The following is a 72,089-nucleotide window of genomic DNA, read 5'->3' as shown; positions in this document are numbered from 1 at the left end:
AGAATTGTTTCTTTATTGTATGCTGCCTCAATCACCAGAGTAACTGTATGAGGCTTATGCATTAGGATTTCCAGAGAGCAAAATAAAAATAATTAAAGTAAGCAAAAAACCAGGGAAACAATAATGCATACAGCACACTGAGGAAAGAGCAAACCAAACTCAATCACAGGGCGTTCTCACCATTCTGAATGGGCCTGTTCTTTTGAGAAACAATAGTACCATAATTAATTTTCAGTGTATTTTGAAATATTTTTTTGGAAATATTACTTAAAAACATAATTGACATGAAACCAGCATATTTTGCAGGGATATTTCAATGATAGCTTCCTTAGGTAACTCTTCAGAATCTCTCAGACAAGTATGTTTTCACATTCCATTGTGAGAAGGAAGAATAGGCTCCTTCACAAGGCAGTAAAACTTGCCCTGGAATTGTGGGAAAATCTGAATACCAGGGAAAAAATATCTTCATCCCTGAGTGAGTGTTGAATAGGTACAAATGGGACAATAGCAAAGACATATTCATAAACATTTATTCTTAATGGCATCGGCTTCACATAGCAAACAAAAATAAAGCTATATGGGGTGATAACAGAGTTTTAGGCGCCTTATTGATTTAGTTCTTTTAATAAATTCAGCAGGATGGTATTCTTTGTACAGAATGAGAATATTCTCTTTCCACTTTCCCTTCTAGGCCAGTATTTTGCTATGACCATTTGAATTAATTTATGCCATATATTGCTAATAGATACTCCATACAAAAGTTACCAAAATAAAATATTCATTGCAATTCCTATCAGTGATATATGAAATGTAATTGACCTTTCTGAGGTACAGCATAACGTCTTGATATAATAGAACAATTACACTGACATGATTGACAGCCAAATGCAATTTTTATCATAAACCAAATCAATCAAGTTGTTCATAGGTTTAATTTGTGTGTTCTATTTTTATATTATGGGTATTGTGTTAATGAAATGTAAGAAGTGTTGCCGGTTTTTCTGTGTCTGTCTCTGAGAATGTGCTTTTTAGGCCAGTGGGGGGAAAAACATAAAGAAAAATGTGAAAAAAATGTAAGCTGACAGGATAAGTAGCTCAACAAGTTACAGCTAACTATGATACTATTTGTACTGAGTCATAATATTTATTTTGAAATATTCGTCATACTGTATTGGTTCCTGAGGCATTCTGAGGTACAGAAACCAGTCAAACAGGAGCTGACTTTATTTACAATACCAGCAATTGGGAGGTTATCCTCTATGCACCTGAAAGCAGAAAACTAGTTTAGTTGCCGTATCATGTGATGAACGAACACTCTTTTTCAACATCAGCACCAACCTCCTCCTTTCTATTTCCTGCTTGAAGCATGTGTCTCATTCTGTCTAATTGTAAGGCCAGCCCTAAATAATTATATGTTCCTAGAAATAATAGCAGTGATCCCATGGCTTCACTGCTATAAGGTTTAATACATGGTTTATCAGGAAATCTATAGTTTCTAGCTTGAATAAAATATTCACTTATTTAATCAAACATCTGCAGTTGCTGAATTTACAAACAGGCTACAGAAGCTTTCCAGATGCCATGGGCTGGTAAATGCCCTTAAAGGAAACTAGAAATGTTTCATTCCTGTTCAGATCATTCAAAGGCTGTCAGTCAGTCACAGAGCATCACACATTTGCACTAATGGAAACAAATCCAGAAAGCTAACTACACAATATATATTTAATGCATTGGGCAACTCAGCCTTAAAATATGCATAGTCTTTGCTTCTGCTTCAGGATAACTTCCACATTCTGTTCAGTGACTGGCATATCTGTAAGGTTCCAATGAATTATAGTCTTGTGCAACAGTCAATAGAATTTCTCAAACATACTAATTCCTTTTGTTTCTCCTAGATATCCTTAAACTATCCTGCTCTTTCCCCATTAAGAAATAGGTGGAATTATTTTCCACTTTGGAAGAGTCATCTACTAATATGGTCTGTTATCAGAGGAAAACACCAAGTTGCTCTTTGTCTCAGGGGGCAAAATATTGTGAATAGCATTTTCTCTATCTCTCCCTCCACCCAGCAGCAACCATGAGAGTGCGGGGAGGGGGCAGGAGCAGACTGGGAGATAAAAACAGGCAAGATGCTAGAGGTGGTATTTGTCAGAACCAAGCCTGCCTCTGACTCGGAAAGTGAAACCCTTTCAGAGTCAGAGGAGGAATTGGAAACTTATCAGGCCAAAACCAGGAAAATGAAACTCCAGGCAGTGCAGGAAGAATCCACAGCGCTGATTGGGCAAGATTCAGAGGAGGATTCAAATACACCAAACAGCACGTGCCAACAATGAGCTGAAAAGCACATGAAGGAGAAAGCAGCCACAGGAGACTCCAAGCACACCAAAGAACAACAAAAGGCAGCTGTGAGAAGAGCGAGCTGCCGGAAACAACCAATCCTCCAAGCCTGCAGCTTCGGAAGAAGAATGCTTACTGATGTTGGAGTCAGCATCCGTTGCCAAAGAGGAACCAGTGCCTTTGCTCTACTCTGAAGAGGATTTGAATCCTGCTTCTGCTGCCAACAAGGAATCAGCATCAGACATGCCCGGCAGACTTCGCCTTGCATCCAGCCTTGAATCTCCGCGATCTCCTCAGCAGCATGGTCAAGACTTGACATTCCAGCACCATCATTTGCCTTCAGTCTGGTGCACCCACGCTTCATATGCTCCATTGTGCTCAGGAATTTGACACCTATCATATTCAGGATCTGGGTGCCAACCTAGTCCGGGGCTTCCAGCCGAGTCCAGCCTTGATCCAAGTTCCAAGCCTTGTTTTTAAGCCTTCAGTTCAAGGTACCCAGCCCAGCCCAGAACCTTTAGCCGAGTCTAGCCTTGCTCTGAGTCTGGGTCCTGCTCCAAGTCTTCAGTTAATCTCTGTTTGCTGCTCATAGTCCTGCTTCCAGGTCCAGTGAGCCAGTGATTCAGCGCTATTATCATTCCAGTATTGTTCCAGTTCAAGATCTGCTGCCTCCAGCCTTTGTGTTCCAGTTGAATCCAGTCTACCCTCCCAGTGGAAGTCCTATCCCCTGCCCTGCTGTGGCCCAGTTGGGCTTGCTTAACCAAGTCTTCGCACATCAAGGACTTAATTATTGTAAATAGTTGTTTAATAAAGAATATTTATTGAGAAACAGTCTGGTGCATAGTCTGAACAGGACTATATTATAATCCAAGCCCCACCCTTTTTGTATGTGCATTGATATTGCACCTATGTACAAAGGGATGGGCTTCAATCATCCCACATCCACCATCTTCTTTGTTTTGACTCACTTCCTGCAGAAACTGCTATCTCTAACACACATGTTAGAAATAAAATGGAAGAAAGGAAAATATCCACAATAATCTGATGCATATACTGTACCAACATAACATTCCACTGATTTCTTTCTTACAAGCCATTTAACATAGCTTCCACAGATGGTTAAACGAGCTTCTGAAGAAATGGATTATCATTCCCAAAACCTTAGGCAATAATAAATGTGTCACTCTTTAAGGTGTCCCTAGGCTCTTTGTTGTTTTGCTGCAAGAGATTAACCCAGCTATTTCTCTGGAAACTGTTATATGAAGAAATTGGTGACTTACAACATAGTCACTAAGATTTTTCTGAACCTTCTGCAACAGATGAATATATGGAGGAAGGAGGGGCAGGAAGAACTGGAATGGAATGATTAATTTTGTCACTTTTTGATCCTGTGAAAAAGGAATAAGGAACAATGATACGGCTTGTCCAGATTTGGTTGAAATGAAGTCTGAACCAAATTTATGTTTTAAGGACATCATCAGCATGGGATCAGGTCTACTAGAAAACAAAACATGGGCTAGGAAGGATTGCTTGGAACCATAGGTGAACCAAAACAGATCTGTAAAACTTGCTTTGACAAGCCACTGTATGAGTCAAAATTGTTTTAAAGAATCCATACTGGGCTTCTTCCATCTTTTTGATGGAATGGAACGATACAGCGTTAAGAGAAATAAAAGTTAACATTAAGCCCATAGAAAAGTTTGATGGGCAATAAACAATAGCATACTGTTAAAGGCTTCTTCAGAACCTGAAGGAGTGGAAATAACATGACTGTAATTCCTTAATTAAAAGAAACAGTTAAAACATGAAATTTATCTTTGTTTCTAGCACTTACCATGGAAGAATACAGAATTTGTGAGAACTTATTAGAACTCAAAAAACTATTACAAATAATTTTAAGAAAACAACTACACTGCTGTTTCTTAAATACATTAAAGTTTGTGATATTATTGTGATTTTATTACTTTTCTCACCCATCTCGGTTGTAACACAATACTTGCACAAAATAAACAAGTTTTATTTTAATAGAAAATAGAGACACAAATGTGATTTTATCTAGCTTTTATCTAGCTTTGATCATTTTCTGAGTGAACATTAGCTTTGATTAGCTTTACAATGTGTCAGTAAGAATCAGTGCATATTAACTCTTAATTGAGTCACTGTTAAATGACTTTCTTTCTACTTTTTATTCTTTAAGACAGGCTCCAGGTAAGAAGTAAAGTGTCCTAGGCAACCCAACAGGGGGTTATAATTCCAAGAATAGAACATTTGAAGTACAGTATGCAAATATATGGTGTTGATACTGTCAGAAAATCCAGATGCAAGAGAGTTAATTAAGAAGCCTAAGGTCAAAGAAATTAATAATATTGAGGTTTTTAACAACCCATGGGTGCCAGTTTTAATTAGCGGCCCTCTCAGATGTAACCAACAGCTAATGGGTTGGTTTACATCTTACAACACCCATGATATGTATGGGTGATATTAGAAGCATAGCAGCATTCAGATTATGTGATAAATATAAGAGATACAGGTCTGTATAAAAATCCTGATACAGACAAAAGAAGGCCTTCTTTTGGGATGCTAGGGAACATGTTTGTTTGTTTGTTTGTTTATTATTCAAAGTTTGTTACCGCCCATCTCCCCCAAAAGAGGGACTCTGAGCAGTTTACAGTAAAATTCATACCATAACAATAAACATTAAAATCCAATAAAAATAAAAACAAATTACCAATATAAAATACAATATAAATAAATATATTGCTCAAATAAATTATATCGCTCAAATAAATACGTTGCTCAATTTCTTCTAATACTAGGCTTTTAGACTTTCCTCATGATGGAAAGGAAGGCTATCCCATTCTTTGAAGAAAAAATAGCTACTCTTTAGAATACCGTTCTTTTCTTAATTTTCCTCTATGGTTTGGCACTGTCACTTGAACCTGAACTCATTATCTAAGAGTTTTAAGTCTCCATGGTTATGGTGTCTGCCCTGTGGAACAGCTCCCCCCCCCTGACATCCAGATGGCCTAGACACACATCTGGTCCCCACCCCACCCCATCCTGGTATTACTGGCTGTTGAGATGTTTGATTTTGTGCTGTGTGTTGGCTACGAGGTTTCTTGGTTACGATTATTTTTTAATTGTAGTTTTTCATTTGTTTATAGGGTTTTACAATAGTGTGTGTGTGCATGTGTGTGTGTGTGTTGGTTGTTAGCTGCCCAGAGTTATTTATTTAGGATAGATGGTCATATATATTTTCTAAGTAAATAACACATAACAAATAAATAAATAATAGATACAGTATTTTCCTTTAGACTAAAAGGTTTAGATGCTCACACAGGGAATCTGTCTAGCAAAAGTTGGAATTTAATATTGATTGATTGATTGATTGATTGATTGATCAACAGACTTATATACCATTCCAATTGTTTCTGGCTGTGAGCAACCTATCAGTTTTTTTCCCAATTTGAATCAATGTGATTTTTGTTATTGCTTATACCTTGATTAGTATTTATTATGAATGAATCATTTTAGTCATTTATATTGTAATTGCTTCCTTAATTATGTTCTAAATATCTGAATCATTTTCAGTTATGTTTCCACTGTTCTTCTGTGACTTGTCACCAGTTTGCCTATTTATTCCAATAAATATTTATTTGATAAAGTCATAACGAAGTTAAATTAGGAAGGGAAAGACAGGGGAGTGAACTAGAAAGAAGTGTGTGATGCATTATAAACTAAAAATTGATGTGAGGTATCACAGATATTAAAGAGAAGGTTTAGTAAATATTATAATTAGACATATTATAATTTTTATTCTCTTTTATCAGAAAAACTACTTGTTCTTGACATTACATTCCATAAATAGATACTGTATATTGTTATTGTCTTAAGTATTGTATTCTTGTCTTTGTGGATTCTAAGATTAACATTCTTTATCTCAAGTCCTGGCTTTGATATTCCCAGTTAAGTATATGTAGAACTTCTGCTTTCTGGAACCATGTACCAGACTATTGTAGGCATTATTAGGTGAAGTTTGAAGTCATCAGACCAGATGAAAGACTTTCTCAGTGAGGTCAGAACTTCATAGGGAATGTCTTTGTATCTCACCATTCTATTGATATTTCTTTTATAGCTAATGGCAAAGGCAAATCTCAGAAGTCTAAGGCTAATGGATGGTTTCAAATGCATTGCTTTTGCAATCACAACTATAATGAGGAAAATTTCATTAGAGAGACATTATAAATACAGGTTGGGGCTCTCTAACCTTTTGAGTGTGAAAGGAAACATAATTCTGTTCATACAATATGATATGTTACAGCACTTGGATAAAAAGGAAACCACACAGTAACTAGCAGCAATTTCATTTTTGAGTGCCACTATACTGTAAGGCAGTGAATAAAATTCAAGCTTCTGCAATGAAATTCTGTATATAATCAGAAAGGTATTACATAGTACATCAACATTTTGAATCCTGTATACTCAGATCCCAAAGATGGGTTACTAAATGTCATTTTTGATACTTCATGAAAATTAGGAAACTCTCTGCAGTTTTAATCTCTTTACAAAAGAACAGAAGTTTCATTACTTAATTTAATTTACCTTGAGTCCTTAAGATGGAGCCTATACCAAAGACCCTACACTATGCCTAAGCCACCTTAAATCCAGATAAATTCCATTTTAAAGGACAAAACAATGCTGATAAGGGCAAGAAAAAAGGTAAGACCAAACAATCACTACTGCACTACATACTATTAATATAAACACTGATAAACATTTGATTGCAAAGACCTCATTATTTTCAGGCAACTAGAGTTCTCTAGAATGATAGAGCTGCTATTCACTTTATTTGGAATACTCTCCTCATAACCTATGCTAATTTTTCTCCTAGATAGGAATGCTTCTCTTTCTATAGATTTTAATATAAAGATTATTAAATAGAATAGACTGTATATTCAGCCACTAAACTGATTTCTAATTACCAATGCACTGAATTATGTATTATATTTGTATCCAGTCTTTCCAACTAGAAGGTCAGAATAGCTTAGATACAGGGTTATCTCTTGTTATGATCATAAACCTAAATCTAGATTACAAATAGAACTTTATTACTGAGCAGTATTTCTAATTCTGTTATCCTAAACCCAGCCACACTTAACCCACTGTTCAATTCGTTCGAACTGGCTTTAAGCTAGCTTTGGGTTTGAAACTTATCAAAGCATTCTAATGGGATGGTTGCTGGATGATTGCTTCCAGCAGAAGGAGTGTGACTTGTTTATAATCCTGAATTTCTCAGTGCTATTGATGTAATGGCCCATAGTAATTCTTTTAGGCTACCATGTTCCAGTGACTCCATTCCCAGAAGGGGGTGCTAGAAGGCTACACCCCCCCCCATTATTATTGACTTTTGGAACATCACAGAAACAACAAGATGAAATCATCTAAGCACAGATAGCATCAGTGTACTAATGAGACTCAGTAATACTTTTTTTTTTCCTAATTCTAAGGGGACAGTGGAAGCTGATGTGCTCGGCTGGAGAAATAGAAGAATGTTTGTTTGTGAAAACAGTAATGAACTAAGATAAGTAAAAATGCTGTAGGATGAAGAGGCAGTTTATCTGAGCGCTCAGCATGTTTCCTATCCATGATCTGGCACTGCTTTAAAATGTTCAGATGGTGCAGTGGTTAAGAATGGCTTTTATCAACCTCAGTTCATGGATCATTTGCGCCTTTTCATAAGGACAATAGATGTGATCACAGTCAGTCACACTTCAGATTAGTTTTTGTGACATGAATTAGATGTACCCAGTCTTTAAAGTATCCAGAAAGTTTAACCGGTAATATATAATACATCAGGTTCTTTTTTAAAAAAAAATTATGCTGCCAAAATGCATATCAGCTTTTAAGTGAATTATTTTTGTCAGTTATTTCTACCCAGGCTTAATTTTAAAGTGCTGGTAATTTTAATGCGCTATAAAACTTGGAACTATTTGTTTCCCCAGTGCTACAAAATGTTTTTTTCAGATTTCTCCACCAGCTGGAATATAGAAGGGACGGGAATGTAGGCCTTAATCTGGAATGAGTTAGGAGCCAAGAACTGGGAGTTAGGATTAGCGATCAGGCTGGGTTGGCGGAGCAACCCTATATCCATAGCCTTGTGATACTTCAGTAAATGTTTGTTCTTCAGAATTCAGGAGTGATGCTTTCTCCATTTGTAATTCCTCTCATATTATAATATCAGCAGTGCATTGCCCAATATGTTTAAGTTCTCCAGTGGGTATTCCAATCATTCTTATATACGAAGCATCAGTTGCAAATCAGCAATGGCTTTGCTGGAAATCTCTCAAACTGTGATCAAGCAGCTGTTTATTGTTAAAAACCACTAGATATTGATTGAATGTATTGTACTTCCTGCAAGGAACTATACATTAATTAAGAGTAACACCCACTTCCTTGGCCCAGAAGGGAGAAAGAAGCTTCAGAGCAAGAGAGCTCTGTAAAACCTTTACTTAAATAAAATTCACAGTTGGTTAGGAGTTTGCTTGACTCTATAAATAATGCCATGCTCTTGAAACAATAGCCATATTTTCTAAGGATTAAAAAAGATAGAAGACTTCAAACTGCCTTGGGTATTTTAACTAAAGATAGAAAATCACAGATTCCCAGCACCAACCATGTAGTTTACTCACAGTGATTTTTAAAACAGAAACACCATTTTTTTGTTCAGGCTCAGGAAAGCCTGAAAAATGTCAGACATGAGTAAGAGAGAAGAGCTGTATTTGCATTCATGCAAAGTCTAAAACACATCTTCTGAATCATTTTCAGAGTCTGCACACTCATGCTATGCCATACCTTGCAAATCATTGTTTCAAACCCTTCATTTCCTGATATGAAAGGAAGTATCTTCGAAAATGGACTCAGACCAGAGAAATCCAGATTCAAGCCCACATGCAGTTATGAAAATTCATTGGGTGGCTTTGAATCAATCACTATTGCTTGACTTTGGGATAGTTACTACTTCTTTAGATCAGTCAGTGGGTGGATCTGTAAAACCCCATGGGCTGCAGTGGGATTGGCTAGCTCATACTTCAACATACTGTCTAAATTCATACAACTGGATTAATTCAGTCAAACATGTTAACCATGCATTATCCTGTTGTGAACACAGCCACAATCTCACAGGGCTGTTTCAGAGAAACTTGCAGATAAGAGTACTTTGTTCATTGCCTGATAGAAAAGAGGGATATAATGTACATATAATTTGTATGTATGTACTGTATGTGTATATATGTATATATGTATATGAATCATGTTAGACTCTCCATATTATGGAAGAAATTATTATTTTAGCCTGCAAAATCTCTATCAGGACATAAACAGTTGGCAAGTCAAAAGCTGTTTTTTTTAAGGGACTGCCTGTCTTCAGTCATTTTTGCCCATCCTACTATGTTGCACAGGGTGGGGATGCCCAGTCCCCTCTCTGAGACAGTGTCATCTAATAGGTTTTAAGAGATTTGTCTTCCTTTTTGCTTTACCTATCCTGTAGCATGAGCTCTCTCCAAAGGTTTGGGCAGCCCCAACCCTATTAGTCTTTGGCAGAGCTGTGAAGACTTGGCCTTTCTCCAGTGGTGTGCTGTTAAATGTTTAGGAACCAGCTCTGCCAGTTCCAGAACACAGAAGTAACAGCCCTATTAAGGGCTAGTCCCAGGTTTTGGATAGTCCTTAACAAAGTATGTCACTATCTACATCAGCAGCTTCAGTCCTCCTCCTCCTATTCCTGCTGCATTGCTCAAAGAGCATAGACAAATAGTGGCAGCTGCAAGTAGGCATGGTGTTTCTGCTGCTGTTCACTCACCTTTCTGTTGCAGATCAGCTGTGCTAAGGACCATCTGCTGCCACTCACACCCTTACCCTTTGACCTGTATGGTGGAGTGGAGAATAGGGAAGTGCTACCCTAATGACGGTGACAATAGTTAGGACTAATCCCACCACCTGTCCCGTCCAATGCCAATGGCTTTGGCCCAGCCATTACCTTCTGGGTGTTGATTTTAAATAGTTACTGTCTCTCTTAAAATTGTTCCTGTATTCTCCACAGTTTAGCAGATGTCCCATATTTTACATGGGACATGCCACTGTTCTCGCAGCAAAACAGCATCTGTATTCATATGCAACCAACACTATGCTATTCATAAATAATTTAAAATAGTAGTTCAAGACTTGTTTTTGTTTGATTTGATTCAGAATTTTATGAATATATTTGAAGAGCCATAACTGCAGCAGTGCTGTATTTAAGGATTCTGGTAGCTGGCCCTATCTTGTTCTGTGCATAATGTCTTGGGTTGCCCTTGGATGCAACACAAATACTAAAAGATGTGTCTTCTACCTGCTCAACTCACTGATTTAGTACTTACATCATGCCAAGCCATGATATGTTTAAACCATGGGTTTAAGCATATCATGGCTTTAAACAATATTGCTCTTGAATAAGCAGTACTGAATCAAATCAAATCAAATAAGCTATGAACTATGGATTACAGATCAGAATAGCTAGGCTCACAAAACTTGCCAAGCCAAAATAAAATAAATTGCATTACAAGTAATCCTCAAGTTACAGTGGTAACTGGGACCGCAATTTCCATCACTAAGTGACGCGGTTGTAAAGCATGATGTCACATGACCGTGCTGCTTAGCAATGGCAATCCCAGCAGTCCCCATTGCAAGTACTGTGGGTCATTAAGTGAGGACATTATGTGACTGCAATTGCAACTTCCTGCCAGCTTCCAACAAGCAAAGCCAATGGGAAAGCCAACAGGAAGTCTCAAGTCACAGTCATGACAAGTCTTTCCTTCTTAAGCAGCTTGCAGGCAAGCTGGTGGGCGAGAGCTACGGGTAGGCAGGGGAGTGCTATGGAGTTGGGCAGGCAGGCACAAGTGCAGGTGGGCACTACAGAGTATGAGATTCCCCCTGCCACCTGGGGCTCCTTGGGAGAAAAAGTGGTGGGAGCGATTTGCCAGAGTGACTTGCAACGTTGTGCTGGCTTCCCCATTGACTTTGCTGGGGAAGGCCAGCAGGGAATGTTGCAAATAGTGATCATGTCATGTGGGACATTACAACTCTCCTAAGTGAAAGCTGATTCACAAGTGCCTGAATTGTGATCATTTGACCACGGGGACACTGTGATGGCCGCAACTTCGAGGAGCAGTCATAAGTCCCCTCTTTCAGCACCATCATAACTCTGAGCAGTCATTGAGCGAATGAACATAACCCAAGGACCACCTGTATAGCTTAGCACAATATGTGAGCCCAGCCCCTGCCTGTTCCACTTCAGGCTCAAGCTCAAGCTCTAACACTTCCTATCAACAACTAACTGTAGGAATCCTAGGAGATATAATACAAATTTTGAATCTGGGTTTCAGGAAAGCTGGGCTACCATATGAGCATTGCAAAAATCTAGAGGACCTCTAGATGGGAACATGGGTCAAGATTTTCTGCAACCCGTTTGTTACCATTTAGTAGTCATCTCTATTTCTGCAACCCAGATATGTTAGTCTTAGGGCTATATCTGTGGTCCAATTAAGGTAACTGAATAGTTGCACAAGTGGGTTTTATTCAATGATCTTGGGATAGTGGCCACTAATATCTAAGTACTAAGCAACACTGCTATATTAGCAGGAATACCAACCTCACAGAGTTGAACCACGTTGTTGAATAGTACTTTTTAGATCAGCACACAATGTCAGTAAAATCATATTGGGAGGAGGGTGCCTTCGAATTCGTCTCAACTCCTGGTGACTGCCTGGACAAGTCCCTGCAGTTTTCCTGGCAAGATTTCAGAAGCAGTTTGCCATTGCCTGCTCCCTAAGGCTGAGAGGGAATTACTGACCCAAGGTCATCCAGCTGGTTTGTGCCTAAGGCAGAACTAGGACTCACAGTCTCCCAGTTTCTAGACTGATGCCTTAACCGTTACACCAAACTGACTCTCAGTATAATTATAGACAATTGCAGATGTCATCATGTTGGTTATATAACCTGAATATACATTCACTTTCTTCTCAACATTCTTCAGGGTTGATGAAATTAGATGGTAGTGTCTTCCATCTTGTAGACCTATCCTATGTATAGAGGTCATGCTGTGTACAACTAACTAGTGAATAAGGGAGTGACTTACATTAGGATTACTAATGAAGGTCACCCTCTTTAGAGAGACTGAAACACATTAGTAATGCCATTATCTTCATCTTGTAGAAACCTTGTCTTCCAAGCATTACAGTTTCATCCCTCATTTCTTTGGTTTCATTTCATGTCTCCTCTTATGGCTGCTTTAATATGCTTATTCGCCAATATCTCACTCAAATAGCTCCAGTTCACTTACTGCAGGTAGTTAGCTCAGGGTTTCTGAGCCCCCATCATCTGCAGCACAGGCTGTTCTGCTTGCTACAGATCTTTTAAGGGAACATTAAAAAAAAACAAAAGAAAACAAAATCTTTCCTACTTAGAAACAAAAGGAGACTCATCATACAGTCAGGGGACTCTATGACATAACTTGTGTGTTAGTTCCTGATTGGATTCAGGTTGGCTTTTAATAAAGTACAGGTGAAAAAGAGATTTTAATGCAGGCCAGTTTTTGTTAATATTAAAGGAAGGAATGGCAACGTAATATGGGAATTGTCCTGGATTATGCAACTGAACTGATATCCTTGAATGTTGGCTTTGACCTCAACCCCAGAACCAAAGCTGTTTCACATATGGTTCATGCATTTCTGAGCCATGGCTTCCTTTAACCATGATTTGTTGAATAGGCCATACTTGCTAGGTTCACATCATGCCTTAAACCAAAAGCAAACCAACTGTAATTCAGTGGGATTATGGTTTAGGGTGATATGTGCCCAGAGTCACAAAGTCAGATTATTTGTCCACTTAGGTTTGAGTTTCTGGTATTGTCTTTTTCAGCCTTATTTTGAAATGCCAGGCACTGAATCCAACACTGATTTTATGTAGAGGATGTGCTTTACCTTTGGAGTTATACTACTTCCTTTTTTGCATACATTTTGTGGCCTTCTAGGTCTTCTTTTGATCCAAAATATAGTAAATCATTTTTTTTTCTTCATGAATGCCTCTGATCCACCTTTGGGCCTGTCCTTGCATCCAATCTCACCTGTTAGATAGCTTATACTTCCTTGCTCCTTACATAATCATTATATCGCATTTTCTCCTTCCTTTTTGTGAAAGATAAAAAGAAAAAACATTCACAGAATAGCAGTACTGGGAAGAGAAAGCTCCTTCGTCCACCAGTCATAGGAGCAATGAATAGAGGAAAGTGACCTGTATGGTTGCCTTTTCTGAAAATTGAAACACTAAAAAAAAAATCCATGCATAAATGCTTATTCAACAAATTCCATTCACCACTTCAGGTCCTCCTTCAAAGAATTTAATTGAGTCCACTGCCCTTCCTTCTAGCTGCACCATTTGTTAATATGATTTTTTTTTTCACTCTCAGTAGACAGGAAAAATAATTAAATATGAATGTAATCTCCTCTCTTTTTTAAAAAAAATATTTGAGATCAGAAGCAATATATTAAGATATTATGAACTGTCTCTAAAATGGGAAGAGAAAAAAGACTGGATTCTTTTGCAGTGTATGGTCTTGTTATACTTCTGCATGCAGCAGCATCCTCTTTTCTTATTTTAACAACCTGTATAAAAATCAGTGAAATTAAACTTGTTAATTCTTGATGACTAACTGCACTCAGGTATTGTCAAAATTACCCATTTTTCTATCCAACTTGACACCAAATACAGATATCTACTTATTTTATTTAAAAACAAACAAACAAACCCTCCAAAGATCTCATTCTGTTCAGATAATGATATATAAGTTTTGGCAGCAGATCTGTTGCCTGTAATCTATTTTTAATTAAGAATCATTAGGAGACTGCACTTTCCTTTTGATAGTTTGAAATGGGGAGCATTAAGAAAAGACAAGCAGGTTTGGAACAAAAGCAGAAGCAGTCAATAATGTCTAACATGAAGTGCTATTTTCCACAAATGCCCCCACACACTTTCTCATTCAAATGGTTACAGCTCACAGAAGCAAATACAGAGAAGTTGACATTTTCAGAAGTAGCAGAGTTAAAAGGGCAGAGGCAAGAAAGCCAACCTCCTAAAGAACAGCAGATATGCCATCCCTCTACATATATTGCTATAGCAATTAAAGGAGGAAGTTAGGAGTTAAGAACGTATCCAATTCTTGCCTTACTCCAATGTGTTCAGACCAGCCATCTTACAGATTCCTGCCTAAATTAGGAACACTCTGCAAAGCCCATTGCAACCGTGAAGGCAAATCTAACTTCAGAAGCAGTCAGTAGAGCAGAGACATCACTGCTAATTGTTGCCACAGCTGATTAGGAAATCTGTCTCTTTGTCCCTTTCTGGGCTTTCCCTCCACTGCTGTGTTCAACATACAATATTTGCTGTCACAATTGCCCATCCTGATCTTGCCTATAGTGCAGCTGTTCTGAGTCACTGCTGAATGGGGTTATGCTGATTGACTGTGCCATTTGTTACAGGCGTGTAACTGGGTTTCTCCTCCAGATTTAGTGCTTTCCCACTTCAGTATTTCACCAGCTAGCGAGGCGAAACATGCAACGATCAGTGCTTTGCAGCATGGCAAAAGAATGAAGTCTTGATTTTAGGTTTTGATGAATGGTTTGATTTTAGAGATACAATGTTACTAAATGTTTAATTAATAGTAAGAGATTAACTTTTATGTGCTTTTATACCTGTGCTGGAAAAGGTCAGAAGCCACTGGTCTGATATGCTTTTTTGTTTATTCCTGCACCGTTTTAGCCTTTCCTATTTCTCTTTTAGACGTGTATTCTATTGGTCTGCATTATATGTCTTAATTATATCTTTTAAAATTAATAATAAATAAATAAAGAGCTGGGGTTTGACTTCAGGAGTCTGCCTGGGCTCTTCTACGTTGGTTTGTCTGCCTCTCCTCTCACACCTCCCTTTGACACTTCCAAGTTAAAGCCATGTGAAGTAAAGAAACATATGGCACACACCAGGGGAGAAATAGCCTCAGAGAGGACAGAGGCAGGCACTGGCATGGCCATATAAATTTGACCTTCGGTGAGATAGGCTGCCATATAAATTTGATAGGTAGGTAGGTAGGTAGGTAGGTAGGTAGGTAGGTAGGTAGATAGATAGATAGATAGATAGATAGATAGATAGATAGATAGATAGATAGATAGATAGATAGATAAAAATGTACTGGTTTTGTCCTCTTCGGCTGACAATGAAACTGACTAGCTAGTAAGCAACCAGGTCTCCTTGTTTTGCAGGTTGCTGGTGAAGAGAGGGCCCACCTCTTCTTCACCAGCAATCTCCATAACACTCCTCCTTCAAAGGGAAAGGCGGTGGGAGTGCAGAGGGGGTAATTGAAACTAACCAATATGAGGAAAGTGGCAAATAAACAATAAAAGCCATTCAACATATCCTTCATTATTTTCTGGACCAAGAAAGTCTGAAAGAGCAGTTCATGATGTCAAAGTAGCAGGCACAACTGGATGATCAAAGCCCCACCTCCATTTTGTGCATGTGATGCCTGCAACATAAGTTAAAAAGGGACAGTGCTTTGATCTCCTGATCGCATCTGCCATTTTGATGCTCTTGACCACCGCTGTGGATGTCCCCCCTCTGGACATTGTAATGAGAAAAAACAGGGTTGTTGCATCAAAAGATACAGTTCAGAATATTGTTCAAATGCAATAGTGCTGGAAGAATTCTATTTCTTCTCCATATAAAACAGTGGGATTCTGCTCTTCTATCTTCTCCCTTGTTGGAAGCCTGGAAAAAAGTTAGCTATAAGGAGGAAGGGTGAAGAGAAATAGGAGGAAACAAATTTCTAATGGATAGGGCAAATACATGGAGACAAATGGCTGTGCCAGGGGGTGGCTAGTGAGCAGAGGATAGGGGAAGATCGCTCCCAACACTCATCTCTGGTCATACAAAGTGTTACAGTTTTAACACAGGTTGAAGTCAAAGTGTGACAGTGCCAGTCTAAGGTGGAGGAGTGGGAGGCGGAGGGGGAGATTACTTTTATATCAGCACAGCTAGTAACAACTTTAGGCTATTTTAGGGAATGAGATACAGGCTGTGCTGTAGGGCCCAGAGGGAAATTGATGTTATAACATTATTAAGTATAAGTGAGAGAATATTTCTGATGTTTTCCTTCACAGACCCTGAGCTGACCTAGGTCATTTTTGAACAACTTTCTTTTCCAAGCGACTCCCCTCCACCAGCAAATTTGGTCCCATTCTGTTCAGTTTTTAGAGCATTATGAAGTTGATGGGCAGAGTGTTGAGCCCCATTTTATTTAATTCCATTCATTAGACTGCAAAGAATGAAAAGTTAAGGAGAGTACGCAGACTATCACTTCTGGAATTCTTCCAATCAGTTAACAGCAGATCCGTCCTGAGTCACGTGACATCCAATCTGGTCCAGTTCTGTTCTGTTTCAGTATCATGGTGATGGACAAACAGAGTCCCAAACCTGTCTGGGTAATTAATTTCCAAATATTGTGTTGGGTTGTACAGAATAGCAAGGATTGACAACATATAGCAGCATTCATTGTTGTTCATTTTCAGTGTTGATGCTGTCCCTCCTAAGGCGAAACTTCATAAGTGGTTTTGTTTATTTCTATGATTTGTTTGCTTTCAACTAATGAGTCAACAGTTACTTCTGCTACTGCATGCAGAGATCCCAAGAGATATTAACAATAGTAACTGCAACAGCAGCAACCAACTATTGTTCATATATGCTGAGCTTAGCCCTTTCCTTGGCATCTCTTGCGTGTAGAGCTGAAGCTGAGCAAATAACCTGTTTCTCAGCTTTACTAAAAGTGATCTGAGATTTCCTTTTTAAGAGAAAAGTCTACAGTCTGTAAAAAAAAACAGTGGTAAGATGTCTCATGAAAAAGTAATATTTTCTGAGATCTTTTGCAAATGAAACAAACCCTAAATATTTAGTTACCAAGTATTACAAGAGACAATAGTACCACCTGTTGGCCAATAATGGAAAATAGCACACTGGCTATTTGCTTAGCGCAGCGCTTCCCAAACCTTGGTAAATGACCCAAAATTGGGTAAGTGGTTTTTCTTTGGGTAACGACACACGAACCCATTACCCAATCATTCCAGGGACATTTAAGTTGAGTTAAAGTGTTTTACCTCCATTGGGTAAAAAGGACTTTCATATAAGCAGTTTTGGGTAATGAAGGAAAAAGTTAGGGAAGTGCTGGCTTTATGTTACCGGCAGTTGTTTGAGCTGGGCAGAGTCCAAAGATGTTCAAGTAAAGCAGCCCTTCAAATCTACTTTGCAAAGTAAGATGGAAGATCCATTTCTAAAAAGTGCAGCACACGTCAAACTGGAAAGCTTTTGCTTTGTGATTTTTAACAGTGGATCTCACGGGCCTTGAGTACTGGCAGTTTTCCAGTTGCCACCGAGGAGCGATTGGATAATGGAATAGGGCCTCATGGAAGTGCCCTTCTTTTGTCTAAAACAAGCACATGTAAAGGCATATTTACTTCTGGTGATGCTCCAAAGTGCTGTGATCCAATTGCTTGTTTCTTGTTAGATAAAAAAAATGTCCCAAGTAAAATTGAAAGTGTATTGATTGATGGATGAAACAATTTCTTTGCTTCCCCCCCCCCCCACACACACACACAGGGCTTTCCTACCTAAACTTTCTAATCACTTGCCAAGAATAACACATTTGGCCACATTTTTTTATTTCATCTTTGAAAAGTACCTAACCGGTATCTGTAAGTCTGACCTTTAACTCTTTATTGGAGCTTGGGTCTCCTTTAGATTTAAGAATAAAAACATAAAATAAAATGAAAGGTAAGTGGACAATGTATCAATATTATAATTGCAAGTCTAATTCTACTTCATTTGAATCAACTACTATCAATTTATAGCAAATAAATATTAACTTACCAAGCACAAAAACTGGACTTTTCAGAGTCAAGGTGGTGTAATGGTTGAGGCGTTGGACTTGGACCAAGGTGACCAGGGGTGTGTGCAGGTATGGTAAAAAAAAAAAAAATGTCAAGGTGCCTTGATGGTACAATTGAAGCCCTACCTGTTTGGTGTGTGTTGCAGATGTGATACACATAAAAAACAGGGAGGGCTTTGATTACACTGTGTGGTTGCCTTCTTGACTTTCCTTACTGCAGCTCATGGACACCACTGAAGGCAACCTAAGTGCAAATCAACACTGTTGTAGAAGCTCACTGGATGACTTGGGCTAGTCACTCTCTCTCAGCCGAACCAATCCCACAAGACTGTTGTTATAAGAAGAGAGGGAGAGATGATATCTATCAAGTCTGTCTTCCATCAAGAGAGAATATCAACATAGCTATGTGAGAAAAGCTATAAAACAATTGCAAGTGTGCAAAACTAAATCTACTTACTTCAAAACAATTTAAAATATATTTTCTCTGTTTCATTAACAAGAAGTCATCAAGTCAGGCTTTACTTCTGATGACTCACACACATGAAAATTCTTGAGAGAAATACAGGAGTGGTTGTCAAAAACTGGCAATTGCTTCCTCAATTGTTTGGCTTTGTCTAGTCTTATGGGCTGCGAAGTCCCTTTTGGAACTTCCCTGCATTTCAGTCTTCAGATTGGCATATGTGGCATCACAAATTCACACTGGAATCTTAAACCAAGAACTTGGTAAGGGCTTTTGTAGGCCCTATTCACTGCTCCCAGACCAGAAAATGAATCCAAAAGCATTAAATCAACCACCATCCATTTTAGCCCCCAGAATGCTGTCAGTCTTTCTGGGTAAGTAAACACATTTTCAACAGGATCACTAGGCTGTATTTACCCCCTATTTTTATTATATGGGGCATATTTAAGAGTCAAATGCACAGTATATAGGTAAAGATGGTTCTTTGCTGCATGTAGCTTCTCATTCTTCAGAATTAGAAATACATCTATTTTTAAAAGTCATGGGGTAGAGAGCCTGTAGGTGCCAAGAGAGGATCTGCAGACACACTGGCATCCACACATGCTCCAGTGCCTCCATTGTTAGTCATTTACAAGGGTAACAGAGTCCACAATACAAATACACTACATTAATTCCAACTCTGAAAAGTGCTTTAATCAATGCAAATAAATTACATAGGTTCTCATTGAACAAAGTAAAATTTCAAAGTCATTTACATTGTATGATTATCTAAAATAAATGCTTCTTTCCTTTAAAATATTGTGCAAAGATATTTAGACACAACTGAATGCTCTCCATTCAGGTAATTTGCATAGAATGTTGCCTTTCATTTCTTTGTTTCAGAAAATATATTCCTGATATAATTAACGATGCTAAACTCCAGCACTCAACAGCAACTTTGGAACAGCAACCTGAACTTTCAATGAACAACAGCTTATTTACTACAGCTAGAACAGACAGGTTCCCATGGGAAGACAGAATGCCTTCATATTCACACAGGATTTTCTGGAGATACAGTCTGATTACCTTGTAGAGGAGACCTGTGTTAGTCTGTGGTGACAAAAATCAGAAGGAATTTAGTAGCACCTTTTCTGACTAAAACATTTTATTAAAAGGCAGAAGCTTTCTGGGGATGAAGCTCACTTCATCAGATGCACAGAGTGGCTAAATTGATGTATGGTTTAAATTGGGGTAAAACAGGCCAAAAGGTGCTACAATATTCCTTCTAGTCAATATTCAGAGTAGTTGAGAGTTTGGAAGCATACAAGTTTAATAAATTATTCAATTATAATCATGCTCCCAAACACTCACTAAATTTAAATACCCTGAAATAAAGGTATTTAAAACACATAGACACATACATCAAGAATGGTCTCTATAGAAAAATATGCATTACAAGGTTTATAATGAACTTTCTGCCACTTCCAAGTAAACAATTAAAAAATATATTTTGGAACTAAATAAAGTACCTTTTCTAAACATAAGGGGGAGCTCCAAAGCAATTTGAAAAGTACAGTATCACACTTCTATGCAGAAGTCAAATGCAAATCTCTGAAGTGTTAAGAGTGCTGGTGTGGGCACCCACCAACTATATACCCTGAGGCTCAAATATTGAAGGCACTTCCACATTTCATGACTTGCTTAAAATGAGGTTAGATGGTTTTCTTTCCCTATCTTTTCTCTTCATTTTTCAATGCTGTCACTAAACTATCCACAGATTAAACTGTTAATGTAATAAACCCACATTCTCAGAAAAACAGTTGAGAACGTATTTAACCGTATGGATTTCTTTCCATTATAAAGACACATATCACCACACTGACTAGTATGCACTGAGTATTGTAAGATGAGATTTTCTCATCTTTTATGAGAAAATCTCATCTTACAATATGAGATGATTTTCTCATCTCATAAATTTTCTTTTAAAGTAATAAAAACATTTTGCCATTGCAAATTGTAGAAATGAATGAATTTGTGAAACCACGCACACAAAGATAGACAGACAGATACACACACACACACAAAATACATATGATGGTTGATTATTTTAAGTTATAGCTGCTTTCCCTGATCTGGTACTTTGCTTACAAGTTGTAATTAGAACTCCCATTCAACAGCCTTATTTACAGTGCCCATTAGCTGCTGACAATCCAAACAATTGTCAGATAACTTTATGAAACAGAACAAGTAGATGAGCACTCTAGCAGAGTGGTTCTCCATGCTTCATAAATGCAAATAACAATGGTGTCTCATATAACCTGCCGCCAGAGATTTCTTATAAATATAGGCCAAAATGTCACTTAGCATTTACGTATCCAGGAAATACTTGAAAAGTTTTGTTGAAATTAATACACCAGTGCTAAAAATCTTAGACATAGCCCCTCAAGTCCTTGGAAGTGGCCCAAGACCCATTTCAAACAGTGCTGCTAAACTGCAGTTTTGATTGTTGAGGATGGTGAAACAGTTACTGGCTCACTGTGGGCTATTTGCATCTTTCTTTGTGAACCAAGTTGATTAGATCTGTCTCAGTTTTAATACCAGCTTTAGGGCAGATCTTAGGGCTGTAACCTAGCAATAGCTTAATCTGTTATTTGTCCCCCCAAATGATTCAATTGGCCATGATAATCCTGGATTCCTCTTTGGCTGTTAAATTGGCTGATGTTTAAAGAAAGTGATCAGTGCCTCCTTGCAAGAGGGAGTAATGACACTTTTACTGAAGAAAAGTTTCCTTGACATGAAAGATCTGTACAATTATAGGCCATTCTCCAATATTCTATTTTTGGGAAAGGTGATCAAAAAGGTAGTAGCCTTGCAACTTCAGGCAGATGTGAATGATACTAATTTTCTGGATCTATATCAATTAGGCTTTCAGTTTGACCATGGTAAGGAAACTGCACTGATTTCCTTGGTGGATGAGTTATGTCAGAAACCGAAAGAGAGTAGTATAAACTCTGCTGGACTTCCTGAATCTCATGATATCCATCTAGGCTGCCTGGCAGGATTGGGCCATGATTATTATCCATATATAATGGATTGGACCATTATAATGGCTCTAGTTCTGCCTGACAGGCCATGTCCAGAATATGGTGTTAGGGGACTACTGTTCAGCAATAGGGCTGACAATCTGTGGTGGATCTCACAGTTTCATCTTGGAGGAAGTCATCTGAAATTTTCAAGGAGGGTGTCAAGCCAACAATCTTAAACCATCCTCATTCTTCTCAGCCAACTCCAAGGATGCAAGACGGCTGGATGAGGAAGAATAAGCTGAAATTAAATTCAGGTGAGATGGAGATATTGTTGGTAAATAGGACAGTTTATGTGGGAGTTGAGATTCGGCCTGTTTCAGATGGAGTTCACTTCCCATAGAAAAAGTAGATTTCCAATCTGAGAATGATCCTTGATCCTCAGCTATCATTGGATTCATTCATGGTAGCTGAGGTGAACAGCACCTCTGAATAATTATACCTAGTACATCAGCTGCAAGTTGTTCTGAACCAGTCAAATTTGATGATGATTATCCATGCCTTAATTATATCCCATCTTGACGATTCCCATATACTTAATATGGGCCTACCTCTGAAAAATATCCAATAGTTCCCATTGGAACAAAATCTGACAACTAAGCTGTTCTGCTACAAGGTCCAGGTATACCAAAATACATGCACAGGGCCAGTTGCTATTGGGCACAATTTAAGGTGTTGGCACTGATCCCCCAAATCCTAAACAGTTTAGAGCTTGACTATCTGAAGGACTGCCCTTCTGAAGATGACCTTACAAAAGCCAATTTTTGTGACATATGGAAGAGGACCTCATTTCTGTGTTGTTCCCACATTATACAATGTACTTCTTTTGGAATTATATTTGGTTTCCACTCTTTCAGTATTTAGAAAGCTGATTGTGTCAGGTTTTGTTTGATTATTTTAGTGCATATATTAGGGTTAATTTTAGTAAATGTTTTTAACTTTGGGTAATCTGGTATTTTGAGGGGGGGTGTTGATTTTATTTTGTTAGCTGCCTTTGAGTACTTGCCAAAGTAGAAATAAGGGGAGTTAAATAAAATACATACAAAAATGTAATTTTAAAATGTATTAACATGAAAAATTATTAAACATATGGTTAGTAATCATGTTAACATATTTCATTTCATTTCATTTCACTTTTGTCCTGGCCCATAATCTTCTTTAGAGTTCTTGGTGCACTCTAAAATACCATCTGTCGCCCTCAGCCTGAAAGCATGTGCTTGCCTGTTACAGGCCAACATTGAAGATGCTGTTTCATATCAAGGTACTTCCACGTCCCATGGAACATCTCCATCTTCCTACAACCATTTGCTCAGTTACTCAATCAGGTAACTAAAATTAAATGAGTTCCTAATGTTGATTTGTTGGTTAAAGTATTTAAACATTCCATACTACAACAATCACACTATTCTCTTGAGAGAGAGAAGTTTCATGTGACTGATGTACACTTGAAGTAAAATGGATTTAAAGTAAAACTGTATTTAGTTTTTTAAAAATGTAAATGAGTTGCTCAGAGTCCTCCAGGGCTGGTATCATCCTTACTCAGAAGTCACAGCTGCCATTGGATATACCTGAGATTTTTCTTTGACTTTCTCCAGAAAGATTAGTTGTTCCTCATTTAAAGATGTATTGAAATGCTTGTTTTATCATTCTTCTTCGAAGCTTCAATAATATCTGGTGGAGGCTTATATAACATACATGCTATAATAGTAAAAAGTAGAGAAACTGCTTTGGAACATGCACCTGCAAAACATAAATTAAACATTGCTGTTTATTTATCCTCTTGCTTTAAAAGGGAAAAAAAAACAGTCATTTCAACAGTCATTAAAATGATACATTTTACAATGTATCATTATAACATGGCAAAAGCTTGAACCCGTATGTCTTATATGAAGCACTGCTTGAAAGTCTGAAGAAAGAAGACTTGCAAATTACACAGGAGCATCCAGCCTCTTATCTCTGCCAGTTAAAACTTTCATTGATTAAAACTGCCCAACTGGTCTTTGATCCAGTCAGCTGTAATTAATTAATATTAAATCAGTTTAGTGTAAGTTTCGAATAATTATGGTTATGAGCTTTAGATGGTTCAGCTAGGCAATTTGTGAGGCAATCACTACTACCATCAGTTTCCTGCTGGAATTTAAGAATTAGAACAGAAATTATACGGCTTGGGCTCATCCCACTAATTTGGCTGGAAATTCAAAGGACTGTCAACATGAGTTGCAGGTGTTTCTGCTTCTCAGAAATATGCATGTTTTCCTTGTTTAATATTCCCAATATTACTTATTAATGCACCAAGAGTTATAGGCACTTCATGCATGGGAAGAAGATAGCCAAAAGAAATTGATATAACATGGGAAAGATAAACACCTGACTTATGGATTGCTGATATGTCAACCTTACTGCTTTTTGATAGAAAGGAATGGAAGAAACCTTTCTAAGTAAGTGAATTAAATTTCCTAGACCTTGATCTGTGATTAAAAATATATATATTAAGTCTTAATTTTCTTTTTCCTTTTTAAATTTAATATTGTATGCCATGTTTATGTTGTTAATTTTTAATTCAGATTGAATTATTTGTTAATATTTGTAAAGTATAAAATTCAATACTCATATCTTTTTCTTTCTATTATTAATTTGTTATCATCATCACAATATTGTTATCATATTTTTTATCCCACCTTTATTATTTTTGTAAATAACTCAAGGTGGGGAACATACCTAATATTCCTTCCTCCTCTTATTTTCCCCACAACAACCACCCTGTGAGGTGAGTTGGGCTGAGAGAGTGACTGGCCCAAGGTCACCCAGCCAGCTTTCATGCCTAAGGCAGGACTAGAACTCTCAGTCTCCTGGTTTCTAGCCCGTTGCCTTAACCACTGGACCAAACTGGTTCTCTTATTACATTTTTGGGCTTGCTTTCTTGCTTAATAAAGGAGAAAAAAGCTTAGGGTGCTTTGCAAATGTTGGCTACAGAGTTGCATCTCCAGCCTGCATATAATACCCAGTAAGCCATCAGTTATCCTTATCAGCATACAGTTCTGCTGGTGGGGCTCTGCCAGTATTTAGGGAAAATGGAGGCCAGTTGACACAGTCTAAAGAACATGGGGAGGCAAGCTTGCTCTCTCTCCCCATCCATCCATCCATCCATCCAATTTATATGGCAGCCTGTCTATCCAAAAACTCTGTGCAGTGAACAAAATAAAAACAAGGAATTCCATTAAACAAACTAAAGAAACCATATAAAACTACACCAAAGCTCAATTAAACCACTAATTGCATATATCCATAATAAAGTCCCCATACTAACATCCCAACCAAAGTGCCTAGGAGAAGAGCCAGGGTCTTCACAGCCTTCACAGCCTCCCCCAACTTCAACCATGGCTGCAGTAAAAAGTCAGAGTGCATGAGTCACTTTTGAATTAACATGTGTGGGATTGAATGAAGGTTGGCACACAGATTATCCCCTGTATCTGACTCTGATGAATCTGCTGCCAGTTGATTTACTTTTTTGGATGAAACACCCTATGTTTATATTCATTTATCATTTTTTCTCTGAACAGAATATGTTCCAGCTACCAATTGGTCATACTGAGATCTCCTTTCTAACAATCAGGATCAGAAAACACTGACTCTTTTAACTTATACCATATTTTGTTCACATACCATACCAAACAAATGAAAGAAGTAAACTATAAAAATGTAAGCAATTCCCTTCACCATATTTTCATCATTTTTCAGCAAAATAAAGACACTTACTTATACCAAATAGCAAATATGCCATTTTGCTGTTGTTATAGGTCCAACATGCTCCTCTACGTCCACATTTATCTCTAGACCAGAGAGTGCAAGAATGGTCTATTGAAACACCAAAAAGGATCGGACCAGGAATAGTGCCTGTAAAGGATGGAGTGATACAAAATTATTTGAAAATACCAAACATAGATGACTGAAAGTATAAAACAGAAAGTAAGGATCTAGAAACATTTACTAATGTAAATGTACAAATGATCCCAACCAGAAGGCTCTTGCTAAAACCTTAGACAAATAATTTAGTATATTTTTGCATAAATCCTTGTCCCTTAAGGTTGGTCATTTTTTAGTTCTCCTCGCCACCTCCCCACTGCCCCAGCACCATCACAGGATTTCATAAGAGCTCTTCAAAATGGCTAAAATTTCTAAGACATTGGCAATCTCATTCCTAGGTTTCACAAGTTCTCATCAATGAACACTAACATTTCATGTGGTCTCACATAAAAATGTCAACATTGCAGGTGAGGTGGTGATTTTACAGGTCCTTGGTCATCTCTTTAATTTAAAATTTTAAATCTCATTATTGGCAGGTGGAGTCCAGGCATTATTTAGGGGTGAATGAACCCTTGATGCCTCCTTAACCTCTGATCTTGTTCCTCAGGACTACCAAAATAATTTTTCTGACTCCCAGCCTCTTTTTATAGGAAGTAGGTCTTCCTGAATTGTGAAATACCTGTTTTCTTGGCTGCAGTTTGTTTCATAAAAGCTATGTAACTACCAGAGATTGCTTACTTGACCTTTTCACCCCATTCAGAAAATAGGTCACTTTCCTTTTAGAAAATACTATCTTTTTCTGTTAGGTCAAGACTTGGAATCTGTTTTACTGTTTAACTTTCCCTTCTTGTTCCAGAAAATGTGGCAGAAATGATGCCAACAGCCCCTTGCACCCTCTGTGCATGGTTTCACTTAGCCCAGTTTCCTGGCTAAGAAAGAAGCTAACATATCAACATGGCTCTTGGGATGTTAGAGAAAGCTGTATAGGCTTTTGCTGCTTGCTTTGGAGAAGAAGAGGGAGTGAATAAGACTACTTTACAAACAGGTCTTTTGGAAATAATGAATTCATGCTATAGAACTATAACATATTACAGTACAATTGTATTGTTTGACATTTTGCTATAAAGGAGCAAAAGGAGAAGCAGAACATATTTTGGGGAACAGTCTTCCTGTTTTTAGCAGCTCCAAATAACATTTTTTCCTAAACAAAAGCAAAAATTATCTGGGCATATATGCTTCTCGATCATACTGCCCAAATATAGAAACTAACAACTGCAAAAGTGTTTGTTTTGTATGTATATATTTTGTTCATTGTAAAAGATCTTACACTGCAATCCTAGACATGTCAGCTCAGAAGTAAGACCCACAGAGTCTGCTGCAACTTGTCTCAGTTATCTGAGGAGAGGGCAATTGAAAGCAAAGAAAGCAATACATAGGAAAAATGGAAAATATTTTCTGTAGATACAATGGAAACTTGGGCTGGAAGTTCTCAAAGAAGGATTTTCAGTCAAATTTATGATGGCCGAAGCAACCAGGAAGGGATGAATCTCCAGTAATAATTTCAATGGCAGAGTGCAAAACTGGAATAGGCCTCTCTACACTATGCTCCTCATAGTACCCAGTAGTTCAAAACAATGGCAATACTGCCATGAACTATTACTCATGTAGAGCTTTGAAGAAAAAAATGATGGCCAACAGCCTTTGGAAGAACTCCCAAATTCCTGGTCAGATTTGGTCTGCCCCATAAATCTATAGTCTTTAGACTGACAATATTATTCCTACCATGAAATTTCTTTCATCAAGCTTTAAACATACCTATAAGTCGTAGAAAGAGCATATGAACACCCAGAGCAAACGATCTGTGATTTTCTGGCACACATCTGTAAATCAAAGTTTGTTTCATCATTTAATAAGATATATACCATCCTTCAACAGATACTATGATACGATTGCTATTTCTTAACTATGCAATGTATCCCTTGAAATAGCCAGAAAAAGCAGGGTTAAAACAGAAGACAAAACTGATGCTATAGCTTATTAAAAATGGAAATAGTGATTCAAGAAAATGTTAACTTAGTGATTTCCCAGTCATTTTTTTCTTCTGTTCATTTTCACTTTGAAATCATATTTCTATTTACTTCTTCATACAGAAAAATGAAAATTGTTTTTTTAAAAAATAAACAATTTTCATATTACATGAGAGTGGTATAAAATAACACATGGATACAGACACCAAGTGATATATGAATAGGACCAGAAGAAATGGCAGGATAAAACAGAAATATCAAAACTGACAAAACGTGCACCCTGATATCATGACATAAATTTCACCCATTATGAACTTGCATAAGATGTTGTGATACAAGTATAAAAGGGCAGTCCAGGGCAGGGCTTGTGTTGTGACAATACATCATACATTGTTTCATCATCACTGTGGTACAAAATGGATGTCTGCTTTGAGGTTCTTTGACTATTTAGGCTGCCAGCATGAACTCTAAGCAGAAATTCATCATGATAATTGTTCAACCAATACTTGTTGAATATATTCAGGTAACAGGAAAGAAGAAAACCAGTGCATCTACTCTGATTCAAAATCTCCATCTCAATGGGTTAAAAGAAAAACTGTCTTCTTCAGGGGGATTATCACCATAGAGACAATATGCAAGACATATGGCTATATTCCAATTCTTGGCTGTAGTAAGAAATCAGTACCTTTTTTGAATATATTCAGCTCAACGTCTCAAACAGCTGGATGTCCCAGTACTTTAGTGAAGGTCTACTGCTGATACCTGCACCCTTGAACATTTTCTTTCGGGCTGCCAATTTAATTTCCCAGAATGCCCTAGCACCATGCTGGCACCAGGAATCCAGACCCAGGTTTTCTCATTTGCATGCTATGGAAATCATTTCCTCACTGTGCAAATAGTTTGGTACACTTGCAAAGGGGTGGTGGAAGAAACAAGGTCACGTTGTTTTTTTTAAAAGTCCTATAGTCATTTATTGCATTTTACAAAGCTTAACATAGGATAAAAGTAGCATTATAACTACCTGAGAATGGCCACGGTTGTTGGTGTTACTGCCATAAAAGTAAAAACAACAGCTAAGAAGAAGAAGGTAAGGAACCAAGGCAGGACTGTACACTTAGATTTACATTTTCCAGAAATGGCCCCATGGAAGGTATTCTCAATTTCAACTATGGGATTCCCAACACAGGAACAATTGCTGAAGTGCTATAAATAGTGCATTCAAAAATATGAATAAACAAAATAAGTAACTAATTTGTCCAAAATGAATTAAAAAGTCATTCGACAGCAAACTAATTTGTTAAAAAAAAAGTTACAGACACACACAACATATAGCAAGTTTGAATAGCCAACTATTCAGCCACTTGTAAATAGAAAAATGTTCTTGTAGGCCATGGAGTTCTACTTCTAAATGCAAGTATGGAACATTTGGTGATCATGGATTTAATTTCACATCAAAAGACATGTTCAGCCAGTTCAGTGGCATTGAAATAAACCAATCATGCCAATCCAAGTTCTAGGCATGACCATCCATTTCCACATGTGGAACTTTTCTTTAAAATCAAAATAGGTATCATTCTGTTCTCAATCTTGCATTTACTTCAACAGAAAATACTAAGAATATATTAGATTCTCGGTCTTCTCTGAGCTTGGTTGTTTGCCTGCTGATGTTTTGTTAACAGGCTACAGGAAAACAGGAAAGTTCAGAGAACACCAAGAAGCCAACAGTTCAACACTGAGCTACATATTATTCTCTGGTACTGAAATTAAGAATATAGTCGGTAAGAGCTGCAATAAAATGTTGCAGCTCCGAATACAATTGCTCTTGTTCAGGATTTAGTCAAGTTCACTGTTTGTCAACCTTTGCCACTTTAAGATGTGTCTACTTCAACTCCCAGAATTCCCCAGCCAGCTAGTGCTGGCTGGGGAATTCTGGGAGTTGAAGTCCACACATCTTAAAGTCGCAAATGTTGAGAAACACTGAGCTAGCTAGTCATGCCATCCTTCAGGATAGATCATTCCATTTGTTTTCCTATGTTCCCTTGTTATAGTGTGGGTTTTTTTGTTTGTTTTGTTTGTTTTACTTTTCCAACTAGTCAGACTTGGCTCTGGACTTGCCCAGTGTTCAGTGGTGGGGGTTGGTGATACATTTTAAACAAGGCATGCGGCTAAAGCATTGTTACATATAGAACTTAGATCTAATGTACAGTGTGCATCCTCATGCATAACGTAAAATGGCCATACCTTTGCTCCATGGTTCTGAAGAACAACACTGGTACATCCTGCATAACATGGAGAAAAATACTGGACTTCATCTGCACCACAGATGGGCAAAAAGTCTGAACGTAAACATCTACAGTGGGCATTGCAGGGTGCTGATAAGTTTGATAACATGCCTGTCCTGAAACAGAAAAGTAAGCTATAAATGAAATAAAGAAACAAACTTTCCATAGCAGCATGTTTTCAGTCATCAATAACCATAAACATTTGGAGCTATATATTTATAAAGTTAGTACAACATGTTTGCAGGGATTTAAAGATAAAAAAATACTGCTTATACTTCTTCTTCATAAAGAAATGGGAGACCACAGAAGTTCACAGAGATAATTTACAAGCAGCCCGTGAGTTACGACAGCAGTGGGGACAGGAATTTCCATCGCTAAGCGATGCGGTCATAAAGTGCAATGTCACATGACCACATCACTTAGCAACACCAATCCCTGCAATCCCCATTGACGTCCTTAAGTGAAAACTGTGAGTCGTTCAGTGAGCACCTCCTCACAACTTCCTGCCACCTTCCAACAGCCAAAGTCAGTGGGGAAGTCAGCAGAAAGTTGCAAGTCCCCAGAGGCTCGCAAGCAGGCCAACAGGCAGGTAAGCAGCTGCTGCCAGGTGGGAGAGGGGGCAAGGGGAGGTGTGGGTGGCCAGGGAGGTGCAGATGGCTGTTGCTGGGTGGGAGAGGGTGCACAAGGGTGCACAAGTGGCCAGGGAGGCATGGCACAAATGCAGCGAGGCTTGGGGAGGGTGTGTGAGAGTGCACAGGTGGCAGGGGAGGCATGGCGCGAGCACAGTGGGGCTTGGGGTGGATGGGGCAGGGTGCACAAGGGTGCACAAGTGGCCAGGGAGGTGTGGTGCAGGTGCAGCAAGGCTCAGAGAGGGTGACTGAGTAGGGGGGACTTAAACAAGCAACTTGTGACCTTCCCTGCCAGCTTCCTTATTGGGAAGCTGGCTGGGAAGGTCACAAATGGTAATCACATGTCCACAGGATGCTACACCCATCGTAAGTGCAAGCCATTTGCCAAGTGCCCAGATTGTGATCATGTGACCGCAGAAGTGCTGGGACAGCAGGAACTTCAAGGACCAATCATAACCACCACTCATTCAGCGCCATCGTAACTTCCAACGGTCACTGAATGAGTGGTTGTTAATTGAAGATTACCTGTAGTCACACTGAAAGAATGAATGAGGACTGATTTACAAGACAAGCATGTGAATGAAAAGTGAATGGATCAAGAGGAAAGGGAAAATCAAGAAATGATTGCAGTTGATGAGATCCTTAAAAAGAAAGGCTAGAATGTTGAAGAACAAAAAACAGTGTATGAATAGGGACATGGTGGAAGAAAGAAGGATTCACAAAGACAGAAAGGTATGATGATATATAATGAATAATTGTAGCTGTTTTATTTGTCTTATGCCTTGTCCTACTTTTTCTTACTCTTTCTCTGTGCTCTGCATAACACTGCTTTTCCCATAAAGGACAGTGTATGATGTTTTCATCATCATCAATATGGGCAACTTTGATTTTGTTTCATTATCTCTGAGATGTATAAAAATATAAATCGTAAAAGGAATTCTGCAGAATTTTTGATCTAATCCAGCACCTTGTGGCCCATTATATATTTTAACATACACTTTTTATCATATACTTGCCCATTATATGTTTCAGAAACACCAGCAAATGGTTCATTCCCACATTTAGCAATCGTGAACACCAAGTTTAATAGCAGCGCCACCGAACAAGTAGCAATAATAAATTTGAGTATAGTTTTGCAATTCATTTGGAGCTTGGAAATTAAGGTACCACTTATGATTTGGCCAATTGCTGCTCCTGGGATTAAGACAAGTCCTAAAAAGAAAACAAAGACAACAGTTATCAAATTAATTATTTCACATAAAATAAAACAATAAAGATCTTCACTATTAAAACAGAACAAAACATTGTTATTTTATTGTTAAGGTAAACAATCGTTCTTTTCTTTTTCTCTCTCTTAGCATGTTTTCTCTTTATGAGATTTTTATGAATAAAAGAAAAAGTGAGATTAGGATGCTAATGTTCTCTGAAAAAAATGCACTTTCCTACAGTTACTCATAAACTCTGTTCACACAAACAAGCTTAGCTTATTTATAACTAACTGACTCAATTAACCGAATTTCAAGATTTACGTGACACACTGAACCATAAACTTAGCACACATGCTGGGTTTGTACAACACACTGGGCTAAGAAGTGGTTGTCCAGTTTATGGTTCAAAGACTTTTGCAAATACAGCTACTAAGGTGCTCCACATTACCAAGATAGGGCTCTTAATTACATGTGGAATTAGATGTTAAGGAGGATAAAAGTACAAGTACAAATATATTCACTGTTAAATCATCTCTAAATACTTATTAAATCCATGTTTCAGAGTTTATGGGCTGTATTGCCTCCAATAAATTTCATTTTTGTTCCCCATATGCTTGGCTATTAATCCTTCACTGCATATAATGATGCCAGTTCACTTGACTGGACTGTATCATGAGATTACACATATGTGAATCAGTTATCAGGCATAAGATGTCAATGGCTGTACACCTCTGATCATCTATGATCACAACTGTACTGCCTTCCCTGCTCCCATGTTCTCTCACCCAGCAGTATCTTTCTGCTAATTTTAAGTACAACAAAGCAGGCAGAGACAGCAGCTGAAAACTTCTAGGGTCCTTACCCTGCATTCAAGATGGCATTCCAGTAAAGCAGCTATTAATCAAGGATCTCAAACAATGAAAGCAGTACAGAAATGCCGCTTTACAGAAAGCTCTTCTGTGTGCTCAGGTACTCAGAAAGGATCAACTGATGGTTCACAGTATCAGATGTGAAAAGGAGGACCTCTCCCTGTCATCAATAGCCACTTGTTTTATTATATATTATTATTATTATTTTGCAGATGACAATACCTATAGTGGATGTATACAACCTAATTGCTATTAAACCTGGTTTTACTTAAATCTGTGATTCTTTTGGTCAACCTTACCAGAGGTATGCCATCCATTTGTACATTATAACTGGACATGCAAACCAGATGTGCTAAATCTTGCACTTTTTGGTTTACAGTGCCAAAAAACATTTGCAAAAATAAATGTACGTGCTACCAAATTTCACAGCTTGATCAGGGGTTGTTCCGGGGGCTACAGAAGTGGGGAATAGGGATTATCTTTTGCCTGTGGGCTGCCAGTTGCCCATCTCTGCATTAAATCTTTTTGGAAAAGTGGGATATACTTGAAAAATAACTTGTCAGTGGAGGAAGTTCATAAAATCCAGCAAGATAGAGACATTTGAAGGAATAAATCCTGAAGTTAAGTCTCATCCAAAGTTTGCCTGCAGGAAAAATGAAACCACAGTGAAGATAAAGGAAAGCTAATAGGCTTGAGGGAAGCAGTCAGAGTAGCCTGTTGATAAGGTACTGTATCTGGAAGAAAGTTCTGACCAGTTTGTCTAAATGACTAAGTTAGAATCTCCTAAGCTAAATAGAGGAGTGAAATTAGTGTTGACAAAATTGACAAAAATTATATTCTAATGTTAGGAAGTTTTGCTTATCAATAGTGGAGGATTTTCTCAAACTGTAAATGTCCAATATATGGAGGGATTTATTTCTTTGTTTGGGAGGTCAACACAAATAGTAGCCCCAGTGGTATATTTTGCATCCTAGGAGACACTACCTGCTACCTCACATATTGATCTGGATTTTAGGGGGATGATCTACTGAACAGGTGGTTCTAACCACAAACAAAACTCAAATTTGAAATTATTAGGGCTTACTTGGAAGCATTTGATCAACTGAGGATCCAGCCTTCCTTCCCTCCCTGCCCTGTGTCGATGCCCCTCAAGGGACAATAGCCTGCAGAACATAAAATGTCACCTGGGTTCCCAAATTATTATGATTAATTTGTCAAAGAAAACAAATTTTCTCAGAAATAACATTCACAGAATTCAACAGGATATTTTCTAGTCAGAATTCTTAAAACTGCAGCCTTTCTTTCTGTGATCTAGTTTTACCTTTTTCCAAGTATTAAATACCATCATTAACCAAATCGAGAGATTTTTTGCAGAATGAAACAAATACATTACCTCCTAAGGTAGCTGAATAGCTAGTTGTATATCCAAACTGATTTTCTATAAATTTAGGCAAGAAAGTTGCAAAACCAGTAGCAACTAAAGCTTCTAATGCAGCCGCTATTACAAGACACATCAACACGGGATTCCTTAGCAGCATCTAGAAGAGAAGGATTTAGTTGAGTTCTCTCTACAGACTTTAATTAGACTTCTTAAATGAATCAATGCCATGCTGCATACACAGTATCTGCTTAGATTATTCCACAAAGAAATTAATCTATTTTTCAGAATAATTGTTCATTATAACATCACTTTTGCTATTCAATCTATCATTTCAAAAACTTTTATAAAATGTTTCTAATTCCCTTCTTTTGTTTGTTGAAAAATAGAAGGGCACATTAGAAGAAGAAACTGCTAGTTCTTAGCAGATATTTTTGCTAGAAGACTCCAAATCTAGCTATTATAATGCTGATTATTAATCCAATTATTTGAATCTATGTCTGAGCTTCAGCTAGTCAAATCTGGCTTGAGATTTGGAATTCACCTAAACCAACTGCAAAAGCCACTGAGGACTAATATTTACCCCATTTTCATATGACTGTCTTGGTTATAGTATAACCCTGGGTAAACTTTAGAAACATTCTGTTCTTTAAAAATCCAACAAACAAAAAATCCCTCCTGTTAATTAGCCTCCCTCTTCGTTGATTTTCATCTTATCTGACCCATTATTTTGCTTTCTTAATCCTGACAAGAGATAAAGATGCCAAAATACAAATGAATAATGCCTGCTCTTGGCTTTTGCACAAGTTAGCAAAGGTTGGCCAAAAAGAGGTAGGAAAAGACAGGGCTTCTGAGTGAAATGCTGCAGTTGAGCCAGCATTTTTCTTAGCATCCATGACAATGCTCATGCACACACATACACACACAGTTGCATTAGCTAAATATTTTGCTTTTTTTTTCCTTTTCTGTCTGCTTTTAAAAACTCAGCAAGTAGTGGGTCTTAGAGCTACACAGTCTGTTTACAGATCTCAACTCTTTCATCACAAGAGGTGGTTGCTTCACAGCTCAAAGACTGTAATGCACAGTGAATCTGGGATCACAGGCCAGAAACATGTTATAGCAGGTTCCTTTCTATGAACATGCAAAGAGTTTGGCTGAATCCACACTAGTACATGCATGAAAACTAAGAAAAACCTTGGCTCTTTCCTCAACTAGGCACAGACTGAGCCAGGATTTCATACTTGGTGGAGTTACGTCCTGTAATAACTTAGTAAGGTTAAGTTATCCTTGTCCAGTTCTCTTGAACAGAAGTTTTTACTGGCATCAGCTGCAGTAAGAAATCATCATTATGGTGTCAACTTCTTTCTGCTTGTGCCGATGAAAACAGCAAACACAGCAAACTGCTATGATTTTTATCAAGGCTTGCAGGAGTGGGTGCGGGGGGGGGGAGTGAGATTAAACTGTCAGACTCACCCCTTAGCTGCTACTTAATTTTAAAAACATTTAATTTAGTATCTAACCGGCCCTCAAAAAGTGGTGAAAACAAACTTTATTAGCTACTGATGAGTGGCCATAAACTGGAAAGTAGGATAGCGACAGGCAATTAGAGCTGTTGTTGTAATCTGAAAAGATATACTGGGCAATAAAAGTTATTATTCATGGTTAATACATTTATCCTTCTTCTTTTTTTATTTATTCTCAATTAATTTGTCTTGGTGATCAAATGTCCATTTAAAATCAAAGGATAATTGAATCTGAGAGCTGGAAGAGATCTTGGGGGGCTTTTAGTTCAGTCCTTTGCTTAAAGCAGCATTTACAGTTCAGGAAACTTGCAACATGGCATCCCTGGCAGATGGTCTTTATTTAAATGCCTTACCACTTCTGAGGCAATGTATTCCACTGTCAACTAGCTCTTCCCATTATGAATGTTTTCTAAGGGAGAGCAACCATATTCCCAATGCCGACTCCACTGGCATGTGCCAGGAGCTCTGGCCTCATGTTTTGTTTTGCTTTCAGATCCTTTTAATTATTTTTTTTAAAGAGGAGGAAGAAGTTATATCTGCAAAGTAAAGTGTCAGGTTCCAGCATCATTTTGATTTTCAAAAATACTTCTCAACCTCATATCATTCATTCATTCATTCATTCATTCATTCATTGTCCCGCCTTTATTGTTTTTATAAATAACTCAAGGCGACGAACATACCTAATACTCCTTCCTCCTCCTCTTTTCCCCACAACAACAACCCTGTGAGGTGAATTGGGCTGAGGGAGAGTGACTGGCCCAAGGTCACCCAGCTGGCTTGGCCCTGTAGGCATTCTTAGAAAATAAGAATGAATGACTGCAACTCCTCAGTGCTTTGTTTGGAAGCATGACTACTTTCCCAGAAAAAAAAAAAAGATAAAAGTTATGAGTTGATAGGGTTTGCTCCTCTGTGGGAGGAGAGGGGATAATGGGAAGCAATCTCATCAGTTTTTATTCTGGTAAATAGGTATTGGGCACATCCCCGTGGCAGCTGTATTTTATAGTAGACATGGTATGTTCCTGAAAATCAAAATGTCTACCTACCAAAAGAATTGTCTATCCCTGAATTCTATCAGCCCAGGCAAATGTCCTGTGCTTAAACCTTTCAAGCAGAAGGAATCTGCCATGCCCCTGAAATAGCCTATGCCACAAACAGGCCTTGCTATTAGGAATATTTCCTTGCCAAAATCTGCTTCCCTATTAGTTCCATTCAATGGTTTTAGAGCTCACTTCTGGAACCATATAAACCCCGTTCCATCTTCTGCATGAAAGGTCTTCAGACATTCGGAGGTCATGTTCATGTATCCCTTAATCTTCCCTATTCAAGTTTCAACAGCTCATCATAGATTTCATTATTCTGGTTAAGGCAGTCAATTTTGCCCAAACCTCAGTTACATATGAAATATGACTATGGACTCATTATATACACAGATATTCAGAGCCTTCTTAAGACCTGAAGAAGCTTGGGAGCAGAATGTTCATTTGCACCATCATTTTCTTCTCAGGGCATCTTATACTACAGGTAGTCCTCGACTTATGACTACAATTGGGACTGGAACTTCCATTGTTAAATGAAGTGGTTGTTAAGTGAGTCACACCTGATTTATTACCTTTTTTGCCAAGGTCGTTAAGCAAATCACCACAGTCATTAAGTGAATCTAGCTTCCCCCATTGACTTTGCTTGTTGGAAGCTGGTTGGGAAGGTTGCAAATGGCAATAATGTGACCCCATAATGCTGCAACCATTGTAAGTGCGAGCTGGTTGCCAAGCGCCTGAATTTTGATCATGTGATTACAGGGACGCTGCAACAGTCATAGGTGCAAGGACCAGTTGCAAGTCACTTTTTTCAGTGCCCTTGTAACTTCAAATGGTCACTAAACGAATGGTCGTAAGTTGAGGACTACCCATTGCTCCACCCGTTGTTCTTTGTCTATTGAAATTAATATCCAAATAAGTGATAGTAGTGTAGGTGAGGAAATCCACACTACTGAAATTGATCTTTGAATCTGACTTTAAGTCATTAGTTTTATTGCTTTGAATTTAAAGAACTGACCTATCTGACCATTTCAAACACTGAATAATACTATTACCCTTGTTGCATTCTGTTAATGAGGCCTTACAAGTATTATTGACACCATGACTCCCAGATGTGGCCAGATGCACATTAACTACAGATATTGAATATGTTGCTTTCGTTACCCAGAGAATCATAAGAAAATCCTTAATACTCTTCCCAGTGTATTCATACATCTGTTTTCCATCATGATGTGTTTCAGAAATCTTCTCTGCTTGTATTTTGCTTGTACCTAGAAGGAGAAATCTAATTTACTTTTGACAAAAGGCAGTTGCAGTTGTGTGAAGTACACACATTTTGTGGAAATCAACTGTAATTTTAAATATTTGGTCAATTAACTTTAGCAAGTCTGTCTGCTTGGTCACAAACCTGCATCCTTTATGATTTCAAGATCATCTTCCTGTCAGATATTTCCCACCTTAAAATAGTTTCATCCTCTTGAAGAGGATGCACTAATAGGGTTATCAGACACCCGACAAAGGAGGATGTGTCCTTCTTTTTGTCCCCATGTCCTCTGTCTGGCAGGTATAGCCTTAAAATCAAATGATGTCAGGCTTGTTGAGTATTTCTTCTGGAGCAACTTTTCTCCAGGCAGCAGTGCTTCCCTAATAAGTGCTAACCACAAGTTAACAAGTTCTGCTCTGTGACCTTACTTACTTGATTATTACCTTGGGGTGGGCTTGCCCTGCTGCCTGAAATTGACAAGACCTTAATCGGTTATACACTGAAGGTGTTTGCCTCCTGACTGACTCTTGCACATTCCTGCCATTGGAAAACCAGTCTTTTTGATGCTGGAAAAAGTAATTTCATATACATGTAGACCTAAGGGGTTTTATTTTTGTTTTCTTTTTTTGCAGTTTTTCACTATAATTTTTGTCACAGATGCCAAGAATGTTAAACAGTTAATGTGGCCTCCTTTTCCCCCATTTGTCCTCCTTTCCAATTGTCTGTGTCCTCCTTTGCCTGTTCAGATGTCTGGTAACCCTATGCACTAAGGGCAAATTGTATCAGAAAGTCAGTCTATGGTGTGAAGGTAAGATGATATTTATAATATGATATTTAAGTTCGTTCAAAGCAGATCTTAGATTGGAATCATCATATGTCACTGATTCATAATGACATTTACTGTATTCCTGCCAACCACAACTAAGAGGGATTGGCTCATATCCAAAAATGGTTTGGGCCTCCCTCCCCCTGTTCAACCGGTTTTGCCTATCCCCAGTAGGAATGGGGATTTCAAAACAAAGCTTTGTCTTTCATTAAGAACTTTGATTTTGTGCCACAGAAAAATTCTGCCTCGGCTCAGGACATCATGAAGGGACTTCTCCTTCTTGGATCTTTATTTTGAAAGACTGATTCTTGTGATTTCTTTCTTTTCTTTTTTTTTTGAAACACTGGTTAAAGGACAGGATGTTTAAAAAGGATCTTCTCATCAGAGGTGGAAAGACTGGTGAACCCAAACTACCACACATGAAGTATGTGAGAAGTCCTTTCTTTACATAACAGTTTTTCCTCATAATCCTTATTTTTATTGCCAGGTAACCTCTTGTTTCCTTCAATACATTCAGTTTTATTTCTTCTTCAAAATATGTGCCTGGAGTTCATTTGCACTGCCCTTCCACATCTGACTGACCAAAGTGCTCCTCTTAGTAATTGTCTTGTCTTTTTTTCTAAGAGTGGCCTTATTACTTTGTACCCTAATCCTCCTCAGGAAATTACAGTAGGAATGATCTAAAACTGTGATGAGCTACTTAAAGTTGCAGATCCCAGAATATTTATTGTGGACATCAGCCCTGGTTCTATATATTCATTCATTCATTTGTTCGTTCGTTCGTTCATTTGTTTGTTCATTCATTCATTTATTCATTCTGTACTGTTTTTAGACTAGAATTTTAGGAATTCCAACAACTTACCTAAGTCTCAATCTGACCTCTTAGTGTTGTACTAGTTTCTTATTTTAGAATACTTATTTACCTGGCAAATGCTTTGGGAAAAATGAAAATGGTACTACCAAAAGGCAGGTAGAGAAGCTGCATATCACAAAGGCTATCCACCAAGCTCCAGCCCAGCGTGGATCTTCTGGAGTGATGTCTACACTGCAATAATATTTATTTAGTGAACACATTTAATGAAGGCATTATGAATTAAATCACTTAACAATACCTTTTGCAAAGCTATTCTGTATGATAAAATATACATTTTTGGATTATTTATTACAACTATGCTGCCTTCTGCCCTCATTTATGCAGTTATACAACAAAGAAATTATTACTGTTTCACTAAATGGAAAAATGAATGTATTTCAGGGAGTAATGAATTCAATCAAGTATTATTGTTCAGGGGCTATGGAAAGCTTGAAGGAGTGTTCTGCTTCAAGGAAGATTCAGAAGTAGCACCAACCTATAAGCTGCTTTGCATAGTAATATGAGCTCCTTACCTATAAAGGTAAAGCAAAAGAGAACAGCACCCTTGCTCTCACTTTCCTCCACAATACTCAAGGTACAAGAGAAATCTTCCCCTATAGCACTGGCCAAAGGGCTTCCAGGATGGGTAGCTTCACCACAGGCAGTGGGATTGACTACAGCATGCACCGAAGCTGCCCAGCCTGGAGCTCCCTTGACTTGTGTCAAAGGTCTTCTGGCTAGACAAATCCAAAGCATATTGTAGGGAATCCTAAAACTGCCCAGCCTAGAAGCATCTTGGTCAGCACTGGAAAGAAGGCTGAGAGGATCCTTCTCCCACAGTAGTGGACCTAAGAGGCATTGAGCAACCAAACCATTTCACTGAGGTAAACTGGTTGGCCTTCCACAGCACAAATGGCTTTATGTATGCCTCTTCACACAGGCCCACTATTTCCTCTTCTACAGATAAAACAATCAAAACCTATAGCTAGCTAATTGACTAAAGACTGTTCAATGTTCAATGCTGCTCTGGGTTTCTAATCCAGGTTTCCAAATACAAGTCAGTGTCACATTATTAAAAACAACAGCCCGCCCCCAAAAAACACCCACCAACCAAACCCACTAAAATTATTATAGATAACTAAAATATATATTTCTCTATTAACCATTAAGATATGACTTCTCATAATAATGTCTTACTATTAAGAAAAATGTACTTTTGGATTAATATTATTGATGTAGATAAAAATGAAATGGCCTTGCCTTATATTATGATTGAAATCAACATAGATATTAAGCAACTGTCCTCCTAAAACATAGCCAATGGCAGGACCCAGCAGTGACATGGCATATCCAATTCCTGTAGAGAAGATAATAGTTTCCATTTGGATTTTGAGCACAAAAACATATGTTGGATCCCATATAAACTTGTTAGGTGTTATAAGATTTATAGTTTACATATAAACTATGTAAGGTGATACAAGATTTATAGAGGCAAGCTCATGCACTCTGAGTAGATTACCTTAATGGATCACACTGTTTGGGGTGGGGGGAGGGTAGCACAGCTTCCAATTATACTACATGGTCCTTCTTCCCAGCATACCAGCTCATTTAAAATGTACTTAACATAGAGCTAAAGACAAATGATGCAACATATTTTCAAGACACAAAGGCCATCAAGAATCTTCATCACATAAATATGGTAAATGCCAGACAAAACGGCTCTAAGTCAACCTAGCCTGGGTCAATAAGAGAATGTAAAGTCTGGAGTCTGAAAGGTGGGATAAAAATATCTCAGATTAAATCTACCCATCAATCCCTGCTGAACCATCTGGAGAGTGCTTTTCCATCTATCAATTGTGTCATGAACTCTTGTTGACACCTCCTCCTCATCTGAAGGATTACTCCAGAAGTGCCAGATGCTGCTCAGAGGAGAGAGGTGATTTGGGATAATAAACTTCTTTCAGATTCTGTGCAGAAGGAGATGAAGAAGCAGAAAGACTTTCTGCAGTTCACCTGCTGGGGAAGAATCTCCAGGAATGCACTAAATTCTTAATGAAGGAGAATGGAGTTTCCAAAGCTTCTAACTTCCCCTAGAAGGCAGTAACACAGAATATACTGAGGGGACTGAGACCTCCTTCTCTTTCACATTTTTTTTACCACCTTTTCTAACTGCCTTAATTGCATAGATTTGGACCACCAGAGATTTGCTTTCTGCTGCATGGGAAGTTTTCTATGGGTCAGCATTAGGGAATGATAGGTCTGGTTGTCACAGTTGACATATTAGTTATTCGTGCTTGTTATTCATCTGTAGGATTCACATGCTATTACTCTGTGGCTAAAAAAGGCTAAGTGACTGGTCTGTGGCTAGGCAAGCCAAAGGGAAACAGTGGTTAACACTGCAGGAGCACAGCATCAGGTTCCTCTCTGCTGATTCATGCAGATGAGAAGGAGCAACTGAAGTGTGACAAGGAATTCTTCCAGGCTCCCAAAATAGGTTCTAAGTGAAGCCCTATTCACCAGAAAACATAAGCCCAGTGCAGGTGTTCAGCTAAATGTTTGTGGATTTAAAGTGGGTAAGCAGTATCCTCATGGATGCCAGTTTTACTTCTGATCTTTGCACATTGAGCATAAAGGTATAAAGGGGGAAGGTGGGTATGGATGATTGGTCAAATCACTTAGGTGAGCACCCATGTTTGGTTGGGAAGTTCCCAAAGTGGATGGGGGCTAACTTTTAAGTGTATTCAGTATAACACACTTACAAGGCCCCTTCAAGTCTCTGTGCTGATCATGAAAAGGGCTGAAGCTTCTTTCCATGGGAACTGAGACCTTGGGGATAAGGTCACCCTCTGAATATCTGAAGATGAACTTAGCCCTACTGCAAGCAACTGTAAAAATGCATCCTGATTCCAACCAACTGTAAGACTTACAAGCAATTAAATAAGCAATCAGAAAACATAAGAAGATATTATGTCCAAACTTGCTAGATACTCAAGGTAAATTGGCATTTCAAGAAATCAAATTTAGTTAAACTTAGTTAAACTTACCTATGTAGACCGAAGCTTTGTGCTTTGGGACGCTATCATCGATGAAAGTTGTACCCAGTGTATAAAGGGGAGTTCCACCGGCTCCTAAGAGGAGCTGACCCAGCAAGAAGACATAGAAGTAGTTGGAAAGTTTAGATTTGCTGCCAGGGTGGCATGAGATATCTTGGCTTCCAGAAAGAGGTACTGGACAGATGTCTAGAAATACAGGAGTAAGAAATAAATGGAAGTTCTTTACCTATTCAGAGAAACTGTCATGTGCAAAAATCCAGCTAATAGCAGCAAAGAATTAGAGTTTTGGTATCTCTTTGCTGCCATCTTGTAGCTATCCAGATTTTCTCAGAGTAGTTATATAACCCAGAATCTGAACAGTCATAAGATTTCAAAAATGCTCCGAAGTTTGAAAAATATATTGTATAGAGCCATTTTTCAGACAATGTGGGAAAAATTAACATATAATAAGAAATGTATTTTCTGAGTAAGTCTTTAATCTAGTGCCTCCAAATACTCTGGGATTTCAAGTCCCCAAATTCTCAGTTAGCATGTTTGATGACTGTTTGGGAATTTTGGGAATTGAAGGCCCTAATGGACCATACCAAACTGGGGGAGACTGGTCATCCCTGAAGAATGGTACTCGGAGAGTTTAGAAAATAGAAACCAGCTCACTGGAACTAGTGAGAATACACAAGATAATGATGGTTTCACACAACATATTCAGCCATAGTTTGTTTAAGCATAGTTCATTAATAAATAACTGACTAGATTCACTCAACTTGCTAAATAATAAACCATGGTTTACAAGCCACAATGACCATGTTCACCTATCATTTTAAACCAAAATCAGTCAAAGCACATTATGGCTTAGCATTTCTTAAAAGAATAATGAGAGAACATGGTGCACCATTAGTAGCATAAGTAGTAGGAGGGGTACCTAAACATAGCAAAGCATTTTCTCATTTACAAGAAGCATCCCAGTTAGGGTTCTACCCCACCCTAATCTAATCCCTCTAATCTCAACATTCCACTCCTCCCACTTCCTGGTTTCCATGTTTTTCCAATTCACTCTAAATTCTGGAACTACTGACTATGTACAGTCTTAATATGCAGATCCCTTTAGATTACTTTTGTGTTAAGTTTTATTGTTGCTATATGGCAAATCTTCTAAATCATGTTGTTAATCCTTTATGTTTCTGAGTGGCCCTTTGGCTACTATGCATTACCATCCCAGTGGCATTCAGAGTTTACCCTTAGAGTTGCAATAATGATATCCAGTAGAGGGCACTCCCATTTAATTCATCTGGAGAATGGAAATCATTTCTAAAACAATGCAGGCCTAACTAGTTATTTTGTGAGATTTTCTGTTTTTTTTAAAAAAGGAGAATAGTAATCAATTGCTTCAGAGTCAACTTTCAACTTCTTTTCTTTGTTTTCAAATGCCTCATTATAGTCAATAAGCAATACATAAGATAGTAACCATGTTAGCATAATGAAGCAAGACATTCTATTTTCAAATGACAGGCCTATTATTATGGTGCACAAAATACCCATGGGCCCTTATATTGTAAGAACTATATAATTGTTCTTCATTGTTCCTGCCCACATATTTATTTATAATTCACATTTCTATCACTGCCCATCTCCTCCTAAAAGGGGGACTCTTTATTCATGCCAGCAGGGAGTAAATCACTTAGAGTCTAGGATGAGCAACTGCTTTTATAACTTTTGATTGTTATATTTCCCCCTATATCCATGGCAAAATGTTTCTACCTGTATAAGGAAAAAATAGCCTGGTTTTGTCTTTCAGGCTAAGTTGAAAACTCAGGCTCATGTCTTCCCCTGTAACCTTTTTCAACCACCTTCTATCTCATTTTATCAGCTACACGAAACTAAAATATGAAAACTGCTGCCTTGAGACATATGAGCTTTCTTTCAGGCTGGTTCTCACATAACAGCAATTCAGGAAATTTTTAATCATGATTTCAAGAACAAGCTACAGTGGCTGGATTTATACATCATGAAAGGCTAAGCCATGCTAAGCAACATCACACTGTCTGGGTTCCAACAATAGCTTAGTGCAATGTGCGAAGCCAGCTTTAATCTTTCCCTTGCTGAAAGTCTTCTAAAACTTCATTCTACCATACTTCATTTATTCTATTTGGGTGCTGACTAACAGATCATCCTTAACCATTGAAATGTATTTAGCAGCCTGATGTTTCTTGTATACAATAGAGGAGAATATCTGTAGCTCAGGATTGAACTGTGGAGTCCTTGGTGCTCTTTGAGCTTGGTTGTTTGCTTGCAGACGTTTCATTACCCAACTAGGTAACATCATCAGTGTGAGTGAGTGTGGGGTTTGCTCCCTGTTTATATGCAGTAAACTGGCAGGGCAAGCTACTGTATATAAACAGGGAGCAAACCTCACACTCACTCACACTGATGATGTTACCTAGTTGGGTAATGAAACATCTGCAAGCAAACAACCAAGCTCAGAGAGCACCAAGGAGTCCTAAGGATAATATTTAGAATGAACAAGAATTCCCAAGTCTTGCATAACAGCCCTTAGTTTATTTATTTGTTTTAATTTAATACAAGTACTATTATACAGAGCTTCAGCAAACAAGGTTCCAAGAGCAATCACCTCATGTAAACCTCAAAATGATATCCTCTCAAAAGTCTCAGTGATTGTGGAGCTATCTGGCTAATGCTCTTTTCAATATCTATGCAAAGAAGTTGAATCCATCTCCACCACATAATCTTTTTCAGTACTCATTAACTCCCATTGTAATAAAGAGAAACAAGATTATGTTTGACATTGACAGAATCTTGGAAGATAAGATTAGACATGGTATCTTAACAATCCATTTGTAATAAAAACCAACAATAAAACCAGTGAGAGCTACAATCTTCCATGGACCTTTACCTTCCATAGCCAACTTTTATTGTAACAGAAAACAAACACTTTTTCCAATGGCAGCATTAGTTTCCTAGTAATCAGTTTTAAGTGCATTACATTTAAATATGTGTGCTATCTAAAATGTTTTCCAGATTTGTTAATAAATGTTAAAGTGATTTTCAGGTCTTCAGGGATATATAGTCTTTTTTTTTTCCTGTTTCCAAAGGTAATTTGTTGAGGCCACTGCACACCAAAGAGGGGTTGGGCCAAAGCCAAAGCTGAGTGAGGTCAAGCAAAGTTTCTTGTTTCTTAATGCCATAAGGCTTTTGGAGAATCTGTAGTGCTATGTAACATCACCTTCATATCTAATAGGCCCCATTGTTCAACTCTATAGGCTACTTTGACATTTAATCATAGATTGTGAGAATACACACGGCGTAAACAACAAATATGTTTGCTTTTAATTGGGGTTCTCTGGGCTTAGGGAGAGCAATATCGAAGTAGAGATCACATTTTTGCAGACATTTTGCCTTGCATTCCAGCAAGGCTTCTTCAGAGCAATGGTTCAGAAATGGGGATTGCCTTGCAGGATTTATAGTCTGTGTGGAATGTGAATTCTGTGGGGTAGCTTCGTGGACCAATCAGAAAAGAACTAGCACCATTCTTAACCATCTATCAACCAATATTTTTCAAGAAGCCTCCAAATACCAACCAAAGGCAAAGATAAAAACTATATTTCATTTGATATAATGAAGTTTAGAGCCCTACATGGAAAAAAAGAGATGCCAGATGTTCAAGCTGCTTCAGAAAAGGCCAAGAAACATGACACTTTGTTTCTGATGCCTGCTGAAAGCCAAAGAATACCAAAAAGAAGTCAGTATGTGCTTCATTGATTATAGAAAGGCCTTTGATTGTGTTGATCGCATCAAGCTGTGGAATGTGCTTAGAAAAATGGGAATCCTAGATCATCTATTGTCCTCATGAAAAACTTACATACAGGTCAGGAAGCCACTATGCAGATCGAACATGGCGAGACAGACTGACTCCATGTTGGCAAAGAATTGAGGCAAGGCTGCATTCTCTCTCCTTCTTTTTCAGTCTATATGCTGAATATATTAAGGGAAGCTGGATTGGAAGATTACCAGAGTTTTAAAATTAGAGGAAGAAACGTCAGTAACCTGCGCTATGCTGATGACGTTATTCTGGCAGTTGAAAATGCAAACGATCTGCAAGGTCTATTAATAAAAGTCAAAGAGCTCAGTGAAAAAATGGGACTAAAATTAAATATAAAGAAGATCAAACTAATGACAACAGGTAGAACAACCAGCCTTAGAACTAACAATGAAGATATCAAAGGGGTAGACAGCTTCTGCCTTTTAAGATCAACCATCAACAATATAGGAACAAGCTGATTAGGGACAGATTGTGACAGAGAAAATCTATGTGGTTGCTAAGAGTCGACACCAACTTGATGGCACATAATAAAAAAAAAGTTAATTACTTAAAATTACCCTAACCCTTCCCATGTATTGAAAAATTACAATTCATTGGCAGCTTTTAGAGGGGTATTTTGAGTATCCCCAATTTAAACAGTAGGTAATTTGCATATAGACTCTTCCTTTGTCTTTATGTTATAAAACCCCATTGCTCCAGTTCAAGTGACAGTGCTGATTATGTAGCATTCTAATACAATTCCATATGAATCTTACATGATACTAAGATGTTATTATATAGTTAACATTAAACGAAGATATTCTTAAACACCAGTAACAATTAGCCAAAAAATGTATCGCATGAATGATAAGCCTCAACAAACAAAATCATTAAGAATATTTATAGTCCTAGGCATGTAACATATATACAAGCAAGATTACATTCTGTTCAAGACATACTGCTTTGTTTTCAGGAGCCTTTTTTGTCTGAACTGTATACTACTTTTTAGTTTTGATGCAGTTTGAGGTATGGAGGAAGGAAGCTGCAGAAGCCCCCAAAATGGAGGATATCGTTGAACTGTACTTAGCATAGAATGTCTCAGAGAAGTACTGGCTCAGATGTAGACAGGTGGGCATGTAGGTGTGTGTCTTCTTATCTATTTAGTTATTAAACTGAATAATGGAGACTCAAGGAAGCCACTTCTCTAACATTTCCAATAAGTATCTTCAACAGAAACCATTTCTCAACAAACTTCCTTCCCAGAATTTCAACATTTCCTTTCATTTTCTTCTCATTTTCCATTTCCTTTTCAGAAGAAAATAGAATTAAACACTCTGGTTAATTGTTTATTTTTAAAACAACTTCAGTGTTATTTATGAAATAAATCAGCAGTGACAATGTGTTAATCACACTTCCTCAGGAGGAAAGTAATGAGAACACATCACTTTGTTGCATAACTATTTTCCTTCAAGACAGTTTCACTAGAAACAAATAGAACAATAGAAGGCATTGGGTAATAACAGTTCCACCCTTTCAAGAATTACTCAGCAACTGGATGCTATAGCATTATGCTCCCAGATAACCTTTTCTGATGTATTAGGTGTGCCAAACCAGATACAATAAGCAGGATACAAAGTAGAATTCAACTTGCATGTAAGAGGAGGAAAGTTAGGCAACTACTTGTATGACTTGATCCAGTACAATGTTTCCTCAACTATGCTACTAGGAGTATGTTAGGCAGATGGCCACATCAGCTGGGGCAGATTTAACTCATTTGTTCAATGCACCCCTCTCTCTGTTCACTTAACTTTTGTACCACTTTATATTTCACAAGGATAAGGACTGTCAAATTCAAAAATCATGTCCCTGGTATGAGGAAGTTGGCATTTACAAAGAGTTGAACCTACTCACATTATGGGAAGCAATGATATTTTCCATTCTAGATTCTTTTTTTTCCCAGATCAGGGTTGAATCCAAGCTGATCATAATAAACATGCTTAAATTACCTGATGTCATTGTCTCCTCATAAATGAACAACACACAGTCCCAGAAATGCAGCTGAATTCTTGTGCAACAATGGGAACATGCTGAGACCCAAGTTTGCCCCCCCCAAAAAAAACTTATGCTAGGTTGTTAAAGGAATAAAATGTGAGTGTTACTGCACTCAAAACACAGAGGCTTAGCACAATGCTAGAAGATTAATTAGAACATACCACCTTTTTGAAGCTAGCTGAATAATGACAGCTTTATTGTTTTAAAAAAGGATACTGTGAGGCCACCACCAGAAGTGAAGCTTACTGGCAAGATGGAAAGTCAATAGTAATACTTTCCACAAAGAATCCTATTGTACTTGAGAGCAGCTGGCTGCCATGAAGAAGATGAAGAGAAAATAGCACACTTCCTGACAATGGCTGGAGTTAATGCCCTCAATATATGTAATCTATTTATATTCATGGATAATAAAAGAAATGACTTTAAAGCCTTACTGCAGAGATTTGAGGTGTGTTGTGAGTCCCCCCAAAATTGAAACATGTGCAATATTTCTCTTCAGATCACACCTACATAAGATAATTAAGACAGTTGAGGAATCTGTAACAGATCTGAAACTAAAGAATAAGTCTTGTGACTTTGATTTGTTGACTGAATCTTTGGTCAAAGTTCTAATTGTTTTGAGCATAAGAAACAAGATAGTGCAAGAATGCTTATTTAGAGAGATGAACTTGTCCCTTAAAAACACCACTGGTGTATGCCAAGCATCAGAAGTCATTCATTCTGAGTTGAAAATTATGGGACACGCCAATGATAATACTCTGATATTGGCAATCACCCATGATGAAGACTTATAGAAAGGATAGACACCAGCAGACTCTAATCAGAAACATGAATTTGGCCCAAAGAAGGGAACCAGCAGCAGGCAAAAAAGTTTGGGAAAATTGTATGCAGCCAATGCAGCTGGAAGCATATCTATAAACAATGTCCAGCATACAGGCAGAAATGTCACAAATGTAGAAAGTATAAACCTGGTTAAAATGAGGAAAATTATCACAACAATCCAACCATATACACTGAAGTGTCATAGGAGTATGAATCTATATTATTTCTTCTTGGTTCAATTGACATGGACAGGCTGAGACATTAGAAAGAAGGTTAGGTTGAAACAATGTCGACTAATGAAATCCTTCATTGCTTTTAAAATTGATACTGATGTGCAAATCAGTCTAACAGCAGATAGTAACTAAAACTGAAGCAGATTAAAGCCTAAACCGGACCTGTACCAAGAAACAGTATCTGGGAGAAATACTAATGAAAGCTGGCATTAAACCAGAGTAGACTAATGTAAAAGCAATCATAGATAAGCCAAAACCAACATTTCAAATGAGTTTCAAAGGCCTATGGACAAGATAAATTATGTCTCAAAAGTAATTCCCAGCCTGATAGCCCTCATTACAAATTTGAAGGGATTACTTTGCAAAGACATTGTCAGGCCCTAGACTTCAGCACATGGCAAGAACCTAAATTACATAAAAATACTCTAAAGATAGCACCTGTCTGCAAATGTATAATCCTTCTAAAAAAAGCAAAGCATCACAGATGCTACTATATGAATTACATGGAGCTGAGATGAAATCAAGAAGTCATGCAAAGTAACTGAATGTTGTTGAATGTTGCATTAATACAGTATTTTATTTAGAAAGAGGGGAATGTGAGTAAATTGGTATTTACTTACACATGTCATGAGGAGTAATGATTTATGAAATGAATTCAGAGTGTGACAATGTACCATACTTGTCAATAAAAGACAAAGTAATTAAAAACTTAAATTACAATTCTCCATTGTTTTTTTCAAATTAAGGTTTCATAAAAGTTGATATACCCCAAGTATTAATTTCTTGGGGTAATCTAGAAATAGGAACATTTCTAAATACAGGTTTTTCTATCATTGGGTAAAATCAGGAAAATTGGGGTCCACAGTGGTGAGCAAATGATGCACAATGGATGAGACATATTACATACCTGGACAGGGCCAGATATCAGGGGGTGTCTGGATTTTGGAGGAGAGCTTTATGAGGTTGTCTTTGTTACATCTCAACTATGCTAACTTTATTATAGGGCATACTGTACACTTCATATGTTTCCCACCTCAAAATGACAGTAAAATGTAATACTGACTTTTTTTGCATCTGTAGATAGGGGCTCTGCTGGGCTGTAAAAAACTAGCTCAGGGGACAGATGTAGCCTTATAGCTGCAGGTTATCTACTCCTGATGTAGTTAAAGAATCACAGGTATAGCATTTTCATGCAAGTGAGTTTAAGAACGGTCCTCGTTAAAGAAAACAGAAAATAGCAAACCATCATAGTTAATAGATATGAAAGGGAAAAAAAAATCTGTTTTTATGGCTGGGCCTCACTGGTGCCTAGGACATCAATGTGTCTACATTTGTTTCAGTTGCATAAATTAGCAAATTGTTGTCATCATTACTAGAGCATTGCCCAAATGTTTGGCTAAATAAAAAGGGGAAAAATATGAAAATAGAGTATGAAAATATGCTACCCAAATCCCCAAATGAAAATGAGCTAAATAACCATTATATTAATAAGGTTTTAAATGCCAGTACACATGTGAAAACCTCTTCCTTCCCCAGAGCAGAGCAAGAATCAAGTTGTGTGATCAGTAGGGATCAGCATTCTGTTACCCTAACATTCTCTGCAACCCTTAGTCTAATTTCATATGACCTTTGTTTTAATTTCAGATCCCTTCTGAAAGGTCCAAATGCTGACAAAAATGCATGCGCATGTGCACTTTTCTCACAACAGTGAGAAAAAGGGCAATAGTGAAAATAATATATGGAAAAGAGAGAAAATGATTGACACCTTGGAGCAGTCCATATCTAGCTACAGTCCTACCCAGCAAATAACCTCCACTGGATTACATCCAAAGCAAATACAACATTTGATTTAAAAGAAAAGAAAGATTCTCTTCCTCCTGATCTAATGTTAATTCTTAACTCTCAAAGATTACTTTTGCTCTCAGGTCTTAACTTTAAACCTCTACCTCTTGATGAAATAGAAAAAAACCACACCTCTCTTACTTATTGACACTTTATTTAATGATTACACCGTGTGTGCAATATGCAGTGTGACAATTCCTTCAAAAAACTGGCTAATTATTATCAGTTCACTCCTCTAAACACATTTAGAGTATATAATACTCTATGAGCTCCAGAGGGGTTTTTTCCCCAATGTGTTGGAATGATTCGATGTGCTATCACTTAAAAATGCATACAATATTTACATGGGCTACTTCTACTATCAGACAAGTAGACTCTTGCTCATTCATTTGGGATCCACTAGAGCAGATGAGAGAGACATGGAGGGGTCCACAGGGGTAAAGGGGAGTCCATTTTGTCAGCAATTAATATTCCACTTTTATGTCATAGACATAGAGAGCCAGTCTGGTGTACTGGTTAAGGCACCAGGCTAGGAACTGGGAGACCATGAGTTCTAGTTCCACCTGAGGCATAGAGCCAGCTGGATGATCTTGGGCCAGTCCTTTCTCTCAGCACTAGGAAGGAGACAATGACAAACCACTTCTGAAAAACCTTGCCAAGAAAACTGCAGGGTCTAGTCCAGGCAGTTGCCAGAAGTCAACAGTGACTCGAAGGTACCAAAAAAAAAAAGGCATAGATAGAATCATATTCCACTGACAGATAGCACTTAAAACAGGTGTATAGTGCAGTCTTCAGTAGGAGGAAATTTGACCAATTCCTCTGTTAGTGGCCATTTTAATCCTTACATTCTTCACCAGGACCATACCTGATAGTATACAGAACAATTTAAAATCCAGTTCCTATAGAACTGCTACTATTGCTTGGGAATTTTGCTCATCAAAAAGGAGGCATATCATTTTTCCTTTTGTGCAAACCACATTTACAACCAAAGTGTGGAGTAATGTGGTCAGCCTCTATCTAAAGCATTTAATGGAATTACTGTTGTTAGTTCCTTTTTCATAGGAAAAGTGGGATGTACTATCATTATCCATTGTAATCTTTTAGCCTGTAATTAGAGCAGGCACCATGAACATGGAATGACAAGAGTGGGCAAAAAAAGATTCCTCTGATAGCACTCTATGCTGACAGAGCCAGCCCATCTAGATTACAGAGGAATGGGGCAACAGTGACTTTGCAATGAAGTTGAAATATCTTGCAGTTCTTCAACTGATAGTAATTCACTTATTAGGGCCACATGACCTTGGAATACCCTGCTGTGGCTATGCATCAGTAGTGGATGGGTTTAAGCAAGCAGTTGGCAGAGCAAAAGCCAGAACTAGTAGAATCACCATTATTACAACAGCTCATTTTTCTTTAATATCCATCTTTCTTTTATTTTCTCTTGTTCTTTATTCCACTCAACATAGTAGGTTGCCAAAGAGGGGGCTGATCTTTTTTGACAGTGATCTGAATTGATTGATTGCTTTTAGCTCTCCATGTTTGCAGCATAAGGGAACTTTTATGTACACACAGAATTGGACCCTGATAGTGTAAGGTTCCTGTTCACATGGAAGTCTTCACATGGACATGGAAGTTCCCCCCTGAGGACAACTGTGCAATTAACATGGAAATTCAAAGTAAGGAAATGAATGACATCCAAAGAGCCAGTTTCAGGTTCCAAAAGAGATTTAGCTTATCAAACACTGAACTGGAGATGTTCTTCCATATTGTCTTTTGCAAAGAGCAGTTATTTGGAAAGACAGCAGTTGAGATTAACTTCTTTGTTCTAAGGAAAGGCAATGATGGTTCTGTCATCATTGATCATTCTGCCAACATTGGGACCACTGTTTTCCATCTGACTTTGAGAAAGCTAATTTTTGGCCAGCTATACTGAGCTCTATTCCAAGATTGTGTTGTTAATTCCCAGTAAGCAACAGGAAAAAAACCACTTATATTGATTGTATAAATACATCCTGGGTATATATTTTTTGAACTATGCCATATAGCAACAATAAAAGAAAAATGATCATCTTAAAATATATGAACTTACCTTCCACTTTTTCTCCAAACGTGTATATTCCACTAGTAAAATGTGGCATAGAAAATACAAATGCTCCTGTAGCAATCAGGAAAGACGACAAAGCCAGCCATTTTGGTTTGTGACCTCTTTCACCATAGAAGGATATAAAAAGGCATAACCCAGAGAATGAAATGTCATAACCAGCAGAGATTATGCCAGTGAGGGAACTGTTCAAGTCATAACGCTTCTCAATTGTAGAAATGCTCACATTTATCAATCCATTTACTATAATCCCTAGAAGAAAAACAGATGCATTTTATGTATTTGTCACATTTGTAGGTCACCCAACTGTGAAACAACTCTCAGCAGCATCACAAATTAAAAAGCAGAAGGAAAACGACGTTATAAAAAGTGCCACAGTTGCCCCAAGAGAACAAAACAAAACATGCTCCCTACATCATCACCAACCTGAAGTAGCCTGTCAAATACCCTAAACCAAGGCCAGGGGAAAGAGCCAAGTTTTAGAGCTTGTTTGAAGGTGGGTATGATTAATCAGATTACATATATTTTGTTATGGAATAGGCCAGTATTTGAGCCAAAATGTGCCTACTAGGGTATGAGCTTATGATGCACCATTTGTACATTTTATGGCTTGCATAGTTAGCTCCATTTATAAACATCTTAAGAGTCTTCTCAGAAGCAAGCACCATCATGTTGAATGAAATAGGTGTTGAGTACTTACTCCCAGTTCAGTATAGACTGCAACTTCAATTCAGTACACAGTTGAATACTGTTATTAGTAGGAGACAGCAATTCCGTTAGGTGAATAGAACTTCTAGTTACAGGACGGGCACATCCCACAATATAAGTTGCATGACTTCATAGTGGTTTTTAATGAAAACTATTTTAGAAATCAGAGCAAAATGAGGTGGACTACAGAATACAAATTTTGGATTCTATTTTAGAGCAAATTATTAGTTACCTGAATAAATAATAGATATATATTTTACTGTATAGTTGCCATTTGGATTTTTAAATGCAGGTTTCATATCATCCTTTTCTGACTCTGACCATACAGTGATAAAAATATTGCCCTTTTAAGAAGGAAACACACACAGTCCTCTAACTTGCCAGAATCCCCTTCAAAGAAAAGCCTTAGTCTCCTGAACCTGATGGCCAAAACTAGAGGTATCAAAGGAACTTCTCAGCCTCTACAGTTCATACTTACAGACTCCATTTTCCTTCCCTATTTTTTTCAGCAGTTATTTTCACCCAAGTTAATAAACGGGATGGTTTTCCTTTTCCCCAGTCCACAGCTCCTTGCAATATTACACATCGGTCCAAACATACCTAATTCACGCAGAAATAAATTCTGTTGCATTTCCAAATAATTGTGCATAAGGTTACAGTGTTCACTATCTGACATTCACCATCTCATTGATTGATTTATTACTAAGTTTTTAATTCTGATCCCAGGCTACAGAATCCAGAGGAGGATCCCTTGCTCTCATTAAAAAGGACCTATTGTACAATTAGAGTATAATAATTCTAGTGCTATTTTGTACAAGCCAGTATCATTTCAACAGCAATCTTTGGACAACAACTTTATGCAAAATAACAGGTATCAGCAATCGTAACATTCAGTCTATTATATGGTTGCCTGAATCCAAATTATCAGTAAAATTATGACCCAAAGAAGTAATCAGTACTTCTTTGGATCAAAGAAAAAAAGGGACTCTACAACACTATCCCACTTGTTGGTTCCACTCAGATTTTACCATCAAAATAACTATTTTAAAACAGTTGGGAAGTTTATAAAGCTTTTCTTACAAAATCAGAGCCATAGTGGTTAAGGTGCTGGGCTAGAAACCAGGAGTCTGGGAGTTCTAGTCCTGCCTTAGGCAAGAAAGCCGGCTGGGTGACCTTGGGCCAGTCACTCTCTCTCGGCCCAACTCACCTCACAGGGTTGCTGTTGTGGGGAAAATAGGAGGAGTATTAGGTATGTTCACCACCTTGAGTTAGTTATAAAAATAATAAAGGCAGAACAGAAAAAAAAATAAAATGAAAATACATATAGCAGTGATAAATCTTAAGATAATGTGCCCTAATCTTAAAAAAAACTAAAATTCAAAATGATGGAACATATATGGTATGTTGCAAAATAGTTATATGCTGAATTATATTATTTTAAAGTGAAGACATTCAAATTTTCATTGCAGAAACTGCTAAAAGTTCCAAGAAAAAAAAATGAAGAAACTTGTTCTGTTGTGATTGAACAAATATTAACCATGCAGAAAGAAGCTGAGGAATGACCCACAGTCTGAGATGGGAGAGAAAGTTTTAAAAAATAAGATTTCAGAAAAGATGTATGTTTAAATCAAGCCACAATTTTAACAGAATTCAATTCTGCAATATAATATATTTTCAGTAGAGATCAGAATAAAAATGGAGACTAATATTTTCAAAGGAAATGAATAGCAACTTACATATGAGCATTAGTTAACACCTATTATGTGAGTGGTGAAAGGTCTCCTGTATAAGCACCGAGTCACATCTGACCACTTGGGGGGACACCGCTTTTGTGACATATTCTTGGCAGACTATAGCGGGGTGGTTTGCCATTGCCTTCCCCAGTCATCACCTTCCACAGCAAGCTGGGTACTCATTTTACCAACCTCAGAAGGATGGAAGGCTGAGTGGGCCTGAGCCGGCTACCCGAGAATTGAGCTTCCACTGGGACCGAACCTAGGTTGTGGGTAGAGTTTTGGTTGCAATACTGCTGCCTACCACTCTGCACCACACGAAGCTCACAACACCTATTAGTATCACCCTAAAGCACAGAACATCTGTGTAGGATCACCAAGGTAAAATGCTATGACACAAGAATCATTGTGCATTAGAAAATGAGGCTTTGCTTCCATTGATATAACAGAACTGGGATCCAAAGATTAGGGTCATCATTTTAATTGAAATAAAAAATTCTGACCATTGTAAACTGCTCTGGGAAATCTGGCTCTGAAGCAGTTCATACCATTTTTTAAACTGTGGCACATAACTCAGTAAGCAGCACCTCCAAATTGGAAGGATGCACCCCCACACACAATGCTAACAATTGTTTTGCCCTTGGGAAAATAAGTGGGTTGTAGGTTTCTCTTCTTCAGCAAAGGATCGTTCTTCAGCAAAGGATCGTTACCTTGTCATGGTGCTGGAGACTGTGCACCTCAATGATGCCATGAGCTAAACCGTAAAGGGCCACCCAAGATGGGAAGGTCATGACAGAGAGGTCAGACTAAATGCGATCCCTGGGGAAGGTAATGGCAACCCACCCCAGTATTCTTGCCATGAAAACTACATGGATCAGTACAACCAGAGATATGTCGGTATACCATCAGAAGATGAGACTCCCAGGTCGGAAGATGGTCAAAATGCTACTGGGGAGGAACAGAGGATGAGTTCAACTAGCCCCAGATGTGATGACGCAGCTACCTCAAAGCCGAAAGGACGGCTAGCGGCCGACAGTGCTGGTGGTGAACGGCGAATCTGATGTTCTAAGGATCAACACACCATTGGAACCTGAAATGTAAGATCTATGAGCCAGGGCAAATTGGATGTGGTTATTGGAGAGATGTCAAGATTAAAGATAGACATTCTGGGCATCAGTGAACTGAAATGGACTGGAACGGGCCACTTCACATCAAATGACCACCAGATCTACTACTGTGGACAAGAGGACCACAGAAGAAATGGAGTAGCCTTCATAATTAATAGTAAAGTGGCTAAAGCAGGGCTTGGATACAATCCAAAAAATGACAGAATGTTCTCAATTCGAATTCAGGGCAAGCCATCTAACATCACAGTGATCCAAATATACACCCCAACCACAGATGCTGAAGAAGCTGAAGTAGAGCAGTTCTATGAGGATCTGCAGCACCTACTGGACAACACGCCTAAAAGAGATGTTATTTTCATCACAGGAGACTGGAATGCTAAGGTGGGCAGTCAAATGACACCTGGAATTACAGGTAAGCATGGCCTGGGAGAACAAAAGGAAGCAGGACATAGGCTGATAGAATTTTGCCAAGACAACTCACTCTGCATAACAAACACTCTCTTCCAACAACCTAAGAGATGGCTTTATACATGGACTTCACCAGATGGACAACACCGAAATCAGATTGACTACATCCTTTGCAGCCAAAGGTGGCGGACATCTATACAGTTGGTAAAAACAAGACGTGGAGCTGACTGTAGTTTCGATCACGAACTTCTTATTGCACAATTTAGGATCAGACTCAAGAGATTAGGGAAGACCCACAGATCAGCTAGACATGAGCTCACTAATATCCCTAAGGAATATGCAGTGGAGGTGAAGAATAGATTTAAGGGACTGGGCTTAGTAGATAGGGCCCCGGAAGAACTATGGACAGAAGTTCGCAACATTGTTCAAGAGGCGGCAACAAAATACATCCCAAAGAAAGAGAAAACCAAGAAGGCAGAGCGGCTGTCTGCTGAGACACTAGAAGTAGCCCAAGAAAGAAGGAAAGCAAAAGGCAACAGTGATAGGAGGAGATATGCCCAATTAAATGCCAAATTCCAGAGGTTAGCCAGAAGAGATAAGGAATTATTTTTAAACAAGCAATGAGCGGAAGTGGAAGACGACAATAGAATAGGAAGGACAAGAGACCTCTTCCAGAAAATTAGAAACATGGGAGGTAAATTCCAGGCCAAAATGGGTATGATCAAAAACAAAGATGGCAAGGACCTAACAGAAGAAGAAGAGATCAAGAAAAGGTGGCAAGAATATACAGAAGACCTGTATAGGAAGGATAACAATATCGGGGATAGCTTTGAGGGTGTGGTCAGTGAGCTAGAGCCAGACATCCTGAAGAGTGAGGTTGAATGGGCCTTAAGAAGCATTGCTAATAACAAGGCAGCAGGAGATGACGGCATCCCAGCTGAACTGTTCAAAATCTTGCAAGATGATGCTGTCAAGGTAATGCATGCTATATGCCAGCAAATTTGGAAAACACAAGAATGGCCATCAGACTGGAAAAAATCAACTTATATCCCCATACCAAAAAAGGGAAACACTAAAGAATGTTCAAACTATCGAACAGTGGCACTCATTTCACATGCCAGTAAGGTAATGCTCAAGATCCTGCAAGGTAGACTTCAGCAATTCATGGAGCGAGAATTGCCAGATGTGCAAGCTGGGTTTAGAAAAGGCAGAGGAACTAGACCAAATTGCCAATATCCGCCGGATAATGGAAAAAGCCAGGGAGTTTCAGAAAAACATCTATTTCTGTTTTATTGACTATTCTAAAGCCTTTGACTGTGTGGACCATAACAAATTCTGGCAAGTTCTTAGCGGTATGGGGATACCAAGTCATCTTATATGCCTCCTGAAGAATCTGTATAACGACCAAGTAGCAACAGTAAGAACAGACCAGGAACAACAGACTGGTTTAAGGTGGGAAAGGAGTACGGCAGGGGTGTATACTCTCACCCTACCTATTCAACTTGTATGCAGAACACATCATGCGACATGCTGGGCTTGAGGAATCCAACGCTGGGGTTAAAATCGCTGGAAGAAACGTTAACAATCTCAGATATGCAGATGATACCACTTTGATGGCTGAAAGCGAAGAGGAACTGAGGAGCGTTATGATGAAGGTGAAAGAAGAAAGTGCAAAAGCTGGCTTGCAGCTAAACCTCAAAAAAAACCACAATTATGGCAACCAGCTTGATTGATAACTGGCAAATAGAGGGAGAAAACATAGAGGCAGTGAAAGACTTTGTATTTCTAGGTGCGAAGATTACTGCAGATGCTGACTGCAGTCAGGAAATCAGAAGACGCTTAATCCTTGGAAGAAGAGCAATGACCAATCTCGATAAAATAGTTAAGAGCAGAGACATCACACTGACAACAAAGCTCCGCATAGTTAGAGCAATGGTGTTCCCCATAGTAACATATGTCTGCAAGAGCTGGACCATAAGGAAGGCTGAGAGAAGGAAGATAGATGCTTTTGAACTGTGGTGTTGGAGGAAAATTCTGAGAGTGCCTTGGACTGCAAGAAGATTAAACCAGTCCATCCTCCAGGAAATAAAGCCAGACTGCTCACTTGAGGGAATGGTATTAAAGGCAAAACTGAAATACTTTGGCCACATAATGAGAAGACAGGACACCCTGGAGAAGATGCTGATGCTAGGGAGAGTGGAAGGCAAAAGGAAGAGGGGCCGACCAAGGGCAAGGTGGATGGATGATATTCTAGAGGTGATGGACCCGTCCCTGGGGGAGCTGGGGGTGTTGACGACCGACAGGGAGCTCTGGCGTGGGCTGGTCCATGAAGTCACGAAGAGTCAGAAGCGACTAAGCGAATAAACAACAAGGTTTCTCTTCCAAAAGACAGTGCATACTTGTAAGGTGATTGCCACATACCTCCAACCCACACTAGTTTTGTCACATCTGCATATCAGAAAGCACCCAGAGAAAGCCAGTGAGCACTGCCACTGGAAGAACCCTATCTCCCACACATCCTTCCAATGTGATTTTTTTTGCTCCAATATACAAAGGCTTATAAAAACTATCAAGACAATATAATGTACTCAAGATCACTTTACATTGCAAACTGTTTGAAACAACAGATCAAGGTGTTCAGAAGTACTACAGAAGTATTACAGAGGTTTGGGGTGTTTTTGTTCATTTGTTTTTTAAGAGTGGAGAGCTTTCTGTTACCCATATTTCTGAGCAAGAAATAATTGTACATTTCACATTAACACTTAAGCCTAAATGCACTTGTATTGGATAGACACTCACTAATTATGAAATGAACTTTTATTAAGCAGGATTGTCACCTTAATTCTATCTCCATTTCTATAGAATTGTAGAATTGGGGCAGTGAGGCCACCAGTCCCCACCTCTGTTCAGTCCAGGAAAAATTAAAGCATTTATGATATATTGCTGTCTAGTCTGTGCTTGAAAATAACCAAAGCCCAAAAACAGACTTGGTGAGAAATGGGTTCAAAGCAGAGATGAAAGCAGCAGCAGAGGCACGAAATCACATGTTGATGATTGCAATGATGTTATAGCCCATTGACATTGATGGTATCACAGCATCCTTTCTTCTAAACAGATGGTACAGATTAAATTGATACAGATGGCATTTTATTGGAGGCAATGTTTTACAATAGTTCCAATCCTTTCTCTTGGATCATGTCCAGAGGGTAGTGCTTAGAGGTTACTTGTCAGGTTTTTTGACAATTGTCTCAAACTGAAACTAGTTGTTTGCAAGGAAATCACCAAGTTTTCTTTAGCAAAACTTATTGAGAGGAAAGAGATTGGGTTACAAAAATGCTAGCAACTGGATTTTTCCATTTAGGTTCAATTTATCTCCTAATGCATAGAGGCAGAGATTTATTTAGTTTTTTTTCTGATGGTCTTCCAGGAGGAATTCTTCTCATCATTAATAGAAAAACTTGCAGCTGGCTGTTTAAATAACAGTCTCCTAAAGCTGGATTAATCAGGCAACTCACCATTATACTACTCTTTGACACTTAGGCCATTGATTTATGGTGTCCCACAGGATTTCATCTTGTGTAGATGTTTGACATCTATACGAAATTGCTGTAAGAGGTAATACCAAGTTCTGGAGTGTCCTGTCATCAGTATGCTGATGATGCCCAGCTTTACTGCTTCTTGCCTTCCAACTCCAAGGAAGTAATCAGTACTACTCTTAATGTTGCCTATAATCATTAATGGGTTGGATTAGGAAAAACAAACTGAAGTTAAATCCAGTCAGAGCTGGCTAATAGGAAGGTAGATTTAGGGATTAAGGTTCATCTTATTTTGGATCAAATCTGCAGTCTGGGACCCTCTTTGATTTTCCGCTGTCACTGGATTCTCAGATGGTACTGGTAAAGAGAGCACCTGAACCATTACAATTAGTGCAGCAAGCTGCAACTCTCCAAATTCATGCTGATCTGGCAACAGTTATCCATGCCTTTTTTAGATCCATGCCACTTTATATCCATGCTACTTTGACTACTGCTGTGGGGTCTACACCAAGTTATTCTTGAAAAGTATCCATAAATTACAAAATTAATGAAAAACACCCAGCTAACTTGCCAAGCAGTGCAAAGTACAAGGAGCACATGATCCTGGCACTGAAAGATCTGTACTGGTTACAAATTGTTTAACAGACATAATGTAAGGTGAGTGCTAATCCTTAAATCCATAAATGGCTTAGGACCTGAGAAGTCATCCATCCCCTGACAGACTTCTCAGGCTGATGCATCCCTGCCTCCAGTCAGAGGCTGGTTATCTGACACACAGGACTAGGGCTTCTCCTGAGTCACTCTTAGACCACCAATGCACATCTCTGCTCATGAGTTTGCCTTATGTTAAGAATGTCTGTAAAGATGAACCTCTTCCACAGGCTTTCAATTCTTGATTAATTTTAGTCTTGATTTTAACTTCGTTCTAACTTTTATATTTTTATTATTGCTAGTCACCTCGACCCTGCACCTGAAACCATAATAACAGATTGGAAAGCATCAAGTTGGGGAACGATCTAGCTGCACCAGAAGTGACCGGGACAGCCTGTGGAATTAGTCTCGGCAGTGGGGCTCCTTCGTTTTTCACACTCCAATTCGCTGGGGAAGACAGCTGGAGATCGGCCGGAGGGAAGGCAAGCAGGGCTGAACGCCAAAGACTCCAAGGCAACCCAGGAGCCCTGATGACAAGTCCCGTCCCCGGGAAAGGGCTCGCTGCTCCCGCTTACCTTGGAAGACCGAGAGGAGGCTGTAGAAGACCAAGTACCCTTTGACATTGTTGCAGACCTGCAAGGCGCGAGGAGTGCACTGGCCAATCCCGCAGAGCTCCTCGTCCGGGTTAACAAAGGTCGGCGATGACAAGACACTCGGGGTCACCGGGGAGAGCTGAGGGTCAAGAAGATCCGGATTGGAGGTCTGGAAAGCCGCGTTATCCAGGCCACCCGTTTTCATGGCGCGCTCGGAGGGGACGTGAGAGGTTCAGCCGCCAATCCCGTCGCAGCGTCCGAAGCACCCGCCGCCTTCTCGGAGGCCAGCCGCTGAGTCGCAGCACCTGTCGTCCAAGCGCCCGCTCGGCTAGATGTGGGGGGAGAAAGAAGAGTCGATCAAGGCGGGCCCGCCTTCAAGAACCGGCAAAGTGAAAGTTAGGAAGAAGAAGAAGAAAAAAAGAAAGACAACGAAAAAAGCCAACCCTCTTGCGAGAGGATCGAGGTGGAACCCTCGGCATGAGACGAGAAGCGTGGCGACTTGAGGTTTCTCTTTACTGGAATGACCAGTTTGCTCATATGACAAAGGAGACACGCCACCCTTGCTGCCCATCAACGCGGAAATAATCCAAGCAAGGAGGAAGGCGATCTGCGAGCGGGGCCAGTCGCCAGGCAGCCAGAGCCAAACCGAGGCGAGCCCCCATCTCTCCTTTGCCACCCGCTCGCCCTTAAATAGCCGCCACCGGAGAGGAAAGAGCAAGCGCATGAATTCGTGAAGAAGTGTGAACCGGTAGATGTCACCCGTGTCCGTACTAAATTTGGAGTTGCCTTCTCGTTTCTCCTCCGCACTCTCTGCTCTGAAGAGTTCGCTCCTTGATATTTGCAGTTTCAGGGTTTGGGCAATTCCATCCCCATCCCCACTCCCCGCCCTTTCCTGAATATAGAAAAGTGTATCAAGATGCTGGGGCAAACAGTAGATTCCACATTATAGTCTATGGCTTTAATAAATGGCAATTCCAAACAACTGCTACTGCTCATGGCAAAAAGAGTGGGTCAAGCATGCTAATTGCAGGACATTCAACTCTCCAGGGATTATCTGGAATGTTGCAGAAAGTCTGTTTTGTGACAGTTAAAAATGACAGTTGTCAGTGACACCATTGAAGGCATGACATCACTCTGCCAAAGGTACACATTCTTTCTGAACTGGACCTGCGGTCATTAACGCTACATATCCCTGACTTTAGGACAGAGTGAATATTTTACACTTTGGATGTATCTGGGAATTTCACATGAGTTCATTACAGCCAATGGGATGACTGACAGAAAAAATTAATACTGAAAGGGTTAAGAATAATAGGTTCTCTCTCTCCACCCCCTTTTGGGAATCAGATGTGAGTTATCCTTTTCAGTCTAAAGTATTGATAAGGCTTGAATTTCAACTTGAGTCTTCTTATCTTTGGTATAAATCAAAATTAGACTGCACATGAACAATGGATTTATTTTTATTTATTGGGATGTCCCAAATAGGGCAATGACCTGGCACGTGACACTCCTATTTAGCCTGAGTATGGTTTTTCTAGTATGATTAACAAGGACAATTGTACTAACATTATTATGTCTTACTTTATCCAAGGGAGGTATTATGTCTAACTATGTTTCTAGTTGATGAAAAAAGATAAAAGTGAGTATGTTTGGCCCTTATAAAAACTACTTCTTTGCCTCTTTTAATCCAGAAACACCTGACTACAACTTTGCTTGGGCTGATGGGAGCACTTACTTCTTTCATTTTCAAAATGGTAGCAGTGCGCCTTCTGGTCTTGAAATGAAGCCAGTGGAGTTCTGATTAGCCCCCTCCTTACCACAGTTTAGGTGGGAGATCAAAATCTACTTGTTTACCCAGGCCCTTTTATTGTTTCAGTAGTTTTGTTTTAATTGCTTTAATATTTTAATTGCTTTAAAATTGTCTTTATACTGTGTTAAAGTTTGCTTTCTTTGTATTCCTGGATGCAGTCCTGAGCCCTTATGAGCATGGCCAGCGTACCAAAACTCCAAGAAAACAAATCAACAAAACTCGGTTTTGGCAGTAATAGAAAAGTAGGACTGTCATCCCCTTTTTCCCATGCCAAAAGTGTGGGAATTGAATATCTCAGTGGAGTATAGTAATAGCTGTGGAAGCAAGTGAATTTTCCCCAACCAAGAACTGGGAGCAGGAGGTATTCTTTAGAGCCTTGTTTTTCAGACCTGACAACTTTAAGGTATGTGGACTTCAACTTCAAGAATTTCCCAGCCAGCCATGCTAGCTGGGGAATTCTGGGAGTTGAAGTCCACACATCTTAAAGCTGTCAAGGTTGAAAGCACTGCTTTAGAGAGAAAGACAATGGCCTCTTAAAGTTTCCCCACAACAGGAGAGGCAGCATGATATTTCCCCAACACCACAATCACTACATAATGATACATTGCTACATATGTTATGCAATGGATGCTGACTCAGATGAGCAAAATAAGGATAATGATGTTCATGATTCACTGATTTCATTGATCTTAAAGTGTGTGCAGCAGAAAGACAGAACTCTTTCTGGACTTTGACTGAAACTATGTTTATCAGGCTTTTTAGGTAACCTGAAAGGTTTAAAAATTAAAATAATAACATTTTTTTTTAAAAATAAAATGGAGCAGCAACATAGTACAATTAATATAAATGCAGCTGTAAATATTGTACAAACAGATACACAAGCAAGGCATCAATTAATTTAATAGCATATTAGGAACATCCAAAGCAAAGAAGAAACCATCCACACAGCTGGACATTTTACAAGGACTGTGCTGCTACCACCACAGAAAAGACCCTATATCTTGTGTTACCAACCTAATAAATGTTACTAGTAGACTCAAGTGTAGGAATTCCAATCTTAGTGCCTAAGCTTTCTAAAGAGGTGGGAAGTCCCAAATCATTTAGTCATTTCACCCTTCCACCAGTGAGGTATTAACCATCACTTTGGTCCAGTTATGATCCAGATGTCTTGGCGGATTTTAATATCCTAGAAGGGCATGAATCCACCATGAGAAATATAACATGATCAGGTAGAACACTCTAATTCTGCCAAAATGATGGTATTTAAGATAAAATGAAGTCACAAATTTGGGGGGTGGGGACAACATAAGGCTTCATAGCTTGGGACCAGGTTTCCCTGTTGTCTTTACCCATCCAATCCAGTCTGGCAGGATGGGCATGCTCCAGGTTCTGTCAGCCAAGGAATGTCAGCTGGTGGGGGCCAGGAGGTGCACCTTTTCTGCTGTGGTGCCTGCCCTCTGGAATATCCTCCCTCCTGAGAATAGGATGGCCCAACCCTACTGGTTTTCTGAAAGGCCTTGAAGACCTGGCTATGTGCCTAGGCCTGGGGTCCCAAGTGTGTGAAGGGCCCTGTTACCTGGTTGTGCTGACACTGACGGATTTTAATATCTCTTGGCTGCTATTTGTATTTAATTTATTTTGTACTGTTTAACTGTTTGACTGTTTTTATGATGGTTAGCCCCCCAGAGTCACTGGTTTGAGATGGGCGGCTATATAAATTGAATGAATGAATGTTCTTATTGATTTTCTGATTCAACAGGGAACAGACATTACACCATAAAAAAAAGTCTCTTAGCTGATGTTGTAGAGGTGCAAGGTTGGTCAATTGTTACCTTTGGATTATCTATGTTTCTTCTTTCTCTCAAATCTTCTTCAATCTATTAATGCACAAGAGAAACAAACATGCTTCTGCCTGTAAAAAAAAAAACTCTTGGGTAAATGACCTAAAACTGAAAATAAATATTTCATATTCTTCCTGTTGTTGTTTATCTGTGGGCATTTGATCTACTGTACAATCCATGCCCATAGACAAAGTTCAATCGCATGTGGACTTTGCTTTACTGTATCTGCTCCTACTTTGTTCAAGGAGTGGCTGAAATTTAATATAACTTCATTAGAGATCAGTATTACATCTGTAAGTGACATTGCATACAATTACTGTCTGAAACCTACAGAAAATAAATATATTTGCCAGAGTATGCTATTTTCCATTAAACTGTACACTGGAAGGAAGAAACCGAAATATCTTGATGATCATAGCTTAGAAACACAAGAACCAGGAAACTGCATGCCATCTAACATTGTTGAATGGGGGGAGGTCTATGTGTTATGTTGCTTATATCTATGAGCTACCCCAGTGATGGAAATATAGCCAAGATCGGGGAGGCAGTTGCCTTGGGTCGTGCAGACAAAGGGATATGTGCCTGGCCCATTCATCTTTTAAAAAATTAACCAACCCAGCCCACACATATCCATCGGGGAATCTACTTTGAGCAGGATGACACTATGGTAGGGATGGTGTCACAGGTGGCAACTGTATTGATGCATACAAGCCCATGGAGCCATTCCACTCCTGAAAGAAGCTCTCACAAGCTGCCACTGCTGCCATTCTTTCCCAGCTCCCTAGAACAGCTTTGATGACCAAGCTGAAGCACCTAAATTATCTGCTGGTGACTGAGAGATGGGCCACTATCACCACCTTTACTGTTGCTAAAGTCTGCAAGATACATGTAAAAGACAGGTGGGGCTTCAATCATCCATTTGCATCTTGATCTGTTTTTTTATGGGTGGGGGGCTAGAAACAATGGAAACAGATCCCTGAGATGACCTGGTGGTTTCCTGGATTTCTGAGGGACTTCTCTTCCTCCTGAACCACTTGGGGTGTGGGGGGATTGTCAGGCCAATTGCTGCGCCAGGTGCAGGAAAGTAGTGGCTGAGCAACCCTCCTGCTCCATTTCTCCCACCTGCCCCCAATTCCCACAGCCTGGGGAGAAGGCTTGGAACCTGAACTCTCTCCCCATAGTGGGGGGGGGGGATCTGAGAGTCTGCTTTGTGACCCACAATGATCTACTTAAAGTAGGTTCCTTTGGGACCCAGAATGATCTACTTACAGTGGGTCCCTGCGTTGCCCTGTGCACAAGAAAAAACAAAACATCAATATAAGAAGTTAACTAAGGTAGAAGAAGTCAATCATGAAAATCAGAAAACACTCCCCAAATTCAATAACAATCACATTTTCCATTTTCTTAGACTGTGAATATCTAGTAGTAGTAGCTGTGCATTTGTACAATACTTCTCGCTGTTTCATATTACAGACAAGCATAAAGCAACTAAAAGAAGCTGTACAAGATCGGAGAATGTGGAGAAAGCTGGTCCGTAGAATTGCCGAGAATTGGACATGATTGAACCGATAGCATCATCATCAGAAACACGTTGAGGATAAACCCTATACAGGTAGGTCTCAATTAGTGCTGATAATTAATACCACAAAATGGTCACATTATTTGAATTTGCACTATTTGAAGTTATATTTCTATGGAAACTAGGGTAATTGGTTCTAGCTGGATGGAAACAGGCAATGAAAATGTTTAAACATAAATGCTTATATTTTTATTAATGAAATGTAACAGTAAAAGATTAAAAGTGTATACTTCCAACTTAAATTCATTTTAACAAAGTCACAGAGTAGTTATAGAACGCAAACTTAAAACAAAAAAAATTCTAAATATCATTCCTATCTATCTTCTAGGTTGAGAGATTTCATAAATATTTAAAATAAATAAATCAAGTGACCAAAGAACAAGCTGGAGGATAAACCCATATCCAGAGCATTCCTGTATCTCCTGTGTTCTGCTGTGGTTCTTCAAAATCAGCCTGTTCTTTTGGAGCTTCCTCAGATGGAACCATCCTTTTCTCCATTTTGCATACACAGTGATTAGCCTCTAAAACCCCAACAGCAACTGTGCATGCACTAGCCTCAACTGTGCACATGCTGGCCTCACATTCACTGAATTTTGGCTCCCATTAAACTTGATCCGGTGTCAATGTATGATTCGCACTAGACTGAATGTCGCATTGTTTGAACTTGCACTCATCGTGAGCTACCCCTGCAGTGAACCAGGCTGATGCTACCTTTAACCACTACATGAACTTTCGTATAAAAGATATGCACAGCAAGGTGCAGACTGTGTCTAGGTATGCACAAGGAGGTAACGGTATTCCACTGATATGCTTGTTTTTCATATATTTTAACTGACCACTTGTTTTGCACATAAGATTAATGAATGCTTAGCATGATGGTTATAAAGGCTTTATAAACCAGTCCTTGTTATGGACATGCCATGGCAGAACACAGCATACATACCTGTTGACTGTCGCAGGGAGCACTGCGTGTACATTCCTGTAAGTACTTACCTTTAATAAAGCATGTACTGATAACACTGGTTTTCAGCTCCTCTTTCTTGGGAATCCTATTCGGGTATAGTGTATTTGCTTTACCCAGAGGTACTTCTTTGGAAACTTTAGGGAAAAACACCTAGAATAAACATTGAAACCATGATGGCCTAATCCAGTTCAAGTTAGTAACTACCAATGAAATCCTAAGCACAAGTATTTAGAAATACATTCTGTTAAATTCAACTGAAAGTAACTTACATGTATGCAGTAGAAGTATAGGGATGCTTATTTAGAAGTAAATTCCATTGACCTGGGACTGTAGTCTTAAATCTCACTACATCCAACAGGTCTTTCCCTGAAACTTCTTTCACAATTCAGAGGCATCTTCTCTGAAGGTGTTCTGAAATTAATAAGAATTCAAATTTATTTTTAAGACAAACTTTGTAGAACAAACTGTACACATACTGGATTTTTTAGGAATTTCCCCAATATTGCTTAACCAAATGAAGTAGTTTCTGGCTTAATCTCCTTTTTCCAACCAGAACCATAGGTTTTGCCAACAAGTCTTCCCAGAAAGTGAAGAATAATAGAAGTGGCAAATGGAGTAAATTAGGACTGCTAAAATTGTCAAATGAAGTGAACTGCTGCTTCAGACTACTTTGTTTCCAATCAGATCATCCTAGCAATTAGCATGAGCCAACTGTCATGGGACATCTTATATTCACCTCAGTGTGGTTCTAGTCAAATGTACCAGCTTCTTGATGAGTTGCTTCTGCACAATACGGCCTTAGTGTTTCTAGCATTTGACATATTAATATCCAGATTGCCAACTGATTGTATGTGCATGCCAAAGCACACTTTGAAGGATCTTTTTCTATTTGAATATGAAGTGCTGCACAGCCCTATTACAGAGTCTCAAACCTTGTTGCAGCTTTATTTCTGAATATGGGCAAAGGAAGGGAGGGCAGTTGAATAATGCCTTGTGCTTTCTGATACTGAAATGAGTGGCTGGTCTATGAGTTTTATCAGCTCTGCAAACCTGTCCTATCAGTGCTTAAGGAGTGTTGCTCAGCTACTTACATCTCATCCTTCTGTTAGAATGTGTTCAGTCAGGTTTGTATAGAATGAGGGAGATAGAGATTGAGGTTTATCCATTTTGTGTGACAGAGATTATAGGAAAGCATAGGATGAAATGTTTGAACATTTATCTCAGAAGAGGCATATCTGTCCAGCTGCTGAGCAAAAGTACTTCAAGGAGAGTCCACCTTAATTAACTCACTGAGGCTGAGTTAATTCCTCTTATAGTTTTCAAGATTCTATATTTACCCCAGACTAGCATTAAAAATTCCTTCCTGAAATCCATGTTGTTCTTGCTTCCTTGGTCTTACCAGCTATGTGAGGCTTGACAGTGTGGGCCTAGATACTGTAGTGTGCTTGCTATTGGACTACTACATGTAATATAAAACCCTTACATAATATATATGCATTAGTAGTGCATATGTTAAAAGTAAAGTTGCACAAACAGCACTTAATATATCATTCACAGCAGAGGTTATGGCAATGAGTCACGCTGACAAGTCTGCCAGCCCCAAAACACATGGTCCTACCATTCTTGCTACTTTCATTTATGTCTGCCAAAAAATTAAGCAACTGCAGGGCTTTTGATGCATTATCAATGGTCATTTTTTTTAAATTAAATGAAATCTTGAATAATTAAAATCCTGCTGCCTTGAAATCTTGAATTATAAATTTAGACAGAACCATACCATCTTTGGATCTCAGATTTTTGAATTCAAATCAGATCTTGACTCCCTTACAAACCCCTATTAAATATGCCTCTTTTCTATTTGCCAGCAGTTCTTATAGAGCAGATACAAGTGTGAGATCTAGCCTAAAGCTGCATAACAAAAAGATGAAGCAGGCAGGTAAAGCAGAGAGAATTCGTGACTAAAGATCCCTGCAGGGAGGTAGACAGGAAGAAGGCAGAGGAAAAAGAATGTCACCTGAACCAAAGACATCAAAGAGCAAATGGATTCCATAGAAGGAGATCAAAGGGCAGGAGCAAATGGAAACCCCCACCCCAATCGCATCAACAAAGCAAGGACTTTAGGGAATAAAAGGGGTCCCAGAGTCCACCCACTCCTTGAGTCATCCTTGGATCCAAACTTGGCAGCTTCCGTCCCTCTAGCTAATGCCTGGCAGCTTAGTTGGACGTGGGTAAGTGTGAATGAGTGTGTGCACGCATATGAGGAAGAGCAAATGTACCTTGCAACCAGTAAAGTTTTGCTTTTACTTTAAATTCACTGGGTCTCTGTGTATTTCAAAGAACCTGTTGTGCCTCAGTGTTTGGTTGAAAGTTATTTGTGTGTGTCCATTATTATTTCCCAGCTGTTGACCAGGGCTGTGTGTCTTGTCTGCTCAAGCCGCACCTATCTGGAAATCCAAGTAGAAAGCAAGGGGGGCTGACAAGATCCATGTGCCTCAACAGGCTCTGAGTGTGTGAATGAGTGACCATAAGCTGAATCTTGGAAGCAGCTTGCTTGTGTGTGTGTAACACAAGGAGTGTTCTTCATATTTGTATCAGAAAATCACTTATCATTACACAAAGCTCAGTTCTCTGGACTGCAGCTTCAAGGAAAGGAATAGCATTTTGCAACTATTTAAGTGTCTAATGTGCTTATGGAAAGTTCTGAAGACTAAGGTGTGGACACAAATTTTAAGTATAGCTTCTCAATAACTTTATGTGTTTTATGCAAGGATCAAAATAATGTCACCACCTTTCTGAATAACAAACCCATCTCCAAAGATATTCTTGCACCCATCAGGCAAATATGTAAGGAGTTGTTTGAACACTGTTCCCAATGGTGATTATTAAATATTCCATTTTTCTCCTTCCTTTCTCTGAAACAAAGTACATATTCCCCTCCTACTGTTATCCTCACAAAATCCCTGTGGAGAAGTTAGGCTAAGAGATGTGATTGTCTTACAGTCACCTGGTGAGCTTCATACCTGAGCAGATAATTGAATTGTTTTCTCCTGCTCTTCTTCGGACATTCTAAGCACTAAACCAGGATGGGAAGCCTGTGGCTCTTCAGATATTGCTGAATTACAGCTCCCAGCAACCCTCACCAGAGGCCAAGCTGACTGGAGCTGCTAAGACTTGAATTGCAAAACATCTACAGGTTTGCTGGCATTGCCCAAGAACCTAGTGGTAGTGACAGTGGTTAAAAGAGTTCTTTCATCTAAAAGCAGCAACATTTTGCCAATGAAATAAATGTTCTCCATGTACTTATTCATAAATTATTGCATATTAGCATTGTGTTATTATCTGTATGGAAAACGGGAATGACAGAATTGATATCACAGAATGGGTGTGCCATTCTGGACCTGATTCATTCAAGCTGCAAGATTCTCTGTTTATTTTAAAAATATACATCACCAGTCTGTAGTCTGCTCTTACTCAGATACTACCCAGTTACGTATGAAATGCTTGCACATTCTGTGTGTGTGTGAACATAGGCTGATCATGTATTCAATTTGAACTTTGGTATAAAAGGGTAGGACAAAATAGCTGCATCATCTGTTTCTAGACAGATAGTGTTGCTTTAAAAACATAATACACTGAAATATATCAGAA

General features: G+C 38.7%; 1 protein-coding gene across 1 annotated transcript; it reads right to left on the bottom strand.

Annotated features, from left to right (window-relative positions):
* Window positions 1-23,322: 23,322 nt before the first annotated feature.
* Window positions 23,323-62,954, bottom strand: SLCO4C1 (solute carrier organic anion transporter family member 4C1). The gene is made up of 14 exons (XM_063295390.1): window positions 62,691-62,954; window positions 62,230-62,575; window positions 53,480-53,743; window positions 42,619-42,813; window positions 40,835-40,931; window positions 39,645-39,766; window positions 37,796-37,902; window positions 34,090-34,234; window positions 31,636-31,831; window positions 29,950-30,106; window positions 28,730-28,911; window positions 27,497-27,561; window positions 25,634-25,771; window positions 23,323-23,617 (listed from the first exon to the last, which is right to left on the bottom strand). The coding sequence occupies exons 2-14, from the start codon at window positions 62,450-62,452 to the stop codon at window positions 23,493-23,495; spliced, it is 2,016 nt and encodes a 671-aa protein (XP_063151460.1). The 5' UTR covers window positions 62,453-62,575; window positions 62,691-62,954; the 3' UTR covers window positions 23,323-23,492.
* Between the last annotated feature and the right edge of the window lie 9,135 nt (window positions 62,955-72,089).

The sequence above is a fragment of the Candoia aspera genome, chromosome 2 (genome assembly GCF_035149785.1).
Source record: "Candoia aspera isolate rCanAsp1 chromosome 2, rCanAsp1.hap2, whole genome shotgun sequence".
Classification (NCBI taxonomy): Eukaryota; Metazoa; Chordata; class Lepidosauria; order Squamata; family Boidae; genus Candoia; species Candoia aspera.
Note: the sequence above shows the minus strand (reverse complement) of the source record. Positions and strands in the feature narration are given on the sequence as shown.

Coding starts and splice junctions, on each gene's coding strand:
- SLCO4C1 (XM_063295390.1), bottom strand. CDS start 62,452: ATGAAAACGGGTGGCCTGGATAACGCGGCTTTCCAGACCTCCAATCCG. Junction 31,832..34,089: donor CTATTCAGCTACCTTAGGAG/GTAATGTATTTG, acceptor TTTTCTTTTTAG/GACTTGTCTTAATCCCAGGA. Junction 28,912..29,949: donor TTCAGAACCATGGAGCAAAG/GTATGGCCATTT, acceptor CACTATTTATAG/CACTTCAGCAATTGTTCCTG.